This window comes from Marmota flaviventris, chromosome 11 (assembly GCF_047511675.1).
Source record: "Marmota flaviventris isolate mMarFla1 chromosome 11, mMarFla1.hap1, whole genome shotgun sequence".
In the NCBI taxonomy this organism is placed as follows: domain Eukaryota; kingdom Metazoa; phylum Chordata; class Mammalia; order Rodentia; family Sciuridae; genus Marmota; species Marmota flaviventris.
In genome coordinates this window covers 3172532-3242251 of record NC_092508.1, presented here as the reverse complement: position 1 = coordinate 3242251, position 69720 = coordinate 3172532, and the positions used below count along the sequence as shown (strand labels likewise).

The following is a 69720-nucleotide window of genomic DNA, read 5'->3' as shown; positions in this document are numbered from 1 at the left end:
CAGCAGGCGATGTACAGTGCTTGGCCCCAGAAAAAGTGCTCAAAAAAAAAAATGGCGGCTGTTCTGCTTACTATTGCCCTGTCTAGAAAGGCAACCGTAAAACGGAAAGGCAGAAATGAAGAGGGTTTGAGGAGCCATGAACTTTTCCCAGCACAGGGCAGGACCACGTCTGTTTGGTTCCTATGCCTGGTCTATGGCAGACCCTAGCAGGATTTAACGATGGGTGGGCAGACAGGATGTTGGATGGACGGACAGATGGATGGGTGGACGGGTGGAGGGAAGGATGGATGGAAGGATGGAGGGACAGACACATGGACGAACATTAAGTACCTCTGTGTGCTCTGCCCACCGTTGCCTCTGACACAGTCTGAGCCCTACCCCAGGCCCCCCTCAGTCCTGCCCCAGACTCGGCCGCAGTTGCCTCTCACCCACAGTGGAGACCCTCTAACCCTGGGTTCAGAGGGACCTTCTCTGCCTTATCTCTTCCCTGGGTCCTTCCCTCACTGCTGGTCCCCGAGGCCATGTCCATGAGGAATCTCCATGGCCACCCTCCGCCCCGCCTTCCCTTTCCTCTGCCCTCCCTCACTGCCGTTCTCCAGTGGAGTCAGCTCCATCTCCCCGCCACGCCCAGCCGGGGGCTCTTCCCTCACCAGTGGGTCAGGCTCACAGGGCCTGGTGCTATTTTCCTGGGGGATCCCGCCAGCTCCAGATGCCCTCTCTCTCTTGTTTTCTTCCTCAAGTAGATCTGCTCCCCTCCTGAGGAACTTCAATTCCTCATGTCACAGGCTTGGAGTCTCAGAGTCACGGTCACTCTCTCCTCTCCTCCCATTCCCCCATCTCATCAGCAGGAAATGAGGGTGGCACAGCGTGTCTACACACCCCCGACTTTCTGCCTTTGCCGGACGGGCCTGTTGCACTGGTCATTTGTTACGTCAGGAGAACAAACACTGACCGTGCCAACAGACAAACTCCCCGTCACAGTGGCCTACATGTCACCAGCTACTCTGTCACTGAGTTAGCCACCTATCGTTATGTGCAAACCATTTCAGGATCCAGTGGCTCAGAGCAACCATCATCCTGTCGCCTCTCGTGATTCTGAGGTTGACCGGGTTCCACTGGGTTGTCAGGGGACAGGGCTTCAGCTGGGCCAGAACGCCCAAGCTGGCTCTCCCACACACTGGGCACCTTTGCAGAGACGGCCAAAGCGCTAGGCTCAGCTGGACACCAAGACAGCTGAGTGTCCTTCTCCCTCTGTGTAACCTCGGGTCTTCTCCTTCTCCCGTTGCTCAGTCCAGCAGAGTAGCTGGAAAGGCATCGGTCAGCAGGCCTCTTAGAGCTTGGATCCATATCACCTCTGCATCTCAGGGGAGTCCAAGGGTGGGCCCAGGTCAGGATGGGAGGCCATTCCACCGGGAGTGAGTGCCCAGAGACGTGACTTACCCGGCCCTCTGCTCAGACGGCTACCCACTGTGGTGTGCCGCCGATGGCCTCTTCCACCTACAGCCAACGTCATTTGCAGCTTGTGATCTCCAAAGTCATCATGAGAGTCACAGGAAATAGGAGAGAGAGCTAGGGGAACGACAGTGGCCTGTGACTGCATCTCAGGAAACAGACCTTCACTCCCCGTCGCACACCATTGGCCAGGATTGACCGCTTGACTGCCAGCTTGACTGCAGGAGGACTTGGAGTGAGACAGGTGGATGGTGACTGCATCCGCCCTACCTGCCTCTGCCCCATCTCCTATTTCCTGAGGAGGACACCCAGCGTGGGTGGGTGGACACTCCACTCACGGCTGGTGGGAGTGGGTACTGGCACAACCTCTCCTGGAGGACAACATGGCCTCCTCACATCACTTGCTGGAGGCTGGGTGTGGAGACTGTGTCATGCCCAGGGCCCTTCCGGCTCTAAGATTCAGTGGGCATTACTAAGCCCTAGAAAATGAGGGCTTAGTAACACCAGAACACCAACCTCCATCTTCTTTCCAAAGTATTCTGTGGTATTGGCTGAAACGGAAGGAATTCTTTCCTCCCAGGGGTGGAGGCTGCTCGTGGGAAGGCTGGTTCCCACCTAGTTAAGGAGAACACACAGCACATTGTGGGAGGCAGAAGTAGCCACCCTGGGCAGGCCCAACACTGTGCCCAGTTCAGGGTGCTATGTTAGAGCAAAGGCGGAGACGCCAGGGGAAATCCAAGAACAACAAAACACTTGACCTACAAGTGAAGCCGGAAGGGACAGGGATTAACGCACCAAAGAACAGGAAATGACTCAGTATCAAGTGCCTGCAAATGGCAAGCCATCAAGAGTGTGGACACAGGATCCAACGGACCTGGGCTTGGGCATTGGCTCTGTCACTTGCCAGCCATGTGGCCACAGTCACATTACCTAATCTCTCTGAATGTCACTCTTCTCGTGTCTAAAACAGCCAGTTGTGGCAGCTTCCTCGTGGCCGTTCAGGTGGGTTACGTGTGTGCCAGGCTCCTGTGTGCCAGGTCAACGTGGGTGTTGCCATGGTAGTTACTCCTGTCCCATCTGTGTTGGAAGAACACGGTTCCTACAAGTTATTAGGTCAACTGAGAGGAGAAATCGACAGCCAGCCACACTGACAGTCAAACCCTGGTGTGCCACCACAGGCCCTTTGAGCCTCAGCCAACTTCCCTCTCCCCAGCCGCATTCCTACCTGACACTGCATACCTCTCTCCGAGATGCACGCCTTTGGTTTGGCCCGGTCCGAGCCTTGGGAGTGCAAGCAACAGCGGTGAACATGGGCAAACCCCAGCATCTGGGGATGTGCTGAATCCAAGGAACACAGAAGACCAGGACTCAAGAAGGGCCAGAGCCAGCGGCTCTTGGAGAGACGGGCACTTGGAGGCGTGTGCTCTGGGCCTCGCGACTCAGATGGAAGACAGTCTGGCTCCGCAGAGAATGAATGCCCGGGATCAGTGTTGGTGTGACTCCCACGGGCACCGTGGGGAGGGGACAAGGTAGAGGCAGGATTGGTGTTCCAGGCAACGCACCTGAGCCTGATGCAGCTGTATTGCCTGCGAGGAGATGCACCTGTTATTAGGGTGTAGGAGATGACCTGGAGGGTTCAGCCACAGCGTTGCTGTTTGGTACCACACAGTGACCTGCTGAGCACAACACTCTTGACTTTACAGGCACTACTATTTAGGACACATTCCAAATAGACCTTCAAAAGAATCCCTCTTAAAGTTTTAAGCAAATAGGTTTGACACATGGCTAAGGCCAGTCACAGAAGATGGGTCATAGATTAATGCAATTTAAGGAACATGGCCTTAAAGTTGTTGTATTGGTTTAAATGGAGAAGTTCTGGTGAATCCAGGGCCCTGAGGTCCGGAGAGGAACGCTAAAGGAGTAGATTGACAGGTGTGATACAGCAGGAGGCCGCAGAGGCCGCAGCACGCTGGCATGGCCAACAGCTGCTACGAAGCCTCATAGACCCAGGACTGACAGATCCTTCTATACTTTTGAGAATTTTTCGGACTTTTTTTCCTTCTGAGGCAGGTCTGGCTATGTTGCCCAGGCTGGCCCCAAACTCCTGGGCTCAATCAATCTCAGTCAATCCTTCTGGGAATACAGGCATGAGCCATGAGGCCCAGCTTTGGATTTTAAAATGTGAGTAGCTAACTCAGAATTTGCAAATGGATGGACGAGCTACGCAGAGCATGACTCGGACAGCAGCCTGCTGCGGGCATGCGCCTACAGACCACCAGAGGGCAGTCAGAACTGGGAACGCTTCCTCCTGGGGTCCCGCCACCCTGCACTATCTCTCAGCAAGGAGAAAGAGGAAACCAAACCACACTGCAGTGAGACATGGACTTGCAGGAAACCTGTCAGCCTCTCCCCACCAGAAGGCCAGTGTTCCACTGCAGAGGGTTTTTAAACAATATTTTATTATGAAAATGTCCAAACCCTGCACAGCCAGGTCACCAGGGTCTTGGGGGAGCAGCTGCAGCTCCCCCGCCGGGGTCAGCCCTTGCCCTGCGGGTTCCTGCTGGTCACAGCGTCTGCCCCTCCAGCCTGCTCTCCAGCCACCGGTGTTGGATCCTAAGGAGGTTTAGGAAATGAGCAGGGATGTGGCTTTGGAAGGTGTCCTGGTCACCAGCCTGAGTGCCTTCAGATGCACATTCTGCACGTTCTTTCCTCTGCTCTGCTCTGCTCTGAGGGACACTTCCCGGGCCCCTCCCTGGATGGGCTGACAAGAACAGGCCCTGGGGGGGGGGGGCTGAAGGCAGAGAGGTGGGAGAGAAGCCCCTCTGCCACTTTAGGTCGCATCTGAGGCCCCACTGTCTTCCCCATGCCCGGCTCCCACCAGGGCACACATCCTGGGACCCAGAAGCTCCTTCTCCCTTTGTCACCCCGGGCCTCCCGTTTGTCTGCAAGGCCTCTCCACTTTGCTTTTAGCTTCCTACCTCTTTCCACGACCCGCGGAAACACTCCTGTGCATCTCGTGCCTCTGAAAGGAGGAGAGGGAGCCAGGATGGAGCGGGAAGCTTCAGACTGTGTTGGAGTCTGACGCCACTGCAGAGGGCAGGGAGGGGAGGGCCGTCCAGGGACTCAGAGGCTCGGGGGGACTCAGAGGCTCCGGGGACCATGCTCCGGGGGCAGGTAGGGCAGCCCTGAGGAAGAGCGGCCAGCACTAAACTGCAGCTACCCACAGAGAGGGCCTCGGCTTGCACGCTGGGGCCATGCTGACAGACGGAGTGGACAGCTGCTAGCTGACTTGCTCCTCCAGCTCTCCAGCATGTTCTTTCTGGAAGGGAAGTCCGTGGTCACACCATATCTGCCACAGCAAGCTAATCTTCGGAAAAAATGTCTAAGCTACATCTTGATCCCATCCTGGAGGAACTCCGTGTGAGTTAGAAGTGACCACAGGAGCTGATGTATATAATCCCATCTCCCTTCCCCCAATACTTCAAGTAGTGGATGAAGCACATGAGTCACAGTGGACCCGCTCACCAGGGCCCAGCTGGGGTGAGTTAAAATACCTACCAAGTGCAAAGATAACTCCCACGCAGTTTCCATGGAATATGCTCTAAAACTGAGCCACCGACTCCAGAGGGCCAAAGCCTCCCGCGTGGATTTTGGATAACCTGTTCTTGTTGATAGGACACAATTATATACAAAAAAAAATGCACTCATCTTAAATGTGAATTTGACAAATATGCACACCTAGATACAGTAAGTACACACTTTGAAGAGTTTCAACAAATGCACACAAACATGAGGCCACCACCTCCTGGAGGATACAGATGAAGACCCTGGCACCCTGCCCCAGCTGGCTGTCCACTCCCATCCCAGACAGCCCCATCTCCATTCTGGACAATAGACTTGGGTTCCCTCACACCCTACGCACCAGCCAGTGTCTGGCTTTCTTCATGTGGGGAACATCTGAGTCCACTCCAGCCGCTTGTGAGTCACCAGTCAGCTCTGCTTGGTTGCAGAGAGCGTTCCACGGCATGAGCACACCACAGTTGGTTTACCTAGTCTGGAGTGCCCCCCGCCACAGTTGACATCTGGAACAAACAATCACAAACATCACTGAGCTGCAGCCCCTCCCTCCCTCCTTCCCGTCAGCCCATAGCCACCACTGCTGTGTTGTCCACCTCTGTGTTTTTCTCTTTGAGGATGAAACCATGCAGGGCATGAGCTTTCAAGATCGACATTTTTAATTTGGCACAACTCCCTTGGAATTCATCAAAGTCTCAGGTGCCTATAGCTGGTTCCTTTGTACTGCTGAGCAGTATTTCAAGCCATGGGTGAACAGTTTGCTCCACTGTTCACCCACTGCAGGACATGAGTCATATGCAGGTTGTTGCTATCGAGAGTAAAGCTCGGATGAGCAGGTTTTCATGTGAACATGGGTTTTTGAATTTCTGAAAGAAATGCCCCACGGTGCAATCCCTGGGTCGTGAGGTAAGGGCGTTGGTAGGTTCTGCAAGAAGCTGCCGTATTCTTGTCCAGAGGAGCCATGTCATTTCCATTTCCATCAGCAAGGGGTAAGCTATCCAGTTTCTCTGCACCCGCTGCAGCATTTGGTATTGACACTGTTATTTTTTCATTTTACCGTCTTCAGAGGCGCGTGGTGATGGTGTCGTGGTGAGTCTCCTTTGCCCCGTGGTGCTGAGCATCTCCTTTAGGAGTTTAATTGACTTCTTTGGTGCGGCATCTGCTCGTGTCCTTAGCCCATTTCTCCTTGGATTGTTTGAGTTCCTTTTAGTGATGAGTTTTGGGTCTCTTCATGTTCTAGATACTGATCCCTTCTTGGATGCGTTCCCTGGGCTGTAGCTTTTCTCCCTTCCTCTTAACGGTATTTCTCATGTGCGAGTCCAGTTTTGCTGTGGTGTGATGCATCCATTTTCGGAGTGTGCCTTTGTCAGGGTCACAGCCCTATCACAGCAAATCAAGCCATAGCTCTTTGTTGAATATCGGTCCAAAACAGAACCTCCCTTCTTTGCTTTTTCCTAGAAGTTTAGTGGTTTCATGTTTTCAATTTGGGCCTGTGATCCATTTGGAGTCGATTTCTGTGTAAGCCTGAGGTCTAGATAAGGTTCACATTCCTTTTGCCCATGAACATCTAACTGCTCCACGGCTATTTGTGGAAAGACGGTTCTTCCCTCAACTCGCCCTTGCACCTGTCAGGCTGCTGGGGCGTGCTCCTGTGCGTCTGTCTGGGGATCTCTCCTGATGGAGGAGCTCCCTCAGCCACAATGGATGACAGGCAGGGAGCTGGGGGATAAAAATCCCAGCATCCTCAACCCACAGCTGGATAGCTCTGAAGCACATCCTGACCCACAGCAGGCGGAGCTCCACAGCCCATGGTGGGAACTGGCTTGATGGTGCCAAGGAAATCTTGGCAAGGTAGACAGAAACTGGGCCAGCGATCTGGAGGCACAGGGAGCCCGAGGCCCTTCCCGCTCGGCCTTTCCTGCACTGGGCGTGGGCACCCACGTGGCCCTGGCTGCACGAGTCTGGGCCCGGGCACCTGCTGCTCCCTGACGATCCAGAAGGTAGAGGATCGTGCTCTGCAGAGAGCCGCTGAAGCTTTGGCACTTCACTGTCTGAACGGTTGGGAGGGGAGCGACGGTCAGGTGCCGTTTATTCCTGTCATAAAAATGAGGAGTGGGAAGGAGGAGGAAGAAAGGCCTCAGTAGTGACGAGTCTCCTTAAACCCAGACAGTGGTGGAGTCCCTGGGAAGGCAAGAGGAGGGAATCTTCAGCTCTGATCAATACCCAGAGAGCAAGGGGAAAGAATCAAATTAAAGATGCGCTCAGCATACTAGACATGCTCCCTGAAGGCTGTCCCGTATGAATGGTGCTGTGGGCTCTGTCACCTTCCATGGGTCTTCTAGGGTGAGTCTCTGAGGCAGGAAAACCACCCCTGGGTTTTACACACTCACCTTCATCTTCATTCCAGAGGGAGTGGCAGAGGGGAGGCAGGTGCCCCGGTCAAGCTGCTCTGGAGGCAGAGCTGGCCCTCAGGGCTGCCCACCAGGCTGGCCAAGGGGCAGGATGGGGCTCTGCACTGGGTAGGGTGTCCCTAAAGGCCACTGCTACCTGACTAGGGAGGCCTGAAGGGGAGGCTTCCCAGGCCAGCAACGTCCCCTGCGTTGCACCAGGGAGGTCCTGGCAGGACCATGGCTGACTCCATGCAGACGTCTGAAATCACTGCCCGAGAATCAAGCAGAGATGTCACAGCTTCCAACAACTGTCAACCTGAAACCGGACACCCAAAGAGGTGGCAAGCCATTTAAGAAAAGATTATGAACATTAAAGCACCCAAGACAGGGGTCTGTCTGCAAGAACTCTGTGAAATGTGACCTCAGACACTGATGGACGTCAGGCAAGACAGCCTGGTGTCCACTTGAGCGCCCCACAGTGAGGATGGGCAGGGCTCCAGATCAGAGCTGGGCAGATGGGTGCAGTTAGCAGATGGAGGTCAGCTGTGGGCAGCTGGTGAGTCTGACTGCTCTTCCCAAGTGTATGTGATCCCGGGTCCCCACCCAGTAACCCATATTGGCCAGTAGAGGGCAGCAGAGGGCCAAGGGGCCAGGCAAGCACACCAAGTCCCCACTCCAGCTGGCTTGGAGTGGCCTGTCACCTAGGCCTGCACCCAGGCTCCGCTGCTCCCAGGAGACAGGCAGGGACCAGCAGGTCGCCAGCTCTTGCAGCACTGGCCTTTCTCCTCCTGCTATGGACACACAAGGCAGGCTTGCTCCTCCAGCTGTGGCCGCTGCCCTGAGGCACGCTCGGAGCTTGGTGGATCACACTCCAGGGCCACACAGGCCCTGGGGGTTACAGCAAAGAACCTGGCACTGGGCTCAGAGTGGCAGAGGGGGCTGAGCAGCGTCTGGAGAGTGAGGTGGGCATTTGGCTGCAGGGAGAGCAGCAAAGGGACAGGTAGGGGCACAGCCCAGACAGTGGTACTGGGGCCCAAGCTCTGTGAAGGTGACTTGAAGGGCAGGGTAATGTAGAGGTCCTTTCAAAGACAGGTCGTGGTGACTGAGGGGGCCCAGGGCACTCCGCCAGTAGGCCCCGCTCAGCCGTCACCAGGTCAGGGGCCACCAGAGTTGGCCTTCACCATGTCATCCCCAGGGCTACTGCAGGGACCCCAGTGGCCTGGTGACCTAGAAGCCGGGCAGCAGGGAAGCACAGAAGTCACCCTTGCTCTCAGACAGGCCTGTGCAGGACCCAGCTCCACCAGCACTGCCTAGTGACTTTTGTAGAGCCACTGCATGAAACCCCGCCTCCCTTACTCAGGAAGGTTGGGGACTTGGTGCCTACTGCAGGTCACGCCTCTGTGAGGGCTGTGGGAGGAGCTGCTGACTCTCCAGTTCTGGAGGCCACACCCTCGTTTGCTTTACCAGTCTAAGGTGGCTTCTGCTGTGACCAGCTGGGCAGGGAGGTGACGTCTCACCCCTTGCTGGCTTAGCTCTGCCCACCTCATCAGGGATCCCTGGGCAGCAACACTGCTCTCTGTCTCCCATCCAGACCCTGGCCCAGAGCCCCCCGGGGCCAGGACGAGAGTTACCTCCTCAAGGGGATAGCCCTGTCCCTTTGAGTGGGGGCTGGCACCAGGAAAGGGGCAAATCTAGGGCATCAGGTTGAATTTCCTAGTCCTCAGGCCTGGCACCCACAGGCCCAGGTGGAGTGTTGGGTGTGGCTGGAGGGGAGGGGAGCACCTCCCCGTCTCTAGGAGGCTCTCCTGGCAAGTCCCCAGAGCTGGGTGGCTGAGTTGGTCAGGCTCCCAGGCAACTCCAGAAACCACACAACTCATGACAGACACCCACAGTGTAACATTGTTTCCCAGGAAGTGCAGGCCCCACCCCTCTGCCCCTCCTCCAAGCTAGAAACTGTGCCTGGCCCCTTCCCAGGTGACCAGCCCTCCAGGTCACTGCCCCAGCTCCCACAGCTGTGCAGAGTGATGCCCCTTGACTGGCGGGGTGGGGGCGGGGCTGGGCCCCCAGGTCCAGAAAAGGAGGCGCTGGGGTCCCAGCTGCTAGTTGAGGTTGGGGTAAGGGGAGCCCCGGGGGACTGTGGGTAGGTCCCTGGAGGCCTCTGCAGGCCTAGAGGCCCTGGGGCCTGGGTGGGCCCTGGGTCTTGACCCTGTATTTGGGGGTGGTGGGAAGGCACCCCACCCAGGGGCTGCCTAAGCAGGACGAGCAGAGCCGAGTGGTGATGGCTGCCAGAAGGGTTTCATGGGGGGCCATACCACAGCTCGGGCCACCCACAAATCAGGCACCAGCACCAGGGGAGAGTTAATAACCTATTTTTTTAATTTAATACTAAAAACAATTCTGTAAAAGCACTCAAATAACTGTTATGGGAGAGCGGGAACTAAAGCCCCAAATGTCCACAGAAAATCCCCGTCGGACCCCAAAGCCAGGCAGCAGAGCTTTGCCACAGTGGGGGTGAAGTGAGGCCCGGGCACAGAGCGCCCGGGGCAGGCCCTTCTCCTGCGGAGGCCACAGGGGGCAGCGCTGCTGCGGCCAAGCCTGTCGCTGTTTGGCGTCTGCCGGGAGAACTGGCCCCACCGTCCAGGCTCCCGAGTCACGGCTCTCTCCTCCCCAGGCCCCCGGGAGGTCTTGAGCCTCGCAGGTCCTCTCCTCACTGTCACAAGGACGTCCTGCTCGGGGACATCCTGCTCAGGGGGCTGCTTCCACAAGCCAGTCCCAGGTTAATGACGGTGCTGCCATCAACGACGGGGAGATTAAGTTAGTGCTCCTGCGGGGGCAAACTGTCCCTTCTGAAGTTCCCACAGAAACCTGTGGCCTAGGTCCTGACCTCAGGGTGCCCTCAGCAGACCCCGCCAGGAGCCAGCTCCCTTGGCCGCTCCTCTTGGCGGGTTTCCTAGTTGGCTCCCTTGCTCCCGCCTGTTCACCCCGGGGCAGGCCCACCTGCTGCCGTGTTCCAGGTACTGGATTGTTCATCAAAGGAATCCAGAAAAGCCTGTGACCTGCCGTGGTACTGGGCCACATGTCACTGCCCATTACCAACTGCTACCCAACAATGACTAGTGTGGAAAAAATGGTCAAGAGGGGTCCAGTGCTGGATCCCAGGACTGCTCCCTTGTGGCTGCTGTAGTATGGTCTGATTAAGTCACAGGGAAGGAAGGAAGGGACAGGGCACCCCAGAGTGGGGACCTGCAGTGTTTCTAAAAGAATGTATCCTGGCAAAGGACCCGAGGCTACACACCCTCCCCCAGCAGATGGTGGCTTGTGGGTCCATAGCAGGGGTCCTGCTGCCAGGCGCTCCTAGCTGAGCTCAGAGGGTACGGCAGGGCCCAGGCCTGGGAGAGGGGGTCCAGGGCCAGACACCTGGAAACCAGGGCAGGAATCCTCATCGAGCCCCCTAACTGCCACAGGTGACAGCTTGTCACGTGCCCAGAGGCCCCCTCCTTCTGCAGGACTCACTGCAGGAAACTGCCCCTGAGGCCTTGCGCACTCCCCCCATTCCCAGGAGCACCTTAGCAGGGAAGGTGTTGGAGAGACCTGCACAGGTCTGCAGGACCTGCAGCCGTGCTGGCTGGAGATGCCCCTGACCTGCTTCCCTTCCTGCCTCCCTAGCACCTGGCAAAGGGAGACTCTTGGGAAGGGTGCAGAAAGGGCAGGAAGAGGGTAAGAGAGGGAGGAGTTTCAATGTGATAAGAGCTGTCTTAGAGGTTTGCACATAAATACACACAAATGCTCTAATGTAACCATAGCAACAGAAAATATTGATAACGTTGGCTAAGCCAGGCACTAGGGAGGGGTGCCTACCACCCTATGCCACCATTTATGTGCACCTTAAGCCCGTGCTCCCTGTGGGCCTCTGAAATGGGGACAGTCCTGGTGCCCATCTCCTTTGGTAGTTGTGAAGATTAAATGAGGTGGGAGGTGTGAATCCCTCAGAACAGAACCTGGCATCAAACACCCTGTAGCTAGCCCCTCCCGCCCCACCCCCACCCCGGCATCGTCTTCACTAAACCATTTGCATTTAGCTGAAGCTCAGAAAAGCACTTGAGAACACACCAGAGATGAACTGCCATAACAAGCGGTTCAGAGGGTCGCTGTCAGTCTGGGAACACAGCTTAGTGATGCTATCGGAGCATCAGGCTTGTCTGTGCACCTCAGGGTCCTTTCCATGTTGACTTCCACCTGGGCACTCTCTCCTCTGGGAACAAGTACGCCAAACCTCTGTCTCGTCTCCTCTTGGTTACCAAATAGTTGCTGCAGCTCTACACCTTACATCTGAGTTCTGGGCAGGAAGAAGGGGAAAGCATGGGTGGCAAAGGGCTTTCTTCTAGTGAGTATTTTCTGCTTGCTCTGGAAGGGACCCGCTCCCCAGAAACCTCTCCCGTCACGGCCATTGTGCAGAGGTGTACACCCTCCCTACAAGGGACCCGGGACACCTGCACGCTCCAAGACTCTTTCCCTCAGAAGGGACACAGTTGTTGGTGGACAAGCACCTGCGTGTGCCCTGCCTGACCTTGCAGCCCAACACATGATTTCCACCTTGTAGACAGAGACATCGAGGCACCATAAGGTCGAAATCCTTCTGAAGATGGCACAGCTAGTGGGTGGCATTCTGGTCTCCTAAGTCTTAATGTTGCATTAATCAATAACTTGAGGTTGATCAGTGATGTGCTTTATGACCTTGACTTGAGGCATGTGTATGATAACTGTTTCAGGATCCTCACAGACAGTCCCTGCATTGATCCACCTAAGGGGTGTCCCCACGGGTTGTCTTCCGTGTGGTTTTTCCAGTCTGGACGTGACCAGTGACTTAGCACTGTGTCCTGATCACTTGGGCTATCCTAGCTAAGTCTTGTATTTTAGCAGACCATCACCCTTTGGGGTTAAAGTTGGGGTTGGAGTCTAAGGTTCCGACAGGCTTCTGTGGGCTTCCCTTCCGGGGACAGCTCCTTTTCTGTACCTCGCCGTGTTATTAGGGTCGGCTCCATGGCCCCCAGCTCCATTCTGCCTCGCTGTCTGTAGGGGCACCAGGTGCCTCACTGGGCCACAAAAACATTAGGTAACTTGGGGTGGGGTCCGAAGCACTAGGCCTGGCTGTCCCTGTGTCACCAGGCAGAGGGCAGGGGACCCCCAGCTTCCCTGCTGCCGCTGTGAGCAGGCTCAACTGCCCCCTGGTGTCCCATCACGGAGCAGGGCTGGGATGGCCCAGGCACTTACTGCGGACCCTGCTGTCGGCAGGACGCGCTGCCCTCTGAGGCCCACGGGGTTGTGGGGTGGGGCTGAGCCTCTTCTGGGTCTCTGCCGGGTCCCCTTTCCCAGCCCTGGGCCAGAGAGAGAGGCTTGTCGTGGATTCGTTTTGACCAGGGCCTGTTGGAGGTTCTAGCTGCAGGTCTCTCAGCATCCAGTGCAGGGCTTTTGATGAAGAGAAAGCAGGAACCTCGCCGAGTGACCAGGCCGTCACGCTGGGGTCTCTCCGGTCCAACCTCATCTACCCAGGCTCCTTTGATCGTTGCCTGTTGAATACGTAGTTGGTTTGAAGGGAGGGGCAGGCAGTGAGTCTGTGCCTGCTGTTCCGGCTCGGAAACCCAAAGTCCTTCCTGATGGCACCTCCCAACCCGTCTCCCACCAGCACCCACCAAATGCCAAAATTCTGCACCAGGGCCAAGGGCCGGCTGGTCCACACACGGGAGGATCCTGCACAAGGGCTCAGCGCCAGTCAGACGCTCGCCTTGGTGAGGTGGAGCCTCTGCCTCGGGGCTCACAGGGCCTCCCTATGGATGCCAGGTGCAACACCATGGTGACCAAGGACAGAAGCTGACCTCCACAGTGGGAATCCCCCAGCATCGCTATTCATTCAGTGTCCTCTTGTAGCGGATGGCCTCTGTTGAGCAATGACATCATCCAAGGTTCACACCTGGCACCTAGTCCTGCGACCCATACACATGCCCGTCTTCCCCAATCTTCCTCTCTTAATCTTCCCTCATCCTGCGGGGCCACAGCACTTGACATGAATGCCTGGGCCTGCTGGAGAATCATCTCATGCTCCAAGTTCCACTCCAACCTGTCAGCCTTCCACGTCACCTGCCAAATAAATTGGCACAACATTCCCAAGTGAGGCATATGCTGCCTCCAAAGTCCAGAGAGTCTCAGCAGTGCGGTGGCTCTGGCCTCGTGGCAGAGAAGGCAGAGTGTGACCTGTCCTTCACTTTCAGGGACATTTCCCAGCATGCCTACGGCTTTAGTTCTCTGAAAACATCACCAAAGTCCATCCCTTTGAATCTCTGTAGGATTTGCCACACAAATTCTGATGCAAATGTGTCTTACCAGGCATCCAGCATGCTTTCAAATTTCCCGTCCACAGGGTCCAAATGGGAAAATATCGTTGCGACTTTGGACCAGTATGCTCAGAGTGTCCGAGGAATCTGGTGAGCGTCAGAGTGGGCACCACCAGGATCACAGGGAAAAGATGTACCACTGTCCCTTCCGTGGAAAACCCTTTTCTGACCCTCTCTCCTGGTGACGGTGTGGTGCCTCCCCTGATCGGTGTCAGCCCAGAATCTCCACCCAGGAACTCTCCAAAGTTCATTCCCTTTCCCCCAAGGATAATAAGTAGCTGTTTTGGTTGGCTTTTCTGATGCTGTGACGAAAAGATCCAACCAGAACAACTGTAGAGGACTGAAGGACTATTTAGGGCACCTGGTTTCAGAGGTCTGAGTCCATAGAATGTTGGCTCCACCCTCGGGGCTCAGGTGGTGTGGAAGAGTGTGGTGGAGGGAAGCCTCTCACACGGTGATCAGAGAGCAGAGAGACTCCACTCTCCAGATACAAAATATATACCCATAGCCACACCCCCAACGCCCACCTCCTCCAGCCGCCCCACGACTCCAGCTACCACCCAGTTAATCCCATCAGGGAGTAAGTCGCTGATTGGGTGAAGGCTGTGACCCAATCGTTTCTCCTCCAAGCCTTCTTGCACTCTCTCGCATGTGAGATTCTGGGGGTCACCTCACGTCCAACCATAGCAGTGGTCATAGGTACCTTTGGGGAAAGGAATGTAGAGTATTTATAGTGTAAATTGTGGGAGATGACAGGGTCCTTCTTCAGAGGGAGGTGGGTTCCAGTGGGCCTGAAAACTGGGTGAGCCTGGTGAGGTTTCATTGTGGCATCTGAGGTCAGAGTCTTCAATTATTTGCACACACCCATTAAGAAGTCCCCTAGTTCACTGCTGATCTTCTGAGTCCCGAGGAAGCCCAGGTTCTATTAGCCGTCTCCACAGACACGGTGGCAAAGGGATCCTGGTTGCCTTTCTGTCCAGTGTGAAGGTTTTGTGCACCCTGCCCCTGACAGCCAAGCGTCACTACCTGAGCTCTGCCGGTCCGAGTCCTGACATCTCCTCGGGCCCTGGGGAGTGGAGGACCATGGCACAGTCTCCTACCTCAACGTCACTACAGAGGACAGCCAGCACCCCACACCCCCTGTTGGCGCGTCCCTTGTTGCCTTGGTGAAGAGCGTCCTCTGGGCCTGGCCGGCAGCACAGTCAAGTGGTAGAGGCTCCCATCCCACGTACAACCCCCTCTCACGCTCCTCCTCAAGGGGTCTTCCTGGCTCTCGTGATCCTCTGCAGAGGCAGGGGCAGCATCTCCCCCTGGCTCACCCCACCGGCTGTGCAGAGCCGTCTCCACAGTGCACGTGGCTCTCCAGTGTCCTTGTCAGGAAGTCAGATCCTGAGAGGTGAGAGCATTGTCCCAGATCCATAAACTCAGTTCAGTTAATTCAAGCCCAGTCCCCCACATTTCCCCCTGATGCTTGGTGACAAATGTGAGCTCCAACTACAGGTAGGTCCATGAGAGGCCATGTATTTCCAGAGCAGGAACTTTATTTTCCCTCTTGGTCTAGGCTGGGACCCGGCCCTAGAAATTGGCCTCACAGGAAGGAGAGTAGATGGGGTGGACCCTTAAGTAAAGCAGGCAACGTGGGGTAAGAATCCACCAGAGCATCTCTGACAAAGGGAAGGGCTGCTTCTCCACGCCCCAGAGGCCGGAGACATTCAGGCTTAAACCATCTGCCCAAATATCCCCAACCCAGGTCAGAAGACATACCCCCTGTGGAGGCCGAGTTTAGCAGAGAACCCTGCTCAGGGTGTCCCTTGTAACAGTGGAACAGTTAAACCTGAATTTCAGACAGACAAATAATATTTTAGCACAAGTATGCCCACGCAATATTTATTGTGATGTTCATTATTTATCTGAAATTCAAATTTGACTGGGTAGGCTGTGTGTCATCTGGAGATGCCACTTTTTGGAGTGATATTTGGGGTCTGGTGCTCCACACAGTCTGTTCCCCAGGGGTCAGGAGATGAGGATTTCTTTTTCCCCCGTACTGGGGATTGAACCCAGGGGTACTTGCCCACCATACCACATTCCCAGACCTTCTTATATTTTATTTTGAGACAGGGCCCTACTAAGTTGCTGAGGCTGACTTTTAACTTACAATCCTCCTGAGCCACAGGATTACAGGCGTATGCCGCCACTCCTGGCAGGAGATGAGGATGTCTTAATCACTATTCTGGAGGCCTCCTGGCTTGTGGCCCACACTGAGGAGATAGACCTGCCTGAGCTCCTCATCCCTCTTCCCACGCCTGTGTGAAGTTCTTGTTATGTGAGTGAGTGATTTTAAATTTTTAAAATTGTAATCAAGTGTTTCCAAAGCCCTGAAATACAATTTGCAGTTTGATAATGAGTTGCAGATAGGGTTTTAGCCAATTTTAAAGGTTAACTTTGGAAGGCTGGAGGAGAAAAGTAACTTTCCACTCAGTATGGAGGCACATACTGTGTTCCAGGAAGCAATCAGACTGGATTGGGTTTGTGGGGTCAGGCAACTGCAGATCATGGCCCAGGAAGTTGATTGGGTTTGGGCTTCAGTGGTGGTGACGGGGAGGGAACTGACTATGAAGGGCCAGCTTGAGCGAGGGGTCGGGGTCGGGGCAGGGGGCCACAGCTGTGTCTCTGGGTTGGTAAGGTGCCTTGGGATCTGGCCCTGGTGAGGGGTGGGCAGGGTGAGGTGCTGCTGGAATCTCGCTCCTGCTTCTGGGTTGGCTCCAGTTGATGCTGACCACCACGCCCTGTGCTGGCATCAGACTGAGCTGAGAGAGTCTTGTGACATATTTCACTGTGGGGAGAGTCATTATCAAACTGCAAACATTCTGGAAAGTTCAAACAAGACATTAATGTGAAATATGAAGTGCAACTTACACCGTTGAAATTGAAATTAGGTCATTTCTGTGAATTATGGAAGTGGAGGGGTGGAAAGAATTGTTCCCGTAATGCCTACACTATCCATTGGGACTTGGGGTAGGAAGCTGCCGGCCACTTGCCACAGGGCAGCACACACTGAGGCTGACTGGCAGAGAACCACTGGCGGGCTCTGCCTGTATGTTTCCAGGTCTGCCTGCAATAGCTTCTGTGCCCCTGACTGACCTGGCACCCAGAGCTGGTCACCAGTGCGAGGCCTGGGGCATAGTGGAGGTCCAGGCCCAGAGGCTCAGCCCTGGGTGTGAGTTGGAGCTTAGCTGTGTGCTTCAGCTTCCTGAAAGCCCCAACCCAGCCCATCCACAGAGGGTAAGCACCAGCTGATTGTGACCGTGTAGCTCGGGCCCCCAGCCTGCTGATACCATGAAATGAGGCCCTCACACTCACACAGCACTTGCTCAGCACACAGTAGGTCTTCCCTGAGGACCCATCCCCTGCTCTTCTCCTGTATGGACACGCAACTGAGATTTCTGGAGGCAGGCCTCCTGGACCGGAGCACGAATCTGTAATGTCCGCCCCATTCCTGAGCCCTTGATTTCTAATTAAGTTAATTAAATCATTTCAGAGGGCGCCCTGCTCACTGGCCATGTCTCACACAGGCCACAAGCCTGCGTGTCCTGATGGTTTCAGAAGGGCTTCACCTTCTCTGGTGACCCTGGGTGACCGGGGGTCCTCCCAACCCATTGTAGAAGGCATCTCCCTGTGTATTCAACCAAAGAGACGGCGTACTGCCAACAAGTAGGTGTTCTGCCCCGGGAACATCAGGGCACAGACATTTGAAATAAAATTCAGCAAAGCTTCAAGCAGAAGGGGGAGTGTCCTGGCGCCAGCACACCCCTCCTGGACGGCGAGAGAGATGGTCTTGGATCAACCCAAGGAAGAGCAAGAGGCTGAGCTGAGTTGGGGTCGCTGTCTCAAAACACAGTGCCAACAAACCATAAGAGCAAAGAAAAAATGATGGCTGTGCAGACGGCTCAGGTCTCAGCCCTTCCTCCCTGAGTCCCACCTTCCCCCCCAGTCCCTTCCCCACGGAACCAGGAAAGTGCTGTGAGCTCAGTCCACCTGGGTGGGGAAGGGCAGAGTTCTGTTTGGAAAATGACCATCAGGCAAAGTCAGAATGAGCAGCAATATCAAAATACACTACCATGTGATCACGATTACCGAACAACGTGTTTTCAGCAAATATTTACTGGTACTTGCACTATGCCTCAAGCACTGTGCAGAGGGACAGCCAGGACAATATCACAGCCCCTGCCGCCCTGACCCCAGAGCAGAGAACTGCAGGTGTTAACCAGAGAACCACACAGACATGGAACTGAGGGTGAGGCTCTGCAAGACCGAGACAAACAGGTGGTCCGACAGCAGGGATATTGTTTCAACAATTCAATTTTAGAATTTCCCTTAAAAATCACATACGACCTTCAACTCAGCAATTCCAATTTTAGGATTTTATAATGATAGATGTGTGCATGAACAATGACGTCTGTATCTGTACACTATGTCTACACCATCAATATCTACGTGTTCATGATACTCAGAATTGCCTGTAGTGATATTTGTGGCAGAATTATTTTAAAAGAACAAAAAAATGAAAACCAATAGAAGACTGGTAAGTAATCATGGCAACCCATGCAATGGCTTCTCTGCAATTGTTAGAAAGGTGAATTGGATCTAGATCGAGATAGGTGTAAATAGTTCAAATGAATGGGCACTACAGTATTAAAAAAAAAATTGCCCTTAAGAAACTTACATTTTCAATACCAACTTTTAAGGGTTAATTTTACAACCAATAGTAGTATAGGGTAAGGAAGTGAAAACCGGATCCCCTTGGGCTGTGGCATGGCGATTTAAGCATGTTCCACCTGTTTACAGGTTCACACAGCTGGGTGGGTGGTGGCAGGGAGTGTCCTGTCCTCACCTCCCAGGGCCTGAAGTGACCAGTTCACCTCCAGGGTGGCGGCTCAGCAGGCAACTGATGCTCTAACTGGAAGGGCTTGGTGGCTTCTGAAAGCTTTGGGTTTGTCCAGTGCTATCAGAGGCTCCCTGAGGCTGGTTCCCGCTCTGCTAAGTGGAGACAGTAATTCCCTCACCCAGAACCTGTCCATTTATTTATATTCCATCCTATTTTGCAGATGTGGAAACTGAGTTGCCAAAGCAGTTCCTAGGGAAAGATCATTTTTAAAGGACAAGTGAGGGAGGGAGGTTAGGATTCTCTGACGCCCAGACCTGGAGGAAGAGGGTGAAACTCCCCTAAAGTCCAGGGCAGTTCAGGAGGACAAGCTGGCCAACTGGGCTGGAGATGCGAATTTGGCTAGGGACCGACTGGGTTTGAAGTGCCCCTGAGCATCCAATCGCTGACCCTAGAGTCCAGAGTAGTGTTTTCGGGGCCAGCTCCAGGACATGCCGACTCCCTCAGTCCTCTCCGGATCTTGACTGGGCTGGGACAGGCCTACTGGCCCCCGCAGTTGGGGCCGGGTCTGTGGCAGGAAACCTTCAAGTGCAAGATGCCACTTACTAATTGGTGGGTCTGGGTAAGGCGCTTTTCTGAGCCTTTCTCCCTGCAGCGTTAGAAAGGGAGTTAATTCAAGGAGGTACCACGCACTCCCCGGGTACTCAGCAAGCTGGTGCCAGCACCCAGGCAATGTTGTCACAATTGTGCGCGACTCGCAGGTGTGGCTACCTCTTCGTCTCCCTGTCATCGCTTTTCCCCCCAAAACTAGCTTGTCAGGAGCTCCGCTGGGTCTTAGCCGGCGCCCCAGGTGCCCAGAGATCCGGGAGTGGGGCGGGGCGGGGCGGGGCGGGGCGCGCAGCACGTGACCTAGGCGGGCGGCACCGGGGCAGGTCAGGAGCGCAGCGGCAGCCTGGCCCCCTGCACCCTGCTGGCGGCAGTGCGCCTGGCCGACATCCTGGCTGAGGGATCCTCATTCTCACTCTCAGGATTCGGAGGAGCAGCTCCAAGGACCCGCTCGGCCAGGGGCTGAGCGTCCCGGGGAAAGAGGCTGGTGAGTGCACCGAGAGAGGGAAAGTTGGACCTGGTGGGCTCCAGGACAGGGAGCCCAGGCTTAGGGAGAGTCAGGAGCCTGCGGCACCACAGCGTGAATACACCCCACCGCTTCCCTCCAGGCCCTGGTCCAAACCCCTGAAGAGCGCCAGCCCAGCCAGCGAACCCAGACCCCAGGCTTCTCCGGGATTCCTTGATCAGACTGACCTGAACCTCTGGGGAAGCCCATTTTGGGGAGAAAAAACAGTTGGTTTTAACCCTTGCAGTGCAGTGCAGGCTGGCTAAGGCTGCTGTCTCCCAAGAGACTCAAGCTGATCACCCAAGGTCCAGGGCCACCTGGGGACAGACTTCCTTTGGGGCTGCCCAGCTCAGTTTGGGGAAGGAAGGCCAAGGACCCTGGCATGGGAGGAGGCCTTCTGGCCCTCTTCTGGACTCTGAGAGCCGCAGGATTACGGAATCATCTTTTGCCGGCTGACAGGCTCCCTGGCCTCTCTTACCCCTCGTTGTGGAGAGATGAAGAGGATCTGTGGGCAGTGAGCACTGCGGGCATTGTCCCCACTGGCCCCAAGACCCTCGGGATCAGAATGTCACTTGCAAACCCCAGAGATTTCACTGGCACCATTTCTGCAGACCTTAAGTGAGGACTGAACCCCCCTCGCTTTCTCCTGACACCTGGGTGCCTTTGCCCGTGCTGCTTTTCTTGGGAAGTGATTGTTATCTCTCACAGATTTCCCTTGGAGGGGTGGGAATGGTAATGGGGGTCAAGACCCCCACTGGCACAGTGGGTGCAGAGGCTGGCACCACCCAGAGCTGCGGACCACAGGCAGCTGGGCAGTCATGCTGGCCTCTCAGTTCTGAGGGCCCATCACTGCCGGCGTGCCCATCCCTCCATGGGGTCATGGGACCTCAGCAAAGCCAAGCCTTTCCTGGACAAGAGCCCTGACCCTGGCCATGTCTCCAGGCTCCTCGGGACCTATCCAGGAGGCATATGTGGCCAACCTTGCCCAGCCTCGGTGTCCATCCAAACAATGAGACAATGGCAGGTGCCCCTCAGGACCTGGGGACAGTGCCAGGCACACCCACAGGGAGTCCATGGCTGTATTAAGGCATTAGTGACTGAAAACTTAAAAGCAGCCAAGTGTGTGCCTAGTGGGATGGGGGTGGTGAAGAGGCCCAGGAGCTGTAGGCTAATGGGAAAGTGACCTTGGTGCCCTTCAAGGATGACGCAGGGGTGGCCCAGATGTGCCCTGGTCTGGGTGGCTGGGGAGCCTTCAGGGATGGCTGACTTCTGAAGAAGAGCCCACCTACCCTCCCACTGCCCCCACCCCATCATGGTTTCTCTTAATTTTGACATCCTAGCAGCACACTGGGCTAGAGGGCCAGAGAGGTCATGGAGCCTGACCATTGTCCACAGAACAGTTGAGAAAACTGAAACCCTGGAAGGAGAAGGAATCTGTCCCCAGTGGCAGGGAAGGCTGTGCCTGAGCGGGACCAGAGCCCAGCTGCCAGCTCTCTGCGGCTGTTCCTGGGTCTGGACTCGCTGCAGAGATGGGAGCGAAGGCTTTAGAGGTGCAGAACCTGTGTCTGTGGACAAGTGAGAAACTCTCAGAGAGCTGGGGAACAGAGAGAATGGACAGGGTGGGTGGGCAGCTGAGCTGCAGGACAGCCACCTGCATGAGCCATTCCAGAGCCTTGTGTTGGTGCCTGGTGCCCTGCAGGGCAGGCAGCAGCCCTCTGGGTGGAAACGTGCTCGTTTTGCTGCTGAGGAAGGCTGGGCTTTCATTCTAGCAGTGGGCATCAGGCCCTGCCCACAGAAGTGACCCCAGAGGCCAGCTGTGAGGACATAATTTGGGAGAGCTACAAAGGCTGAAGGCAGAGGGCACCACAGATGGCACCTCTGCCCACACCCATGTCAGCAGGAACACAGCCACACAACACACCTTGCCACTGGCTGTCAAGTGCCCTGCTATTGTTAGCCCGGCATTTAATGAGGGACTTTGACTTTCCAGTTTCTGTTTGCTTGGGTGGGTGCCCACTCAAAGTCAGTGTCCTCCAGTTCCTGGAGGCGACAAGCCCCAGAGTTGACTAAGCCAGGTCTTTGCTAGGAGAAACACCATTAGAGATTTCCCTTCGATTCGACCAAAATATGAATTGAAGCCTTTAGTGGATGGACATGACAAGCCCTTGACATTCAGTGATCTGAGTCGAGGCTGTGCGTTCCAGCTCCGCTCTCTCCTTCCTGCTGGTCTGTCTCCAGGTCACCTCCCTCTTCTCCACTCTGACCACTAAACCATTGGGGAAGACGGACGTCTCCAAGATTTGAAATAGGATTAACTCTGAGCAGTGCAGCACAAACACATTAAAAGTGTCTTGGTTCAGGAACCTCGTGACTAGGGGTTATCTGCACAGAAGCAGAACGAAACAGCCCGCTGCGCCAGCACACGCCCATCAGCCCTCCCTGCAGGGCAGCTCAGAGCAGCTCTGCACCACACAGGCCTAGCACCTCCCCGGCCGCCCGTGCCCCTTGACAGTTGTGGGTGGTCGGGTGGTGGATACAGACCCAGGCCTTGGGGGCCACAGGGGACCACAACCTGCTGAAGGCTGTGGGTAAGTCTGACTGTGGGGGTGGGGGATGCCCCTACCACACTCAAGTGACCTCAACCTGAGCTGGCCTGGGACAGGCAGAGGGGGCTTGCAATATGTCCCCCAAATGCCACCGACTTGGTTGTGCATTTTAAATGCTACGGTCGAACCTATTGTCCATCTGATTTTAGATTGCTCTCCAGAGATTGACTTTTTAAAGTGTCCAGCTGCTGCATGGCCCCAGTTCATCAAGGGGAGGACTTGGTGGATAAAGTTCCACCCTGCTGGGAACACTGGCTCTCAACCACTCTCTGTCCAGGAACTGTGCTTGAACAAGCAGGGTCTCTGTAGCAGGCACAGCCATCAGAGAAGCTTGCAGAGGCTCCCTGGCCTCCCGGCCTGCACCCCCCCCTCACGAGGCCGGAGCTAAGAATTAGCACTAGAGCAGAACTTTCCAGGGGACTCCCTGCCTGAGAGGCGCCAACACACTGCTCTTGGCTTAGCTATGTGGGGTGTGTACTTTTCAAATTCTGAATGGAAATCGCACAGGTTTGATATAAACAGCACAGTGTGTATGTGTCCTTGAACTCAGGGCCACTGCTGGAGCCTCCAGTCATAGAGGCTGTTGCCCCCCGTGCCACGCTGGTTCACACCCACGTTCCAACATGCTGCTGCCCCCAGCCTTGCTCTAGGCCAACTCTGATGTCCTAGCACCAGCCTGGACCCTTCCCCTGCCCCATTCTGGCAGGGACCACGCAACACAGGTGTCCAGTCCCTCCCTAGCCCGAAGGCTCCCTGAGCTCTCTTACGCAGTTCCTGACTTCGACTTCGTTGGTCTTTGTTATTTGGCTGAGAAATGGGTTTAAGTCCTCAAGAAAGACTTGCTGAGGTCGTACGCTGGGTTTCTGGCCTCTGGTCATCCACAACAGGCCTTTGGGGTCATCCTATGAGGAACAGGCATCAGATGAAAAGAAACAGGCTCCGCGGGGACAGAGAGGACGGACCTCCCCAGTGTGCAGTGGGCAGCCCTGGGGGTCAGTTCTGAGGAGCTGTGACCTTGGCCTCCCTCTGAAAAAGGCAAGTTTGTAGGACAAGAAACATGCACTTTCTGTTTTTTCTTTTCTTTCCTTCCTCACACCTAAGGACATAAGCTTCTTATATCAAGGCCTGGAATTTTGACTTCTGCTTTAGGAGGAGAGAGAATAAGGACTCCTCATCTGAGGGTCACGCTGCTCATCCGTTCTGAAAATAGAATTTCAATGAATGCTCTCCTTATGATACTTTTTTTTTTTCCCCAAAATGAATAAGCCCCAGTCATGCATCAGATAAGAACTATTTGTTCACTTCTAGAAGCCAGACACCATGTGTTCTGGGAGCATCAGGAATGCTGGCTTTCCACTGTGCACTTTCCTGTCTAGAATCTGAGTTCAACTGGCAATGTGCAGTTGGCCCCCGACCACGGTGAGTTTCTCACAGTCGGCATGGAGCTTAGAAACCTTGTGGTGTGGTGGCAACAATTTTAAGAAATTATTTTCCACCAGTTTTAAGACACACTTTTTTCTAAAATATTTTGGTTGGCAGCCATGGACCTCTGAAAATTTTCATTTTAAATAATATATGCTAGACCATGTCACTTTTCATGATTGACCTCTTGTGTCACCAAATCCAAGTACATTTCTGGGGCGAGGCAAATGCTTTTAAGGTTTTCTCAGAACTTTTGGCACGCGCGGTGGCGCTGGAGCCGGATGCTGGGCGAGATTCAAAGCAAGAGCTGGTCTCTGTGGGTCCCCAGCTCCCGCTGGAAGGGCACTGACTATGCGCCTTCTCAGATGTCCCAAGGAAATGGGTTTAAGTCCTCAAGAAAGGCTTGCTGAGTCACATGCTGGGTTTCTGGCCTCTGATCATCCACAACAGGCCTTTGGGGTCATCCTAACGTGACCTTCCCTGGGACTCCCAAAGCCTGGAGCCCAGTTGGTCTGATGGTCACAGCAGAATCTCAGGTCGCAGGGCTCCCCTGCAGGTCTGCAGCGGAGTTCTGTGCTGGGGGCATGGAAAGCACCCACTGAGTGCCCAGCACAGACAGACACTGTCCCCACCGAGCTTAACAGTAACTTGTCTGGCACCACTGTTAGGAGGTATAAAGAAAGGGAGAGACAGGGTGCATGGGGCAGGGGACAGTGAAGGAGTGGAGATGGCTGGGAAGCCTCTGAAGGGGAGTAGGAGGAGCTTTGCAGTGTCCCCAGGAGGGTCCTCCCTCCTCCCTCCACAGTGACGCCTCCAGTGTTATACCCAGTAGCAGTGTTGTCTGAAAAGCCAGCAGAGCACTGTCCTCTGCTCAGCCACCACTACTGCCACCCCTGGCCTGCCCCGTGCCCATGGCCCACCCCTTAGTCCACAGACCAAGGTCCTCTGTGGCTTGAGTGCATGGGTCTCCCCTGGAGCTTTGCCACCCGGAGGGGCCTGAGAACCAGCAGCACTGGCCAGCTCTATTGTGCAAACTGCCCAGGGACCTTGTCAAAATACAGAATCTGATCCAGTCTGGCTGGGTGGGCCCGGAAACCTGCATTCCTAACACGCTCCCAGGGGATGCTGCAGGCTGCTGACCACACTTTGAATTGCAAATGAGTTTCTAATGTTCTGCTTATCTTGGTTTCTGACATTTGTATTTTCTTTTCTGTGTCTTTTTGACGTTGATGGGGATCAGGTGTGGCAAATTTCAAAGTCTCAAGTTTGACTTTCCAGTTTGTGGGTCATCTAGACACAGAGCCCCAGCACAGTGAGGGGGACTGGGTTATCAGGCCCCTGAGGGCAGCAGCTGGCCATCCTCACGAACACCAGGGCCCAGAGTTCCTGTGGGGCAGCCTCCCTCAGCCGACCTCTGTCAGCAGGCAACGCTGGCTGCCCTGGCCACCTGCCCAGGTGTCTGCCTCTCCCTTACCTGAGTCACTTCTGCCTCACCACGGAGTGCCTGTCGAATGTCCCCAACTCCAGCACAATGCACTCATGCGGGCATCATGCTGTGTGACCCCAGGAACCTCCCTACCACGTGACAAACCTTGGGGAACAAGCTTTCCTCAGCTCTGTCACTGGGATCCAAACATTGACTAGAATAGCTTAGAGGAGGGAGAGTGCATTGGGACAGTTGGGACCACAGACAGCGACCCCACTGCTCTGGGCCTGAGGCGGGGCAGCAGGTCCTGGCAGAAGGGCCCCGTGGGGGGAAGCTGCTCAGCTCAGACAGGAAACGGAGAGGGGACGGGCTGCAGGGAAGGTGCCCACTTGCAGGGCAGCCCCCACAGACCCATCTCCTCCAGCCACACCCACAGCTAACCACCCAGTCAGTCCATTCAGACTAGGATGGACTGATGGGGTCCAGGGCTCACAGTCTAAGCAACCTCTAATCCAGCCATAGAACCCCCCACGTCAGAGGACAGCGACCCTCACAGATGATGTGTATCTCCTTATGCTTGCTGCCTGGCCATCAGCCCCCACCCCCAGAGCCTGGGAGGATGTGGAGAAGGGACTCTCTCCCTGGGAAGCCTGGGGGCGGCATGGCAAAGCCCTCACCCAGCAAGGGAGCCGCGCCCCAGGATGGAGAAGCATGATGTTTGTCTCCCTGTGGGAAGAGAATATCAGTGGCCCTGCATGTGTCCCGTGTGGAAACTGTAAACAGGGGCTCCTTTAGATTTGGTAAACTGTGCAGGATTTATTAGATGACACCGATTTCCAGGCAGGAAACTGCGAGACACTCGGAGGAATCATTGCTGTCCCTCCTCTTACTCTAGGACTCGGTTGGTATCTGTAGGCTTCCTGGGGCTGACCAGTTGTGACCCTGTGACATTCCAGGTGTGACTCAGACAAGAGGCAGAGATGGGGAGAAAGCTGGACCTTTCCAAGCTCACGGATGAAGAGGCGGAGCACATCTGGGAGGTGGTGCAGCGGGACTTCGACCTCCGGAGGAGAGAAGACGAGAGACTAGAGTGAGTGTCGGTGTCTGGGCCACGAGCCCTGGTCCTCTGACGTCCCTGAGTGCTGTCACTTGGCCACTCCTGGGTGGGTGCAAGGCAGAGGTGCAGGGTGAGGTGCATTGCACAGGAAGCTGTGATGTGGGAAATGGCTTTACTTTGGGGCCTCAGGCATCTGGCTTTTCGGTCTCCTCAGGGAGGAGTCAAGGGCAGCTCCCAGGTGGTGCGGGCTTCCCTGAGGGCACAGAGCTGAGGCCGACTCAGCTGGGAGGGCACGGATGAAGCAGGTTCTGGAAAACCAGGAAGTGCTTTTGGGGAGCTGGAGTCAGGTGCCTACCGGGTACCAAGTGGAGGAGTGGGCGGGCGACTGGGCGCACACCCTGGGGAGCTGGAGAGCTCTACCATGCAGATGGCGCCGTCGCTCCCTGGGGCTGCCAGAGAAGGACTCAGTATTTTCTGGAGGTCAGAAGCCTAAAAGCAGGATGTCCACAGAAGTGGTTCTGTCTGAAAAGCCACTTCCCGGCCTGTTCCAGGGTCCGGAAGGGCCTGGATTCCTTGACCGACTGCCCTTCCTCCTCTCCAAGTCCTCCAGCATGGCATGCCCTCGCCCACCTCCACTGTTCTCTCCCCCCCTCTTTCTTTCCTTTCTCTCTCTCTCTCCCTCCCCACCTGCCCTCCCTCTCTCCTCCCTCTTTCCTCTAAGGACATATGTGATTCCCACTTGGGGATTCCCATGCAGATATCCAAGAAAATCTTCATATCTCAAGATCCTTAATTTAATCACACCTGCAGAGTCCCTGTCACCTTGCAGAATGGCACCTGCAGCTTCTGGGGACCCAGATGTGGATGCTTTGGTGGGGGCCATTGCTCAACCTACTTCAGTACTGAAAGCTGGGGTGGGGGAGGGGTGCTGCAGGAAGCCACCAGGAGGGATTCAGAGGGAGTGAGGCCAGGGCACTTGACTTGAGCACACAGCTAAGAGACAGACTGGGAAGGAGCTGCCAGGAGGGGAATCTGGTCCCAAATCACCAAAGGAAGACATCAGAGCTTAGCCCCACCCACGCAGGCCTTCATGGGGAAGGGACCTGGTCAGTGCCGCCCCTCAGAGCCATCCTGCTCCCCTTCCGCCCTGGGCTGCTTGTCCTCTCTGGGTTTGCATAGTTGTCCAGCTCCCAGGCCTGGCCTCTGGGGAGGGCCCATCCTGCTGTGCAGCCACGGGCCAGCCCAAGCCTGGTGTGCTGCAGGCCTGACCCCACTTCTCCAGCAGCCAAGAGACCCAGAGCTGCAGGCCCTGCCCTCTCTCCAAGGGCAGAACTGGGTCTTGGGGGCCTGCCCTTTTGCCTCCTCCCTCCAGCCTCTGCTGGCCCACTGTCCACAGTCTGAAGCCCTTCCCGTCTTTTCTATTTGGTCTATAGAAAGCTCAAATGTCCTCTGGATTTTTTAACCGTAGCACTGGCTCTCTGCCTCGGTCTCCAGGCTGTGCCAAAGGGAGGACTGAATGTCATCTCCGCCCACAGACACCCTGGCCTTTCCTCATGGGAAGAGCCTCCTTCCCAGGGGATGGCTCTTACCCCATCTGAGCGCAGGCCTGGCTCTTGTTGGCCTTTATTTTAAATGGCAGCTTTTACCAGCGCATCCCCTGTCTGGGCAGAATGCAGGAGAAGGGGATCCTTGCTCTCCAGGGAGCAGCAGGAGGGAACCAGAGGAGTCCCAGGCAGGCACTGTGTCCCCAGGGACTCTGGTGAGGCCCTCCCCTCCTTCAGTGGTGGGTTATGCAAAGTGGTTTTGCAGAAATCCCACACTCTCGCATGCAGGCCACTCTGTCTGACATCAGTCTTTCCTGATTCCATGCTCCATTGGTCATTTCACACTGCAAAGAAGAGACACCCAGGTAACCTGTCGGTGCTCCTAGGGAAGGAGCCTGAGGACCCGTCTCCTGCTGAGCCAGCCGCAGACGGGTCTCTTTGCCATTGGCTCAGAATGAGCAGGTCAGGGCAGTGCAGTTGGCTGACTCTGCTGTCTTCTGGAGCCATGTGATTAGGGAATGGGCTTGTCAGCCACCCCAAATGCTATCACACCACAGAACATCGGTCAAGAACACTGAAGCCCCCGTGGCCCTTACCATTCAGATCCAGACCCAGCGGGTGATACCCTTGGTGGGTGAGAATCACACCAGCAGTGGAGGGTGTGGTGCCGGCCCACCCGCGTTTCTTCCTCTTGGTTTTGTCTTAAATATGCCACAAAAGTAGAGCAGCCTCTGCCCCTGAGAAGCCCCCTTACACTTTCCAGCTGACCCCAGGAGTGGCAGGCCCGGAACCATGTTCACGAGGCGGGCAGATGGGCACCACCGAGTCAGACCATGTGGCTTCAGTTCTGCACAGTCTGGGTCATGCTGACACTCGGACAGGGCACCCTTGAAACAGGCAGGAGCAAGACTGGCTTCTCACCACCCAAACTGGGTCTGCAGACCCAGCTGGCTAGAGCTGCGCAAGTCTCTAATGACACTGAAGATCATTTTATTTTATTTTATTAAAGAGAGAGAGAATTTTTAATATTTATTTTTTAGTTTTTGGCGGACACAACATCTTTTTTTTTTTTTTTGTATGTGGTGCTGAGGATCGAACCCAGGCTGCACGCAGGCCAGGCGAGCGAACTACCGCTTGAGCCACATCCTCAGCCCTGAAGATCATTTTAAAATAACAAGCCCCCCCCCCGCAATCTGTCACCAGTGTTAACCTGCCACCTCACCGGGGTCAACACTGTCATCATGTCTCGCTGCCAGGTGCCCCATGCTCTGTGGCTCTTCCCTGGGTTCCCCTGGGGCCTCTGCCGTGCTCCCGGGTTCCTGATTCCTTAATCTCTGAATCACAGTGGACTGAGTGAGGACCCCGGTCCTCAGAGGACCCGGAATAAGTGGCAGGAAGAAACTTAGCGATTCAGGAAATGTCCAGCTGAGCTTTTGATGTATTTGACGTTCTCTAGAAGGGACAATGAACTCCTGGACCTGCCCAAAGAACCTGCCATGGCTGTTGGCAGAACAAAGATGGTGGGAAAGTTGTGACATCGATTTGGCCGCACAACAAACCATCTGCCTCTGGGAAAGAGCCTAAGGGCTGTGACATGCATAGGGACTCACTGTGAGGGCCCAGGGACAGTCTGCCAGGGAGTCAGTGTGCCAAGAAGTCCCTTTGCCAGATAGACCAATTCAAAAGCAATCAACCAGAAAAAAAATGTTAATTTTCATATTTACAAAATTAGCAGAGATGAGTCAGTCAGGTGGCTGCTCAGTGTCCCTCCCTCCCCTTCATGTGAGTGTCCAGCTGCAGGGATGGGTGTCTGGTGGACTCTGGCAGTGATACCCACACCTGTCCCCGTGGTGTCAGGGCAGCGCACCTGTGATGGTCTCCTCCGTCAAAGCCAGTGACAAATGAGCTGGTCCAGATCCCTAATGTGCCAGAGGAGCAAAGGCCTTGTGGCTGTGAGACCTGGCACCCAGCATCCTATCCCCTTGGTGAGGCCTGTGCTCTCTCCAGACTGTTCTGACCCATTCCCCAGTAAAGCCCTCAGGGAGGACCTGTGGCCACCTGAGGTCACGTCCAGTAGTGGAAGGCCAGTCTAGCAGTGCTCTCCTGGCAACCCATGCACAGCCAGTCTCGCGGCTGCACAGGCAACCTGGGCAGCCTTCCTCTGAAGGACGGGCAGGGATTCTCTGGGCTGCAGCTCCTGGGTGGTGGGTGCTGCCGGCTGAGCCCTGGGAAGAGCTCTGCTTGCAGCCGGCAGGGCGGCCGTCTTGCTTCAGAGCAGACCCAGGCAGGCGCCGTCCTAAGTGACTGGGGACCAGGGAGCCCTGCTTGCTGCACTGGGTGCCCCAGTATTCCTGCTCCCCAACAGCACACGGGACTGTGGGCCAAAGACTCAGAATGATCTCAGAGGTACAAAGCTGGGATGTTAAGGCCACTGGCATCAGGAGAATGATTTAGGGCAGAATCAACTTTGTCCCCTCTCCTGGCCCTCAGTCCCGGGCAGGCGCCGTGATGAAAACATGTGTCTTCCTTGGGGGGAACTTTGAGGAGACATGCAAGGGCCTCCCTGCCGAATGTGCTGACTGGCACCTGTGGCTCGGCGTGGGGAGAAGGCTCCAGTGGGGTGGGGGGAAGAGACCGAGTTCAAAGGGGCAGCTCCTCTCTCTGACAGTCTCAGCCTGTGCTCTCCTGCAAACCAGGAAATGTCCCCGGTTCACCCAGAGGAGGGACCAGCTGGATCCAAAGACCCAGCCCTGGAGAGCGGGCTTGACCATGGTGATGACAGTGGCAGGGAGGACACCAGGAAGGCTGGTGGTAGGCCACACCCACCTCTGGAGCAGGCCACACCCACTTCTGGAGCAGGCGCCAGAAACGCTCCTTGGAAAGGGGACTCTGCGCTGTTGGAAAACGACTCTTTAGTCTTTCCTTTTTTGCATTTAGTTCAGGTCTCATGTCACAGGCCTCCCCTGGGGACAGCATGAAGGTGAGAGGGTTTTAGGTGCAGCCTCCCCATGGAGGAACAGAGCACAGGGCCAAGGACGGGGCCTGCCCTCTGCAGGACTGTGTCCCCTAAGAGTCCAGCCAGCTCTGCAGAGGGGACACAGAGACTTCCTGTGGAGTCAGGAAAGGCCCCATTCCTGCCCACACTGGTTGCCACAGTGCCACGCGGCCCTTGCCTCTGGGCAGAGCTTTGGTGTAACAGGTCCTCTTTCAGGATGAAGGGACCCTCCACAGGGACCGTGCTGAACCACACAGGTACTTATATCCTAGTGTCATCGGACTCATCACAGATTCCCCAAGACGCAGGGCTCCACTGAGAAGGGAGAATGCACCCACACCCTTTGTCCCCACCATCCCAGTCCCTCCCCAAAAGCTTCAATGTGGGAAGAGACCCTGGTCTCTTCCCACATTGCCTCCTAGCTGCCCAGCCCACCCTGGGACCAGTACAGAGAGCGGTGGGTCAAGGGCCAGCCCACCCCAGGGTACCCTGGGAGAGCACATGCATGCACTCTCTGAGACCTCCATCCTGACCCTGCTCATTGAGGCCACCCATTCCCAGGCTCCTCAGATCTGCCCCTCTGCTGATTCATATCGTCCCACCGCATCCCAGGGTGTCTCTGACTGCCCTCCTCCGCCCCCACACCTGCTTAGTCAACTCTGTCCTCACCAGGACTTGCAGACCCCGTGGCTGCACTGTGTCCCAGTCCATTGGCAGCCTTCCCATGGCCCCTGGTCCTTGAGGCTCTCTCCCTGGGCTCATGGCCACTCCAGATGCTCTGGCTGTTGCTCAGGCAGCCGCCCTTCCAGCCAGGACTTCTCTGACTGAGCACTGCCCTGCACAAGGCCCTCAGTTGGAGGGGCGCCTCCCAGCCTTGCAGCCTGCAGGTCTCCGGTCTCACCTGCCCCTGTGCTGCACGGCCTCCTGATCCGTGCCCTGGCCAGCCCCACTCCTGCTCACCACAGTGGCTCTTCCTCCTCTTCAGTCTCCTCCCAGAGTGTCCCCTAGCCTTGCCCTGACACCTCCTCTTGGTAAAGATACAAACAGAAACAGATAGCCCAGTTAAGCCATCATATTAATATCCTGAAGGCCACACCTTCCGTGACAAGCCCCGTGTGGCTATTTGAACTAATTGAAAGTAAAGTAAGAATTCAGCTCCTAAAAGTGTGCCGCAAGTCCTCCGTGGAGAGTCTCCCAGGAGAGACTCAGGCAGGTGGAGGGAGACCTGCGACCCCGATGAGTACCAAGCTCAACGAGGTGGGGGAGCAAGAGTGGATCTCGGGGCAGCCGTGGAAATGCTGGCGTTGTAGAAGACAGTGGCACGGACAGTTCCCAGGCGTGTGAGGAGGAAGGGGGTTATGACAATGGGGCTACCTCTCATTGTATTTTTAAAAGCCACATTTTTAAATCTTGAGATATCAGGCTCAGCCTCCCGAGCCCTCTCTGCGGCGAGTCTCCACAGCTGCGTGTTGGATTCCAGCCCCCCAGTGTCTCCCCTGTGGGACCTCAGCTCCTTAGATATTCTCTCTCCAAGGGTCCAGGCCCTGGCCTCACCCCCTTCTCTGCTCTGGGTGCCCCCCCCCCCAGTCACCTCATCCAGCCCTGGGTCGGTTTTCGGTTTCTGTTTTTGTCTGTCGTTAGCAGTGCTGGGATGGCACCCAGGGCCTCGGGCATGCTGCCGTGCTCAGGAACTGCTCCCCCAGCTTCAGCCTCAGGTCCAGATGGCCCAGACCTGCAGATGGGAAGCTGTGTCCGCCCTTCCTGGTGAGGCAGCCGGGCAACACCCAGGGTGACAGAGCACCTTAAGTGTGGCTAAGGCAACGGAGCAAAGTTTTAATTTTCTTTTAATTTAAACTTAAGTAGCCATGTGTGCCTACCATGGTGGCCAGACTGTGCAGATATGGCCAATGGCCCCCCTAATCCCACCAGCTGAGACCTCGCCTCTAAGCAGACTCAGCAGACAGATGCCTGCTCAGCCCTGGGCCACCGCATCTGACCCGCGTCTCGGGCTCCCCCTTCTCCACCAAGGCCCTCCTTCTCCAGCTCTGCCTGGTGGCTGTGGTCAAGCTCCCGGGAGTGCAGTTCCTCCCCCTCTTCTCCTGCTCCACGATCCACAGGTCAGCAGGCCCAGCAAACTGTCCCCACCCCACCCACTGCTCAGCATTCGGCCAGCCCTGGTCCTGTCACACCCTGTCCCTCGTGGACACCAAAGGAGCCCGTCCACTCGTCCCTCTTCCCCCCTCACTGCCCTCTTGTCCTTGCTCCCAGCTCATATCCCTGGAGAGGGTCCCGCGTTGATGATGGAGCTGGCCTCCTCACTGCGGCTCCCGAGACCTCGCCCTGCCGCCTGAGACCTCCTGTCCCACTGACCCCCCTCAGCACTCACCTGGCACCAGGGGAGCTGCTCACTTTGCGTGTCTCCCACAGGTGTCTGCACCCGGGGTTTCTCTTGCTTGCTGCTTTGTCACCTGCACCTGCCACAGTTCCTGGCCACAGACAGGCTCAGTGGCTGCCTTTGAATCCACACAACAATGACCACTTTGGGCTTCATCTGTGCTATCTCATTTAATTCCCAAATGGCCCCTAACATGGTTACTGTCATCATCCCCAGCGACAGACGAGGGAGCAGAGGAGGCAGGCTCCTGGCTGTGAAGATACCCAGGGATGGGGACCTCGGGGCGGGCACGTCTGGCTGTGTGCTGTTTTGTATTCTTATTCTCATCTTTTTTTCCTACAAAAATTTTTATTACACCTAAACTAGTGGCTCCTCTGTGCAGAATGCCCACTCTGCCTTGGAACTCCTCCCCTCCCTAGGCTCCTGTCCACCGCAGAATCTTTCAAGCCTCTTTCCGTCTATAAATCTTCCCGCTGTGGAGGAAGCAGCTGTCAAACTCTGCAGTCTGGAGCTTGCTGGCTGTCCGTGGCGTGGTATTGAGGTTCCTCCGTCCCCCTCTCCCTCTGGGTTCAGAGGGAGTTGCACAGGATGGCTTTGGGAACCTCCCATCTTCCTGGCGGGCTGCGTCCGTTCCTGTGGCTTGGGTGTTGCAGAGGTTTTCAGTGCACCAGAGGTCATCATCATGTGTTATGACTTTGGAGTATTGTCACAAAGTACGCCAGAGTAAACTCTGGGAGGGAGCACCCAGCTTGCTGATCCACGGCTCTGGGGAAGTGCCCAGGCTGCCTCGATCCCCTGTCCTGGACCCGAAGGAGCCGGCACTGGGCAGAAAGCAAGGAAGCCCAGCCTGGACACTGCTGGAGAGTCGCACTCTGGGTCAGGCCTGCCCACATGGTGCCAATTTAAAGTCCCCTCTCTTGCTGCCTCCTCGTTGTTGGGGTGGCCACCCAGCTGTAGTTTTGGTAGAAATTACTGGATGTTCCTAAAACCAGGCAGAGTGACGAGGTGACTCATGCCCTGGGGTAGGACTGTACCTAAACGGAACACCCTGTTTGAAAGGGCACAGCCCACAAATCAAACATCAGGCCTGCTCACCATCCCAGAAAGACAAACAGGTGGCGACGTGGATTTTCAGTCTCCACAAACAGATGGAAATTCTGAAGATAATCTGTGAAAGCCCTCTCAGTGTGAGACATGGGGCACACTGTGGCTCATTTAAAAAGAAGAAGAAGGAGAAGAAATTTGAAGTCGCCCTTAGCTGGGCCACTTGTCACCGCAGACAAGCCACTCCCAGGGCTGCAAAGCACAGGGCCAGACAGGAAATCAGCTGCCAGCACGGGCAGGGATGGACAAGAGCTGGGAGGGGCTCTGCAGCCCACCACTCACAGGCCACCGCGACTTCCTTTGTATGTCCTTATTGCCATCTTGACCTCCCCTCTGCAGGGCCTCCAGGGCTGGCTCATGTCAGCTCTGACGCTTGTCCACGTGCTCGCTCTTCCGTGGGTGCTCCCTCTTCCGTGGGTGCTCCCTCTGGCCTGGTCAGCCCTCCTCTGTGGTGCTGCGGTCAGCAACGAAGGGCCTCCTCGGGACTCACTCTCCAGTCATTTCCTCAGGAGTGGCATGGAGTGTGCATTTGTGTGAGACTCTGCTCTGCTCACCTACGGGGGAGACCTCAGCTCCACACTCCTCCCAGGGCTCCGGGGTGCTCCCGGGGCTGGCAACACCACCTCCAGAAAGATGCCCATGTCCTAATGCCTGGAATCTGGGAGGTGTCGGGCTCTCTGCAGAGGGAGCGGAGCTCACAGGTGCAGTTAAGGACGCTGATCAGCAGAGCGGGACGTGGAGACTGTCCTGGATTTCCTGGGTGGGCCCAGTGTCATCAAAGTGAAAGAGAGAGGAGAGGAGGATCAGTAAGATTTGCTGTGTGAAGACTCAGCCCCCCTCTGGCTTTGGGGATAGAGGAAGGGCTGTGAGCCAGGGAGTGCCCTGTGGAAGCTGGCAGGCCAGGGTCTGATTGTCACCTGGGGTCCCCATGATACCTTCCTTTCAGCTCAGAGAAGTCTCCATGTGGGGCTTAGGCCCTCCAGAACTACAAGACTAAATGTGTGTTGTTTCAAGACAGGACATTTGTATAAATTTTATGCAACAGCAGCGGGAAATGAAGCCCCCACCAAGGCTGCTGCCTCCCAGCCTGCAGAGAAGCAGCCACCTCCTGCCCTTTGCCCTGGGAGGTGGGCTGCTCCGCCTGCTCCTGCCAGCAGGAGGTCTCTGCCCTCGCACAGAGGGGCTGTGTCGGTCCAGGTGCATCTAGCTGTCCTCCTGTGTGAGTGTCGGTCCAGGCCCATCTAGCTGTCCTCCTGTGTGAGCGCCCTGCTCCTTTTCTGGTCAGGAGCATGTTCATGTGTCCTTCGGGTGGTCGCTGCTGCTGCAGCTTGGCCGAGAACTCGCCCACGCTCCACAGAGTGCAGAGGAGACGCAGTTCTTCTTTTCCTTACTTACTCGTGAGTCTCCCCCTTGGGGAAGGAGGCAGAAACTCACGGCTTCTGATCACCAGACTCCAGCACTTACCTGGCCTCTGCTTCTGTCTGCACCCAGTCCCCCTCCTTTGGCTTAGCTAGACCACCTGTTAGCCTCGGGGGAGGGTCTTGTGGCCCTCAGGACGACATGGTTGATGGGGTCCTAACACCACGTGCTGTCTGCTAGCTCTTGTGCTGATGGTCCTGGATGGGCATGGGGTCTCAGTAGATGACACCCACCACTGAGACCCTGACTCCAGCCAGGCACCCACATGCTGTGGCCTCTTCAGACCAACCCAACACCTCTGCCAGTCCCCTGGCTGCTGAGCACCTCTCCCATCCTGCTAGCTCCATCTAAGGACCGAGAGACCCTAACCCAATACCCCACTTCCTCCCTCACCTCCACTGCAGGGCCCTGGTAGCTGTGGTCACAGCAGGGCACATCCCAGGCTGTGCCTGGAGGGGGATCCCCACCCCCGCTCCTCTCCCCCTTACTCTTGCACATTGCCACCTGGCTGTCACCTGGACTGCATCCCAAGAGCCGCAGAGCAGGACACACAGGTCTGATTGCTGCAGTCCTCCTGAGGTCTGGCCCTCCTTCCCTCCTCCCCTCCTGGCTGAAGGCTCTGGCCTGTCTTAGAAAGTCTCCTCCCATCATTTCTGTCTGAATTTCCTAGGGACTCCACGCGTCCCCCAGAGCAGAGATCTCCCTGGACTTCACCCACAGCTCTCCTGTGACCACCACCCACAGCTCTCAACGTGCTCCTCTCCTGCTCCCTGGGCCCTGCTGCCCAGGCTCTGCGGCCCCGGGGCGTCGCTCTCTCCTGTCCCACCCTCCTCCTCTCTCCTGCTCCTGACCCCATCATTTTCTATGGCCAGAGCTAACTTGACTGCAAAATCAGTGGGTCCCAAACTTTTTAACTTCAGGATCCCTTCACAGTCACTATCCATAGGTCATGCATTACCAGTACTGACCATATTAGAACCTCAAGCTGGGCAGTTTAAAGGCATCCATTCATTTAAAAATAGCAGCACTTACATGCTAATGTAAATAGCATTTCTATGAAAAATAACTCTTTTTCCAAAGCAAAAGCATGATGAGTAAGTAGAGCAGCATTGATCTGTTTTCCAAAATCCCTTCAAAGCCTGTCCTGGTGGAAGACAGCTCAGCTCTCCTGTGGCCTCGGGTTCAGTGTGCTGTGACGTGTCCTCTGAGCAGAAGCCTTGGAGTCTAGCCTCACACATCCGGGGCTGGAAAGAGAAATTCACGGGCCTCATCACAGGGTTGCCACTGTGGGTTGCGTTACCTACTGAGAAGCTGGTGCTTAGTAGATTCATAGTTTGGCTTCCATGTGGACTCTGAAACAGACCTGCAGCCCTTTCCTTTCCTGTTACATTAACCCGTGGATCTGCACCAGAGTCTTCCACCCATATGTTGTGACCTGTCATCAGAAAATGCCACTCCCGGTGTCTTGCAGTTGCCCTTCCTGCTGCCCAAAGGAGACCACGTGTGTCACGTGGCCACTGATCTCGTCAGAAACCTCTGGGTGTTGGAGGCTGTCAAGTTCATGATGGAATTTCCCCAAATCCTGCTTTGTCATTTGACACTTTCAGTTCTGTCCCTGCAACCAATGCTGCGGACCTCCTCCTTGAAGAGGCAGGCTCACTGTGTCCCTTGGGAGGAGGTACCTGTCAGACACCCTCTTCAGAGCAGCTCACTCAGTGGTTCAGTCGGGTGAAAATGGTGTTCTGTGGCGAGAGTTTTCAGTTGTCACCCTGTTCTCACCTCTGAACACCACTGTGCGAGCATCCATGTCAGGAAGTGTGCCGCCCGCTGTCCCACAGAACCAAAACGGGGTGCCGTGGTCAGCGTTCAGAGGGATTCCTAACTCACTGCCTCGCCGAGATGGTGCTTACGGGAAACCTGGGAAACCTCGTTTCTCCTTGTTGTGCGTTAGCCTCTGCTCGGCCACCTGGGCGCCCAGCCTCTCTCAGGGCTGAAGCCCTGGCGGTTCTGTCCCCGCTGCTTTGGCACCTGGTCCCGCCTAGCAACAGAGGGGAGAAGAGCAAATGCGTCCTAGTGCTGTTATGAAAACTGCTCTGGCCGCGTGAACTCTCCTGCAGGACCTTAGGACCCCCTGGGGTCCCTGGGCCACACTTTGAGGACCACTCCTCTGAATCTCTGGATTTCATTTTCTGCAGGAGAGAGCCCCGGGACCCCTTGCTGTCTATTATGGCCGGCTCCCGGCCCTCGTCGCCTGCACGGCCTGTGGCCCCCTTCCCAGTCTGGCTTCCCCCTGCAGCTCCCGCCCTCCCTGCTCTGCCCTCTGTCACCCTCTTTAGCTCAGCAAGCAGAAGGGCTTCAGGTCTTCTCCTGATTCTGATGTAAGTCACATGCTGGGGAGTCCTTTACCCCCAAAGGTGACCTTAACTTGTGGCTGCGTGCTGGGCTTCTGCCTGCTGGTGTCCCTGCTGGTGACTGCAGTGAGCACAGCTGTAGGTCGCTCTGGCCCCACAAGCCTGTCCCTACCTGAAGCTCCAGCTTGGGAGTCGTGCCCCACGGTTGACAGCTGTCTCCTGGTGTCCCCACACGGGACCCCTCCACCCTCCCTTTCTGCTCTGCTGTGAAGGAAGTTATGTTTTAAAGAACCTGAAGCAGAGTAGAGTTATGCCTTCCCCAAACCCAGCACCTGAACTACACCAGTTCCCAGCTACACCCCCAGGAGCCTGGGCTGATATTTAAAAGGACTTCACCTCCTGCAGATCCTTGTCCTTGTCCCTGCTGTGCGGAGCCTGGGTCTGGTTCTGCTGGGATGGGGAGCAGGGAGCACTCCCTAAGAGGGAGCTGGGCAAGCCCTGCCTGGGGAAGGGGCGGGGGGGGGGGGGGCTTCGTGGGGATTTGGCAGGAGTGGAATCACAGGAGACTGGGCCTTCCCACTGGCTCCTGACGCCTCGCGAACCTCTATCTGAGGTGAAGACTGTGCTGTCGACCCCACTCCATCTGCACTGCAGTCAGTAGGTGACCGTATCCCCCCAGAGTCTTGCAACTTCTGGTGCATTTTCCCCTTGGTTCACAAACCCAGAAGAAGAGTCTCATTTCCATCCCCATGAGCAGCACAGTGTCCCTTCTTACTCTCAAAGGACCATTTCCAGGTCACACCGTGCATACCGGAAACCACGGGTACTACTGAGCCTGCACACACTCTGTTTACTTGTGTGCATACATTGCCTTTGGGGAAACTTGATCTACAGGCCAGCACAGTAAGAGATCAACAGTAATAACTCAAATAAAATGGAATGAGTATAACAACCCACTGGAATCAAAGTCATGGGAACGTGTGCTCACCGCTCTCTTATGACACCATACTTACCCCTCTTTTTCGTGGACCATGGGTAGCTGAAGCTGGGGATGAGGGGGACTACTGCAAACCTCAGCCAAAGCCACTTCAAACCAGAAGTAGCCTCTGAACACCTCTTCACCTTTGCCACATGCTGGGCTGTCCCCATCAAAATTCTGAGAACTTCAGAGTCCTCAGGGGACAATGGCACCCAGTCTCTCACTAATTATTGCCACTCAGAACGGATTCATTTTACCTCATCTAAAACTAAAAATATTATGTTTGGCAGACACTCTCTGAAACCCAGAACAAAGAGAATGCATTCATTATGACGGGGAGTGTGTTTTCCAGCGAGTGCAATCTGGCAGGTTCACCAGGAAGCTAGATCATCTAAACTAAGTCAGCCAAGAAGGTGGGCTAGAAGACGCAGTTTTCCTGGGACTTCCAGGTGCTGGATGGTCCCACCTGGAAACCCGCCAAGCCAAGCCATTTCAGCTTTGCTCACAGGAACATGCCTGTGGCCTCGCCTCAATTCCTGCTCCCCTGCCGGAGGAGCCCCAAAACTTCTCACTGAGATAATGTCACCTAGCTTTGCCCTCAGGACTCTGTGGCCCTGCCATCCGAGCACTGGTACAATTGTAAAAGCCACAGAAATGCTTAAATGCAGTGTCATTTCTCTGAAGATCATATGTCTTCTCCCCAGGGACGGGGTAAGGGCAGAGCTGGCACTGTGGTGGCTAAGGATACCCTAGGCCACTGTTGCCTGACTTTGGGTCTCCTTCTCCTGCACATGGGATAGTTTGTGTGCGCACACACCTGCGCACGCGTTTAAACCTATTGTAAAAAGAAGACACCTGATGTGTTTTTGTCTCCGTCTTTTCTCGAGGGAGTTGAAGGGCAGGATCAAGAAGGAAAGCTCCAAGAGGGAGCTGCTGGCGGACACGGCCCATCTGAAGGACACCCACTGCGCCCGCTGCCTGCAGCCCTACCGGCTCCTGGCCAGCAGAAGGCAGTGCCTGGACTGTGGCCTTTTCACCTGCAAAAGCTGCAGCCACAGCCACCCGGAGGAGCAGGGCTGGCTCTGCGACCCTTGCCACCTGGCCAGGTGAGCTGGGGCCTCCGTCCAAGCGGCCCTGATGGTTTCTGGGCCGGGGTTTTCCCTGGGTGGGCTGAAGGGGGTGGCCCCACTGGCGAGTGGCATTTGCATGTGCCTGTATAACACGGGCCTGTGCTCCTCTCCCTGCAGAGTCCTGAAGATGGGCTCGCTGGAGTGGTACCACGCACACGTGAGAGCCCGCTTCAAGCGGTTCGGGAGTGCCAAAGTGATCCGGTCCCTCTACGGGCGGCTGCAGGGAGGAGGTAAGGAGAGGGCGCTCTCTCCATCGCCAGGAGTGATTTCATGTTTTAGGGCCTTTAGACGGAGAGAGGCAGAGAGAGTGTGTGTGCACTGACCTTTCCGTTGACCCCTGCCTCTGGCGTCCTGGTGACCCTGGCTGCTTTCAGCCGGAGCTGCAGCCCTCTGCCTCCCTGGTCACGGGAAGCCCACATGCTGTCGACAGCCCCACCATTTGAAATGGTGTTTCTTTCCAGAGCTTCACACCACACTGAGAACACACGGCCAGGTCTCCGTCCTGGTCTAGGCATGTGTCAGTGTGACACCTCTGCCAGGCCTGGCCACCCTGGACATCTGGTCTTGGAGACCTGGGCATCCCAAGGCTTCTGATGCAAACCAAGACAGAGAAATTTATTGTAATTCATCATTTATTTTAGTGTTTTGAATACAAGTGATTATTCCATGATGAACTTGAGCTAAGAATGCGATGGCCCTGTCATGCCCCGCGAGGCGATTGGAAAGAGAGAACAGAACAGGGGCAGGAGGGAAGGATGCCCGAGCTTGAACCGAAGGCGGAAATTGAGCAGGGTTTGAGGGAGGATCTTGCTTTGTCCCTGTCACCTGAGTCCTAGGTATATCATTAAGCCTGGTGTGGGCTCTCAGCACCCTGCAGGACCAAGGGGAGACCCCTGGGGCATGCGGCAGGTGAGGGTTCCAGCAGCTCTGCACATCCAGAGTAGATGCTGGGCTTCTCGGTTGGGGTGCCCTTCCTTGGCCCCCGCCCAGGCATCTCCTGTAGGCCTCCCTCTGTAGAGGTGCCTTGTCTGCGCCTGTCCCCTAAAGCCCCCGTTGACAGGGAGAAACAGAAGCCAGACATCCAGCCCTCAGAGGATCTGAGCTCAGGCTGGGCCTGGCACGAGTATCTCTGAGGCATCTCAGCCTGTCCTTCATCTGGGACAGAGAGGCCACCCAGGGAGTGGTCAGCCCTGGAGTGCAGGCAGGGTGATGGTGGGGACACAGGGGTGTGGTGAGTCACCCAGCCCTGTGGATAACCATGCTGAAACAACAGTTGGGGCCAGGACAGCTCCCATGCCACCGGGAGAGGCTGTCACCTGTCCTTGGTGGCCGCTGCCACCTCAGTCTCCGGCTAGTGCCCAGCAAATCCCACATCCTGTGCCCAGTGAGGTGTCCTCTCCAGCAGGGCAGCCCCTGCACAGGCTCGAGGACAAAGATGACGCACCTAGCAGCAGAGAAGCCTTGCTACAAAGCCCCCGGGAGTCCCTGTGCCAAAGGGCCCACAGCCACCAGAGAACCCCTGGAGACCTGGAATGCTGATTTCTGGGGGCCAGGAGGTGGCGCTGTGGGGCAGCAAGAAACAGCTGGCCCCTGCAGCGGGATTCCCGGGGTTGCCCTCTGCCCTGCAGATGCAGGTCTCAGCCCTCCTCACACTCCTCCCAGAGTGGTGCCCGCCTGGGCCCCTGTAAATGCATCACATTAAGACCACACAAGGAAGAGGGGTGGCTGGAGGAGTTGTGCCTTTAAAAAAAAAAAAAAAAGTATTCAACTTAAAAAAAAAACAGTTAGAATTTTGGAGTCTGACCCCGCAGAGCATGGCTCAGACCTTGTCCAGCAGGTGGGTGGGCTGTGGTGGCTTGTCCACCTTCAGGGTAAGGCCCGTTTCCTGGTCTTCCACACGGGAGCGGTGGGCTCTGCGTGGGAAAAGTCTGAATGTGGGAATGAAAAGGCCCTCGGCTGCCTGCTCTGTCAGGAACGGGGAAGCGCTCGGGTTGCTTCAGCGTGGTGCTCAGATGGTTAACGCGGCTCAAACCCTCGCCCCTAGTGCAGAGACATCGGAGCCATAACTAAACAGGTCCTGAAGGCCCGGTGCGTCACTCGAGGTGGGCGGCAGCCAGCTCCCCCTCCAAGCCCGGGTGGGCCTTGCCCACACCCCCACTGCAGGGACCCCCTGCCTCTGTGTCTGCTGCTGCAGGTTTAGGTGAGTCTCCGTCAAGTCAGTGACCTAGAACAGAAACAATGACCAGGCCTGCCTTCTGCCTTTGCTCTCGGGGCCTCTGCTGCATTCGTGAGCGCAGGCTGTCAGAGCCCAGGCACGGGCAGCAGGCCCCTTTGAAACCCGGCAGTTTTAGTCTGTAGATTAAAAGATTTCAGCAAAGAGTGAGCCAGGCTGCCGTCCCACCCCTCCTCCCACTAGGCCTGTGTCTCACAGTCCACTGAGGCGGACAGGTCTGGGGGGGTTCCCTGTCCCCTGCTAGTGTCTTCCCTGATGTCCCTCCATAGGCAGCAGGGCACTACTGGCCTCGACAGGACCAGGCACCTGGACAGACTTCACACACCCATAGACAGGGTCACTGTTGGGTCGGGACACAGCTGAGAAGCCAGAGCAGACCAAGGCTCAGCTCAGAGCTTTCAACTGCTGTGTCCCTTATCAAGGAGCATGAGCAGCACTCGCAGCTGGGTGGACAGGTGGATGCACGATGAGGCGCCCATGGGGAACACCATCAGCCCTCCCTAGGCTGGGGAGCAAAGGGCAGACCCTGATTAATAGAAACAAGAGCTCAGAGGAGGCCACAGAGGTGGCAGCCAGTCCCCTGAGGAGGGGACACTGCAGGCTAGTGCTCCTGTCTCAGGGGCCATGAAGCTGGACCCGCCGTCAGGGTGAAGGGCCCTGGGGCGGGAAGCCACAGGAAGCGGCACGTGCCTGCTCCCTCTTCATCTGCCGCAGAGACCACTGAGGTTTGCGGGTGCCAGTCCTGCGTCGCAGAGCAGAACGGAGGGGTTCCTCCCCTTTTCAGCTGACAGGGACCCTCCAGTGCACCAAAATTTCCTCCTTACACAAACCTGAGACCCCTGCTTTCTCACACCTGAGACCCCTCAGACACAGAGACCAAGGGGAGGGTAATCGGGTAGGGTGTCCAGGGACAGCAAGACCTGGCTGGGGCCCAGAGGCCACAAGCTACATGAGGCCAGCTGTGCCCTCTGTGGCCCCAGAAACTGGAAGGTGGTGACCCACCAGGCTTTCCAGCTCCAGTGCCCTGGGATTCACTCACTGCATAGCTCTCTGCCGTGGTCTAAGGCAATGGAGCACCGACCAGGCTGGTGTGAACTGGAAACAGGAGAAGACGGAGGCTGAGCTGGGGAGGCTGAGCCGGGGAGGCCAGGCCTGGGTGCTCAGGGTGAAGAGGGGCATGCTGAGGCAGAGCCTTACCTCTCCCAGCTGCGCTGATATGCAATGATGAGACTAGATGGAGAGGTGTCATCAGCCTTGTTCACCCATCACAACCCCAAAGAAGGGGTCAGTAGTGAAGGGTGAACGCCTGAAGATGTGGCCAGAAGCCACAGGTGAAGCGGATGCAGAGTGGGGGTCGTCTGCTGTGAGGCAGGCCAGCTCCTAGCTGAGGTCTGAATGGGTCTGGGAAGGCAAGCAGAAGCCCCTGCCTCGGCATTTCCCAGTGAATGAATGGATCGGTGGGGGAGGAGAAGGGGAGGGGGAGGGAAGGAGGGAGGAAAAGAGGAGGGAGAGGAGGGAGGGAGGGGAGGGGATGGGGTGGTAGGTGGCTGGTGGCTGGACCACGTGAGCCCTCTAGCTGGCCCCTCCAGTGGAGTCACGCAGGGCTCTGTCGCAGGTGGACCTGAGCCCAGCGTGGGAGAGAGGAGTGGAGACAGCGAGCAGACAGATGAGGATGGAGAACCCGGCCCGGAGGCCCAGGCCCAGCCCCTTGGCCACAGAGTGAGTCCTCCCAGCACCCACCCTCCCCAGGCACCCTGCCTCCCCCCTCCCTGACCCCAGGCTGCGATTCCTGAAAGTCGTGGTACCCTCTGGTTCCCCAGCTCCTACAGCTGAGCACGAAGAATCCCATTCCTGCCAAGGGCATCCAGGACCCCAGATAGCTGTGGGCTGGGCAGAGCCTGATGGCAGGCGCAGAGTGGGGCCAGAGCGGGGGCAGTGGTGGGCACAGTGGGGTTGCGAGCAGGCGGCCTTCCTGTCTCAGAGAAGACCGGGCAGGTTCTCCTCCGGGACATTTTGGCTTTTATCACCAACCTGAGCCTTGTCTTTGTTGGTGTTTGCTTCTGGTTTTACCTACTTCTTAACTTATTTTTGGTGGTAGACACAGCGATTAGGCCCTGGGCTGGGTTGGAGGAGGGGGCTGGGCAGGCAGGCTGGGGTTTGGACTTACAGCCCAAGGGGTCTAAGGGTGGTGCTGTGTGGGGCTCAGTCTGGGCCCCCAGCCACATGGGGCTCTGCAGCTTTGTTCCTAGCACAGAGATAGATGTGCCCACTGAGGAGCTCCACTGCCCTAAGGCAGAGAGGGCTGGGTCTGGTCCTGTCTGTCAGGCTGACCGCAGTTGAGTCTTGCTCATTTCACACCTGCAAAGAAAAAGCGCCTCCTCTCCTTCCGTGATGTGGACTTTGAGGAAGACTTGGACCCTGCCTCCCAGGCCTGCTGTCAGCCCCCGAGCCCGCCCTCGGTCCCTGAGGCCACAGCAACTCTGCAGGTAGCAGGCTCTGCCCCTCCCGGGAACTGGGGCAGCATTTGCTTGGGCTCCAGGTGGAGGGGTGCTCTGGGAAGTGTTGAATAGCCATGTGTCAGACCAGGTTCTCGATCCAGGGAACAGTTGGGACAGGAAATAAAGATACTTCAGGCCCTCCCAGGACTGGGCTTCCTGGAGAACCTGGAGAGGTGGGCCAGGCAGGGGGTCAGGTCATGGGGGTCAGTGCCCAGGATCTCAGGAGGGCAGGACAAAGTGGCATCTGCCTGGAGCCAGACAGGGCCTGACATTGTGCCGGAGTCTCCATCTCACAGTAGGGGACCATATACTTCATTGCCCAAGGAGGGCCAGTCTTGGGAATGAAAGGGGTGCACACAGGGGCCACCAGGTGAACCAGGATTTGGGGTCACTCTGCTCATCAGCTGTGAGGCCTTGACCCTGGGTACCACTCTGAGGCCTTGTCCCCTCCTCTGGAAGAGGGGTGACCATTTCTGCCTTACAGGGCATTTCCAGGGCTGGAGACTGTGGATGGCACTCGTGAGATGCCCCATTAGCAGTGAGGGTATCTGTGGGCACAAGAGCCAGGACCAGGCCCAGAGACGAGTCCAGCTTCCCAGAGGCCCAAACTCCAGCTGCCAGTGTCCTCCAGACTCAGCCGTGCCAGCCAGGGCTGGGCAGGACCATCTGCCCACTGTTGGGAGGAGGGGACACCAGGGCAGGGCTCCAGATGCGAGCGCCCATTTGGACTTTGGGCCCAGGGTCCTGCTCCTGCTGCAGGTTGGGCCTGGTGTCGGTACTTCCAGGGGCCTCCAGGGCCTGGCCACTGCTTCCTTCCTACCCACCCACCAACACTCAGGCCGCAAAGGAGCTGTGGTATGTCGCTTCCAGAGGCCCTCGACACCTTGTCTCCCTGGGGACAGTGGCACAGTACAGAGACTCCTCTGTTGGAAAGCTCAGGAAATTCTGTCCCCATCCAAGGATGACCCTTGAAGGGTTATCAAAGTAGAGGCAGTAGCAACACACACCCCCAAAGTAAGCCGAAATTCCCGCATGGGGGCCTCGGGGTGAGCCCGACCCCCGGGCAGCACCAGACCCGTGGGCTTCCTGGGTATCACTGGGAACCCCAGCTCTGCAGCCACACAGAACAGGCAGCAAATGGGCATGGTCCTTGACAGTCAGCAGAGCAGGTGGGTGTCTAGGGTCCGCAGTCACGTGAGGCCTGGGCCCCTCAGGACTTGGGCTGGAAGGACCCAGTTCCTAGGACTGCAGAGGCTGACGGCCCCTGTCCTCAGTTCCTCTCAGGAGAGCCCTGCTCCGAGGGTGCCACTTCCCAGGAGGATGCCATCCTGGAAGAGGCTCATGCTAGGACCTCCAGGTGCCATCCCCATCCAGAAGAGCATCCAGACAGCCCCCCACCTACTGGACAGGATGCCCTTGCTGAACCGTGCCTGCCTGGGGACTCCTGCAAGATGGCCCTGGGGCCTGCTACTGTGCCCGGTGGGTGCTGTTGTCCAGGGTCTTCCAGATGGGCTCTGGGTGGGCCAGGGGTGGCTGAGCACCTCCCCTGTCCACTGGATTAGTGCACACACACTGGGCGATTCAGAAGAGCCCCTTCTCCCACGCGTTTGACCCGTGTGTGCTGCCTGGCAAGCACCGAGGACCCCGGCTGTCTCTGGGCTGGGTGCTTCCCTGTGGCACCTAAAACACCGGCAGAGGGGCTGACCATGCCCGACTCACGCTGCTGGCTGGGGTAGGGACATGCAGGTTTCACAGAGTGGCCACGGTCACCCGGTTGCCAGGCCAGCTCCACCAGGCCTGAGGCTGCACTTGGCTATGGATGGAGTGGGTCCTGTCTGGGTGCCCCTGGTTACAATCAGGGACCCTGGAATAAGACAACCTGAATTTGTTCCATTTAATTTTGTCAAGACAGTGTTGCTTCTAAATGAAATCTCTGCCTTCCTGGGCCCCAGGGAGCATGCGGGTTCAGGAGTTCAGACACCCCGTGAGTCAGAGCAAATGAGATCAGAGGCAGCACCGCAGACTGGAGCAGCTGGGAGTGGGAAGCCTGTCCCGTTCCATTGTTCTGAGACCACAGCACTGGGGGCTTTGGAAGGTGGGGCTGCACTCCCTGTCCCCAAACAATGAACGAATGAACCCCACAGGCAGCCCAGGGAACAAGCCCTGGTGGCTTTTCATTCCCTCCTGTGACCTCAGGTCACCTGGCACATGGAGGAGGCAGGCAGGCGAGGGGCTGAGGTGGGACACGGAAGAAGGCGCCCTGCAGGGGGCCCTCTGGGCGTGGAGCCCCCCCCCAGCCCTTCACCAGGCGCCCATGCTTTGTGCTTTCCAGCGTCTCTCAGATGAGGAGGGGTGTCTTCCAGGGAGCTGGCAGAGGGGGCGCCCCAGAGCTCGGCCTGCTGTCTCTTAATGGAGCGGCGCAGGCTGGAGGGCTGCGGAGAGATGGGCCTGGTGTGCTCTGCCATGAACGTCCACCCTCCGGCCTCGGCGTCCTCCTTAGAGAAAAGACACTGGTTGAGTCTAGCCCCACAGAGCGAATGAGATGGCCGTCTCTGTCGACCCCTGCTGCATAACAGGTTGCCACAAATGTAGCAGCTTGAACAACACTCGGTGATCTCAACACCAGGGCCAGGCGGGCAGGCCGGGTTAGCTGTGTGCCCCTGCACAGGGTCTCCATGCCTGCTCGGGGGTGGGCAGAACCCACAGTGCAGCATGGTCCCTGCGCGTCAGGGGCAGAGCCGGGCAGGTGTCCTGGGCTCTGGGGAGTGAGCTGCTGCACAGTACCCTCCGTGGGACTTGCCTGTGTTGCTGTGTGTGGTGCCAGCTGGGGGCGTGGAGGGCACATTCTGCTCAGGACGTGGTGACAGCAACGTTACCTCCCCCTGGAGCCCAGAAATAAGCATCTCCAGCCACACTGTGGGGCAGGACCAGGAAGGCCTGTGAATCCTGGGTCTGACAGAAAACAGCCACAGAGGCCATGTTGCTGGGCAGATGTCCTAAAGTCACCCCCACTGTGGACACCTCCCAGCCCGCTGCCCTCCACACATGTGGGATTGGGTGTGGTTTAGAATTGGGGATCATGTTAAATTTGCTTTCAAACACGAAAGAAAGCTCTGCCCCCAAGCTCTGTTCCCTGATGACCTGGGGTGGGGGGCTACGGATTCGCCCCTTCTCCCTGTGACTTCAGAGTCCCCACCCAGAGCAGCAGAGGAACCTAGCCATGGCTTCACTTTGGTCTCTGGTTCTTCTTCATCTGGACAGAGCACGGGTGTCGACTCTGAGCTTTCCCTCCAAGTAATCCAAACCCTCTCTCTCTCCAAGGGATGAAGCCCAGTCGGAACGAGCAGCTGCCCTCGCTGTACCTGCCCAGCGTGGACAGTTCTGACGAAAACAGCATCTGGGCCACCGCGGCGGCCGCCCAGCACAGCAGACGGAGAGGGCAGACGGCAGCCCCGAGCCAGGTACCGGGGCTTGACAGAATCCAGGCTTTCGAGTGTAGAATGGCGCTTCACACGCGCCATTTTAGAGGAACTAACCCTTCAGTACTTACTTGCAAAGTGAAATCACCTGTTTCGTGCAGAGACAGCATCAAATGCCTTTTTTATTGAAGTGAATTCACATAAGATAAAGCTAACCGTGTTATTATGGCAGTTCCTAAAATAAATCAGTAAAGTAAAATAAAAAGATAGCCGTCCTGAGGTCCAGCACTCCAGTTCTGGGTTTGCCCCCAAAAGAATGGAAAACAGGGACTCAGAGGCATTTGTGCCCCCGAGCGTGGACCATGATGCGTGGCTGAACTGGGGAGCAGCCCACGTGCCCACCCTCAGCTGGACCACAAGCGGGTCCACAGGGTGGCATGCCATTCAGCCTGTGAGGAAGGGGGTCTGGCAGGTCTGCGGTCGAAGGGTCCCTCCTGGGGAGTGCTCCGCTGCTCCTTGTTTGCGGCGGTATCTCTGGAACCCCTTCTCGGTATCTATTCCTCGTACTTACTGTTGCTACAGCACTTGCCCTCCCTGATGTCCCTCAGTCTGCGCATGAAGGGAGTTGGCCTAAACCCCTGCTGGCCAGCAGCGTGCCCTTCAGTGAGGAGCCCCAGCCTGTCTTGGGGAGGTCTCTGCAGGACCCCAGAGAAAGCCCTCTGAGCCCACCCACCCTCAGACCAGGGTTCCTGAACCAGGACTCAGACACGCACGGGCCCAGAGCCACCAAGGGTGTTTAAGTGGTCCACTTGGCCGCGGCCGCGTGTGCTTCTGCATTCATGGTTGCCACTTTCTGGGGGACACAATCAGGAGAGCACAAGAGGCCCCGTGGAGGAGCCCCCAGAGGGCTGCATGGGGAGGGGAGAGGACATGGAGCACCATCCATGCCCTGCCCGCCCTGTTGCAGACACTGACTCAGTTTCTCCATGAAAGCATCAGCAGGGCCAACAGGGCTCCCCTTAACCCCAGGTCTGTCTGTGGTGCATGTCTAAACTGCATCTGTTGGTTTTGTCGCATGCAAGTTGAAGCCCCAGGGGTTCCTGCCAGGACTCCCGTGCATACACATCTAGGCACCAGGCAGACCCACACCTGGAGCCCAGGCAGGGTCTGGAGCCCCACCCCATGCAAGGCTGTCACCGCACAATTTTTTAAAACCCAAAAATATTTTCCCAGAATACCTCTCCACAAGAAAAAGAAAAGGTTTTTTATTGAATAAATATAAAACCAGAATCCAATGCACACCCAGGCAATGGGAGGGAGGCTGGGAAGGGTCCCGCCCGGACCCCACCCAACTTCCCCTGTCCTCCATGCCCTCAGGATAAGCAGTAAGCAGTCCTCAGGGACAGGACCTGACAGAGCCTCTTGTCACACAGGCTGCCCTAACTGTGTCATAGAGTGAAGGAGAAGACCACCTGTGCTGGTTTACCTGGAAAAGAAACCCAATTCTGTCTTTAGGCAGGAGGTAGTTCTGCAAACTGACACAGGGCCCCCTCCCCTCTGCCACACAAAGGAACCCGGAGACTGTCCTGTTGTTTGCATTTCAAAAAGGCGGCTCCTGGGTCCTGAGCTTTTAGCCCTTGATGAAGACTCACAAACACTTGAAAAGGAAAGAGAAAGAAATCCTGAAAGAAAATGCAGAGGAAGGGAGGGGCAGATTTCCCTTACCACAGGGTGCTCTACACCCGCAGCCCATTTTATTTTATTTTGAGACAGGGCCTCACTAAGTTGCCGAGGCTAGCCTCCAACTTGAGATCCTCCTGCCTCAGCCTCCTAAGTCCCTAGGATTACGAGTGTGCCCACCACCCCCAGCTCTTCCCTTATTATCAACATGGAGAATTAAGCTGCTTATTCTTCCTTCTGCCATTTTGGCAAAAGGCAAAAGGAGATGTGTTGAAGTTCCTTGTGAGAGCCCAAGAAGCCACTGTGCCCTGGGATTATCTAGAAGGCAGCCAGAGGCTTTGGATACCAGAGGGAAGCCCCCTCCTAGCTGGGAGAGTCTGGCCGCAGCCAGGGTCCTGTCGGAAGGCAGCACCAAGCCCCTCACCCCCGCTGACCTTCCTGGCCTCCCCAGCTAGTCACCTCCCCAGTCCAGCCACCGGCCTCCTCCAGGGATGCTCAGCGTGCTCTGGGTGGGGCTGCTTCCTCTCGAGTCCCACATGTGCCACGTGTGTGGAGACAAGGCCATCTGCCCAGCTGCTCCTGCGGGTATTGATCGCCGCCCTGCAGACGCTGACAGCGGCCGCGCTGGTCTCTGCGTGCAGCGGCACTCAGGCAGGCGAGGGCCACGGCCAGCGCACACCCCGGCCTGGACGTTTCCCGCGTCTGCGCCTCTCCCACTCAAAGCCCTCGGTGCTGTGGAGATGAGACTAATCACCTCCCGGCAATGCGCGTGTCCTGTGCCACTTCCCTTTGAAAGCCGGGGCTGCGGGGCTGTGAGGGAGATAATGCAGGGGCGGCGCCTCTGCCTGCGGCAGCCAAAGAATATTGATTTTCCTTCTCCATCTGGGAGCTAATAGACTTCGGGTGACTCAGGGTCTGGTGACTCAAGGATGAGGAAGTGGGGCTTTTGGTCATTTTGCCATGTCACCTGGAGTCACTGCTGGCCAGCGAGTGACCCAGGGCTCTTGCTAGCTAATGGCTTTGGTTTGGTCACTGTGTCCTGCTTGATTCACACCTTCCTGTGCCGATCGGTGTCAGTGGTGACGAGAGCTGTGGGCAGTAATGACATGTCAGAGCCCTCAGTGTGGCTTCCTCGTTTGCCGGGCTTGGTCACTTCCCTGCGTCTCTGGTGACCTTCCCAGGCCTTGGGGTGGGCAGCGTCGGCGTTCCCTCCCTCTCCTGGGAGTTCAGGGCTCGGAGGTGGTGGGCACAGGGTCCTGCTGCTGGGAGTGGGCTGGCCTCGGCCCCGATCCTCCAGCTGAGTGAGTGTTGGCCATGGAGCACCTGCTGGGCACCTGGAGAACACGGTTGTGCCTCCCCCAGCCCAGGGCACAGTGTGGGGCTGAGCCAGCAGGACAGCCCGCAGCCCCCAGGTTGAGGGGCCCGAGCTGTCCACACTGGCTCTGCCGTGAACCCACGTGTGCAGCTCAAAGGGCAGGTGTCTCCCTGCACAGACCCCCGTGTGAGGTCACCCGCCCCGTCCAGGCCCACTCCCGTGCCCTGCACTCAGCTGTGAGAGAGCTCAGAAGACCCACAGCCTTCTCAGAGGGCGGCTGGGAGGCAGAGCCAGGGGAGAACTGCCTGGCACTCACTCGTTCCCGCAGCCCCTGGGGCCAGGCCACAAGCAGGAGCACGTCGCAGCGCGCGCCGCAGCCTGTCTGTGCCCCTCTAACAGAATACAGCAGACTGTGATGTAAACCGGGCAGACACTTGTCAGCTCACGGTTCTGGGGCTGGGAAGTCTGACAGGGGCACCTCTGAGGTGCCTCTGACGTAGGCCCCTCTCTAGGTACCCTGCAGTGCACATGGGCTTTCGGGGACACCTTTGACCCCTAGGCAACCGTACAGCAGTAACCAAGCGCAGCCTGGCCTAACGCAGGCGAGCGGGAGTGCCTGGGATCCCGTGTCTGAGGCGGCGGCGCAGGTGCAGAGCGGGTGGGCTCAGGCCGCCCTTCGGTCAAGCCGCAGCCACTCGCCTGCCTAGGGCCTCGGTGCCCTCCCTGCAGCACCCCAAGTCTGCAGCCGCACACCCGTCATGGGCTGGGCTCTCGAGGCGTCCCGTCAGGATGGACGTTTCCCTCCCTAGCTTAGAGAGGAGGAGCCAAGCCGAGCTCTCAGGAAGGACTCACCCGCCACTTGCAGGGAGCCCAGGGCCGACATGGGCTGGGCCAGAGCTATTCCTCCCTCAGGAAGCTCTCACGAAGGCTCCATGGCCCCCAGAGCCACAGGGCCCACCCCAGCACCCCAGCCCCCAGTCTGCCCACGGGCTCCTGTTGGATGCTGGCCCAGGTACCCTCAGGCTCCAGCTCTGCCTCCTGGAAGGACACTGTCCATCTGTCCCTCACCTCCTCTGCCCTCTTCCTGCTCTACCCCTTCCTCCTCCTGCTGACCCAGGATGATGGTTCCTCGGTCCACCCATTCCCGTGGCCTGCAGGAGACCTCTCCTGCTCCACTCTGGTAGGTGCCTCCTCACTCTGTCCTCCTCCCCACACAAACCCCTGGGCAGGGTCAAGTGGACCTGATGTCGTGGATGAGCCCAGGGCTGCAGAGGGGCCTGCTCCCCAGGGCTCACAGGACCTCCCTGCTGGGCCCTTTGGGCCCAGGACCCCTGACAGCCAGTGAGGTTTCTGACAGTGGGGGAGCAGGCCCCTGAGCATCATGAGGGTGCTGGATGCAGGTGACTGACGTCCTGGCTGGCAGGGGACCTAAGGGGGACAAGGGACTTCTGGTGCTCACACCTGGAAATCCCTAGCTGACGAGGATGTGACGGTCACCCTGACCATATCCTGTCAGGTGCGTTAGGCCGTGCACTGGGCGCATGGGTGGTGCGTAGGTCGGAGGCCCGTGTGTACCTCTGCATCTGTGGAGACAAGGTGGAGGTGAGACCTGCCTCTCTCGGGTACCCGTGGATGCCCCCCCACCAGCGGCCTGCCCTTGCTCGTGGGCCTGAAGCTGCTCATTCCCTATAGCCTGAAAAAGTCTTGTTCTGAGAGGACCCAGCAGAGCTTGCAGGCCACCTGTCACCCAGGTCCTCTCCTACATGTTCTCTGAGGAGACTGGGCTCCTGAGCCTCCTCAGAACATAGAATCATGGAAGAGACCCAGACAAGACCGGCCACAGTGCAGTCTAATCAGCCTCCTGGTGTCTCTGTGAGGCCCTGGCAGTGAGGCTTGTCCATCTGTCTTCATAGGCTTCGTTCAAACAGAAAATCAAATGGTCGTGAGCAACATCCTCCGCTGCCCAGGAGAGTGGGCCAGGAGGGATCGATGCTGCCTGGGGCCCGGGCGCCGTGACAGCTTCCTGGTGGAGAGGCCTGTCCCTCCTTGGGGCGCTCAGTGACTCACTCCTGAAGGAGGGAGGCAGCGAGGAGGAAGTGCTGAGATTCTCCTGGGGTGGGGGCGAAGCGGTGGAAATGTGGGTGGGTGGGTGGGGTGGGGAGTGAGCGAGGGGAGGAAGGCACTCTGTCCAGATGGCCCTGCTACTGACGGGGTGTGTGAACCTGAGACCTGGAGAGAGCCGCGACTTTGGGGAGCTGCTGGAGGCCGGGCCCTGGCTCCTGCCCAGTGTGCACCCTTCTGGAGTGAGGCTCCCGTCAGGGAGGAGGAAATCAGCAACCCAACAGGGAACCGAGGGCCAGATGCCGAGGAGGCCAGAGAAAAGCAGAGCGAGGCCAGAGGGACTGGAGCAGGGTGCCATCCTGAGTGGAGTGTGGAGGCACCCCGCCAAGAGGTGGGGCTGCCCCCGGTCAGAGGAGGCGCGAGGCCACTGGGCGGCCATCGGCACAGAGTGCTCTGGCCAGAGAGCAGCCCGAGGCAAGGGGCCTGGGATGGGGTGAGGCTGGGCAGAGAGGCCTCTTGGTCCATTTTCTGTTGCTCTCACAGCATACTCAAAACTGGTGATATAAAGAGATGTGTTCCCCAAGGTCCTGGGCTGGAGCCCCCCAGAGCAAGGCTCTGGCACCTGGGCACGGCCTGCTCACCACCTCCTGTCATGGCAGGTGGCTCACACAGCTGGGCACAGAAACATGCTAGCTCAGGCTCTTTCTCACAAAGCCACCAGTGCCGCCTTGGGAGCCCCCATGACCTCTTCTGATCCTGATTCCCTCCCAGAGGCCCCACCTCCAACACCACCTGGGACTGAATTCCTAGGATGTAAGCTTTGGGGACACACGGAAGCCATCGCCGAGCAGACCACGAGAGCTGAGGTAAAGGACGGCTTGGACTCCAAGGCCATCTTCCAGCCTCTGCCTGTGACTCTGGAGAGAGGGGAGGTTTGGGCGCAGGAGAGCCAGCTGAGGGATCTCGCCAGGTCTGTGAACAGACTGGGGTGCCAGGTGGAAACAGGCAGGCCAGGTAGGAGGCTGGGATTAACAGGCAAGAGAAGGTGCAGTGGAACCCAGCAGGGCAGCGGATCCCTCGTGCCGGGCAGCGGATGCCTCGGGCAGGCAGAGCCAACAGGAATGGGTGTTGGATGAGAACCAGGGGGGTCCAGGGCGACTCCCGGAGCTTCCGGCTGAGCAAACCTTAAAGGACGCAGTGGCCCTCTATGAAGACGGAGGCACGTTCCAGTCACCTCACCGAGTGTGGGGTCATGTTCACTGTCAAAGATCATTGAGACAATTTTGCCATTTTTGTGCCTTTATCACATAACTCTGATACCTTCTTGGAACGGACACATGGACGGACCCCTCCCTGGAAAGCTCACGCTCAGCAGCAGCAGAACCTGCCGTAGGCCCCCACTGCCCCAGATGAGGCACCAGGGGAGCACACACTCCTTCACGCTCACGCATCAGCACTGCCTTTGTGTGACCAGGAGCAACGGGGCACAGAGGAGACGTTCCACAAATAGCCGTGAAGGGGTCCGCAGCCGGCGTGGAGAGAGCGCAGGCCCTGGACTGGACCTCTTCTCTGAGAGTCCGCGGGCAAAGATACTCAGGACTCCAAGCCCCTGCCTCCCACCCACGGAAAAAGCTCGGATCCACCAAGTGAGCGCCAGGCAGCCCTGGGCAGGAACACAGTCAGTGTTAGTTCTCCCTTCCAACCTCTTTATGGGCCAACTCCAGTTACAGTCCTAATGCCACTTATAAAAGTCAAGGCTGAAATTGCCAACATTGAACAGCATTTCAGGCTGCAGAGAAGTAACTGAAGTCTAGATTCAGACTGGCCCACGGGTGCTTGGGTTAGCTCCGAGCTTCTCGCTGACCAACCCAGCATTCAGAGACATTCTGGATTCTAGAAATGTCGCCTAAGTTGAGGAAACAGGTTCCCTAGGCTGGCCAGCCTCCCTGCCTCTGAATTCAAGCAGGGTCCCTTGTGAAGGATGGGGCCTGCCCTGAAAGGACACCCCACTGCCGGGTCTCAAACCACAGCCCCCCAGTCTCCTGAAACAGCCCCACTGTCCGCGGCCGCCCCTGGGGAGTCTGGGCCTGTTTTCTACTGGGAGGTGACATGGGAGTGTGGCACAGCGCCTCCGCCTGTGCCTGGACCTCGCAGACTCACCATAATGGGAGACCTGAATGTTCTTGTGGGCAAGCAAGTCCAGGATAGAGCCCAGCGCCCCAGGATGAGGGCCCGGAGATTCACGGCCTGCGTGTCTCAGTCAACACTGGAGACAGGGAGAACCCCGGGCCTGGGTCCCTCCCCAGCCTCAGCCCCGCTGCAAGGTGTGAACAGCCCAGGGCTGTGGTGATGGTTAGTGGCTCAGCTCCAGGGCTGGGGGAAATGGCAGGCCTGGGCCCTTTGGGGAGGCAGAGGGGAAAGCTCTCATCTTGCCCGAGCAGGCCCGCCCCAAACAAGAAGGCAGTCCTGGCACAGCTCCACCAGGGAGCGCCTGCAGGACGCCGTGCAAGTGGGGTCCGCCAGACTCTGAGGTCAAGCCGCTCATGAGGACCTCCAGGAGGCGCTGCGGGGGCCAGGTCCTCAGGCACAGGGTGGTGGCTGCTGGGGCTGGGGGAGGACTGCGGAGCTCGTGTTGATGGGGACAGTCTCAGGGAAGATTAGGGACCTGTGGGCAGGTGACCGAGATGGCTGCACAGTGGTAGGAAGGTATTGGTGACACAGAGCCATAGACTTAAAATGGTTAAGATGGTAAATTTCATAAATGTTTTGACTCAATAAAAAAAAAAAGCATTTAAGGGAAGGGAGGGAAGAGAAAATGGCAAGTCTTGAATGGCCATGGGTCATGGTGTCACCTCAAGGCCTGGGGACAGGTTCCCCAGAGAAGGGACCTCAGCTCCAGCAGGGGCCTGGGCGTGTTGGGCCAGCCCAGCTCCCAGGACGCTGAGCGCCACTTGCCTGTTCCGTCAGGGTCCGGCTGCCGGAGCAGGCGCAGACGCCGACAGAGAGGAGGAGGCCCTGAGGAGGAAGCTGGAGGACCTGACCAGAAACATCAGTGACCAGGGCACCTCGTCCGAGGAGGAGCAGGTCAGGGAAGAAGAGACCCAGCTGGATGTGGCCACCCCCAGCAGGGCCCTCCCCAGGCCAGGCCCAGAGGTGAGGCCTCCCCAGCAGTCTCTGTAGAGTACAGCAGAGGCAGGAGCATGGTGGACAGTCCCTGCTGGCCAGTGGTGTGTGACTAAGCCATGGGCTCTCCCCAGGTCAGGCAGCCAACCATGGAGGGTCACCAAAGGCCCTTGATAAGAGCAGAATGGAGTGACCCATTCTGGGGACCTGGAGACCCACCGCACCCGGGGAGTTCACAGAAAACAGTGTCCTGTGGTCCCTGCTGATGGAAGCCAGCCCCAACCCTTCTCTTCCTAGGTGTGCACAGCCACCGATGCCCAGGAAAAGGGCCCCGGGGGCCCCATGCAGCCCAGCTGGACGACGGATGAGGAGCTGTCGGAGCTGGAGGACAGAGTGGCCATGACAGCTGCCCAAGTTCAGCATACTGAGAGTGAGGTAGTCCTACCTGTGGCGAGTGCAGCTTCCCAGACAGACAGGGACCCAAGGGCTGGGGCCAACCTGTGGGCTCGGAGACCCCAGCAGTCCACCCAGAGGGCTATCGGAGGCCCTGCCCGCTGGGGAAGGCAGAATGAGGTCTCCCACCCACCCCTGTCCCTGGCCTAGGCCTGGGTGATGGGCAGGCCGGGCTTTCAGCCCCGGGGAACCATGTGGATGCCCACAGCTCCCTTCCTGTACGTGGGCTGGACACAAGCTGAGAAGTTAGGACAGCCAGGCGCAGGATGGGGCTCAGCCCAGGGCCACCTGGGGCTGAACTGTGGCTGCAGAGCTTGAGGTGAGGGACATACCTGGTGTACAGGCCAAAGGCCAGAGCCATCACAAGAGCCCCCAAGGACAGCCCTGGGCAGGTGGGCACTGCCCTCCCCTCCCCCGGAGCCCTCCACCCAGACCTCAGGGACAGCCTGTGGCCCTGGCCCTTCAGCAAGCACCTGAGGAAGACAGGCAGGTCCCCCAGCCCAATCACAGGGCAGGAACAGGGTGGGGTCAGGACTGGGGTTCATTAAGTCCCTCCTAGAATGTGGCAGGTGTGTGACAGGCCTGGGGACACAGCCAGCCGGGCCTTCGTGGAACCCGTGTCTTAGTGGGAGGACACAGAGCTACGAGGACATCAAGCAAGGCTGAGCCCACAGAGTGCCTGGAGTGGGGCTCTGAGTGGAGGCCAGGGAGGGACGCCCACAGGAGGCGGGAGTCCAGGCAGCGGGAACGGCGTGTGTGTGCCAGGGACGGCGTGTGCCAGGGCCCAGCCGGGGTTGAGAGGGGCACGTTCAGGGATCAGCCCAAAAACCCAAACCAAAGCAGCGATGAGGGGCAGGGAGGCAGGTCTGGAGGAAGGTGGACGGCAGAGGCCTGGAGGCCACAGAGCAGACTGCAGGGAGGGGCTGGGCGAAGCTCGGTGCCAGAGCACAAGGTCACTCTCACAAGGCCCTGGGTTTGACCCCACCCCTAAAAAGGAAAAGAGGCAAGAAAGTTAAACCTGGGGGGGACACTGGGGGGCTCTGAATGGCACAGGGTGACAGCTTTCTGTCTGTCAGAGGGGAGGCCCAGGAGGGCAGGGAGGTTCTAGAGGAGGCCCAGGAGGGCAGGGAGGTTCTAGAGGAGGCCCAGGAGGGCAGGGAGGTTCTAGTGTCAGGTCTGCATAGGCCAGAGCTGCCCGTACCCGAGTGTGTCCATGCCTGCGGGAGCCAGGCCTCCTGAAACACCCCCAGGAAATCCACAGAGCCTCTCCACCGGCCTGGGTGCCCCACAAGAGCACGCCTCCCACACCCACGAGGGGACCTCAGGCTGTGCATTTGATTGGGCGCCAGTCTCCAGGGGAGGCCACTATGGTTGGTTCTACCTATGAGCTGGGGACAGCTGCTCTCTCTGACCGTGACTCTGGGAGGGGGCATCGCAGTGGTGCCTGTCTGGCCGTCTAGTCCTCTGTCTGCTCTTGTCCAGGTGTCAGACATCGAGGCCAGGATCGCAGCCCTGAGGGCCGCGGGGCTCACGGTGAAACCCTCAGGAAAGCCCCGGAGGAGGTCGAACCTGCCGGTGAGTGGAGGGTCCAGGCCTCCCGGGAGCCACAGTGCCGCCTCCTCCTTCAGCCAGTCTATGTCTAAACAGCCAGGCCCTGGGTTGGGCTCCAGCTGAGGCTGTCTTGCTATTTTCTGTTATTCTCCCTTATGCAGGGACCCCAGCAGCTTGGGAGGCTGAGGCAGGAGGATCACAGGTTCAAATCCAGTCTCAGCAAAAGCAAGATGCTAAGCAACTCAGAGAGACCCTGTCTCTAAATAAAATACAAAATAGGGCTGGGGATAGGGCTCAGTGGTCGAGTGCCCCTGAGTTCAATCCCCAGTTCCCCTGAAAAAAAAAAAATAGAAGCCTAGATGATAAAACCTTGAGTTGGAGGGTTTGATGAATGGCCATTTTAAGATGGGTGGGGAGATGAGGGTGAAGGGACCTGCCCTCTATCAGGATCTGAACCCAGCACCCTCCTCCCAGCCCAGTTAGGAGGCTTCCTACAAAACTCTGCTGGGGAGGAAATTTGGCACAAGGATGAAAGATGCTTTTAAAGGAACTCCCAAGGGGGTTTCCAGGTCAATGCAGGATGCCCAGGGAACTTTGCAAGTTAATGTTTAAGTGCAAACATATCCCACGCAACTTGGGACACGCTTCTTACCGAGATCATTCACTGCTGATCTTGAATTGCGAGTTAGCTGGGCGTGCTGATTTTAATTACTAAGTCCAGCAGCACTCATCCCAGAAACATGGAGCAGTATGTGTGGGTCAGAAGTGCCCTCCCAACATTCTTGACCAAGCACAGAGAGCATCCAGCCTGCGTCCGACTGGCCGCCCCAACTCTTGCCCGTGGCCTGCTGCTCAGCGGGGCCGTAACAGCCTGAAGTTTCTTCCTTTCCCTTCAGATATTTCTTCCTCGAGTTGCTGGGAAACTTGGCAAGAGTCCAAAGGACCCGAGTGCAGACCCTGGGAACAAGGGCAAGGTGCGTCTCTGACCCCCACCCAGGCGGGACAGAGCAAGAGCTCAGGAACCGCTACAGAGTGTGGGGTGAGGGGCTCCTACGCACCCCGGGAACAGCTCCTCGGGCGGCTCCTCCCAGGCACCCACAGGCAGGATTTGTGTAGGAGTATTTGTTGGGGACACCCAGTTGGGCAGTGGAGAAGAGGCCACAGAAGGGACAGAGTCCAGCCTTTGACATCGAGCAAACCCCATGTGGACTCTTTGGCTCAGTCCTTCAAGGAGCTTCGTGGACACAGAGGCCACCCCTGAAGGTGTCCTGAGTGGGATAACAGGAGCTTTGGTCCCTCCGCACCCACCAGCCATGAGCCAGGGGTGCCCAGGGCAGCACACACCCAGGCACCCGTGCCCCTCCCTGCCCAGGCACTGAGGGTTCCAGCGGCCTCATGACCTTCTTCCTGAACACCCAGGAAATGTCCCCGGGATGTGGGGGCCTGGACCCTGGGGAAGGAGGCCATTGGGCTCTCTCTCTTCACTCCTAGGAAGGCTGGAGACTGAATTTCTTAGCACATTGAACGGAGGCAGCCCTCTGGAAAGAGGGAGAGAGGGTGTGGGACCAGCAGCCATGGGGAGCTGGGAGATGTGTCAGGCACAGTTAAATATCCACGGCCCCACTTTACAGAGGAGGAGACTGAGGTTCACAGAGGTTGAGTCCAGGTCACATGGGGTAAGGTCACACTGAGATTTGAGCCCAGGTCCTTGGGGCTGGACCCTGTGCTCTTTCCACACACTGCTGAGAACTGAGTGTCTCCTGGAGTCGGGCATTCGGTGCTTGACATACAGGGACATGCTCTCTGATATGACAGAAGTTCAGAAGACAGCTGACTTGGTGAAGTCACAATCCAGAGAGCATTAAATCCCAAACTGGCAGAGTCCCTGCCCATCACACCTGGTGACGCCCACAGCCGCTCTCTTTCTTCCAGGTGACAGGGGCGCCCTGCCTTCCCAGGAGGGGCTATTCCCTCAGATCTCCAGGTAAGAGTGCCTCACCGTGGCCTACCGTGGCCTGGGACCGGCTCAGGGGAGGGAAGTGGCCAGTCGGGCTGGGTGTGCTTCTCTGAAACCTGTGGCACGGTCTTGTGCCCGATGCTGCTCTGCCCCTCGGGCCCACTGCCCTGGTGTTCCAGGTGGTTGGAATCACTGCCGGGCGCTGGCGGAGGTGCCGTGGGTGGTGACAGAGCCTCTGGTGCTTCCGTGCGGGCGGCATTTGGCCCTCCTTGAACTCTCGTGGAGCCAAGGACATTAGCTTTGTCCTGGACGGATGGGGTGGGGCCTGGGGGTCCTCTGCGCCTGCCAGGTGTGTGCTCCACTCCCCTCAAAGCCTAGCCACAGCTCACAGAAGCAGGCGGCTCCCCGGGGGCTGGAGGCCACACTCGGCCACAGCCATGCTCCTCCCACACAGGGCTCCCCATGCCCCTCCTCAGCTCCGGAACAGCCCTTGGCTCCCCTGCTGCTGCCCAAAGTAGGACTGCCCAGCGCAGCCCTGTGGGGTCTGCCCACACTTGGGAGCCCAGCCAGCCTCCTGTGGGGCCGTGATACACTCTCCTTCACAGGGGACAGCGCTCCTGGAGTCCACAGGGCCCCTGGGAGCATGGCCTCCACGCCCCGCCCCTGCCCCACAGCACTGGCACATCTCCCGCATCCCACCCACGCTGTGGTCACATGGCCCCTCTGCACAGCTCCCTCTGTCTGAGCTCCTAGCACAGCTAGCTCAATCCAGAGAGGGCCTGAGGCCCCCGGTCTCAGGGCCACCAGCCAGGGGGACTTTGGCAGGGAGGTGACTCCAAGGAGCTACCACTGGGGCCCCTGGAGTGCTGCAGGCTGACCTTCGAGGTGAGTGTCCAGCCTGTCCCATGGACGGACATCCAAATGGAGGCTCATGCTTGCTGCAAGAGAACAGGGACTCCCCTGGAGTCTCTCTGTGACTGGCTTTGTGAAGGGACAACCGTGGTCTGTTAAGGCCTCTCGTAGGGCCCCGTGGGTTCCAGAGCACCAGCCGTGCTGTGACACCAACTTTAGGCAGAAGACAGAAAGGGCCTGATGTGGGCATGTCCCTGAACACGGCGTGCAGAAGAGATGCCCGCAGTTGGCTCTAGGGAGCCCTGTGTCCTGGCCTGCTCTGCTCCTCGTGGACACCTGCTCGGGTCAGCAGATGCCCCCCTGACATGCAGGAGTTCACGAGGCTGGCTCTGCCCCCCACCACAAAGCAAATGCTGGCTGGGATTGAGGCCAGGGCCCAGCTCTACGCTGTGGCCCTGAGCAGAGACCCCTGCCCTGAAGTCAGAGTCCCAGGACCTCACAGGCCTGCTGCATGTCACAGATAAAAAGGGAAAGGAGGACCCAGGACCCAGCGCTGGGTTTTGTCCATACAAGCACTCCTGGGGCCACAGCCAGGTTGGGGTCAGTGCTGGCTCCAGAGCAGAGAAGGAACATCTCGACTGTTGATTTGCACAACTGCCAAAACGTTTCATTAAAAATATTTCACGCTGTGGAACTTCCCAGAAGGAGCTGTGTCCACTTTGGGTACTTTTAAATTTTCTCAGGTGGCAGAGCCCTTGTTCAGGGTGGGTTTGTGACTCACAAAATGCTTCCCCTTTTCTGTTTTCCCCAAAGGCAAGGACGATGAGTCTTTTGATCGGAAATCCACGTACCGCGGCTCTCTGACACAGAGAAACCCCAACGGGAGGAAAGGCACCGCCAACCACCTCTTCGCGGTAAGTTCTTCTCCCACTTTCTGAGGAGATTTAAAAGTCTTGTCAGATTTACACGTTGGTATGAAGTCTTCAGAGAGAGGGAAATTGGAATGAACTGATAAAATTCAAAACAGAGGGCAGGGCGCACACCTGTAATCCCAGCCACTCAGGAGGCTGAGGCAGGAGGATCACAAGTTCAAGGTCAGCTTCAGCAACTTAGCAAGACCCTGTCTCAAAAAAATAAAAAGGACTGGGGGTGCAGCTCTGCGGCCAGAGCACCCCTGGGTTCAATCCCCAGTATTAAAAGAAGAGAACCAGAACAAAAGGTAATATCTGCAAAAGGAAATTGGAGACATTTCCTAAAGATACGGGGTCCTGACGAGGAAGAAACGCTCAAACAGGCAGTGTCACGGAGTGACCACTGTGTCCCTGGGAGAGGGAGAGGGAGAGGGAGAAAGAAAGAGGGAGAGAAAGGGGCGCGCTCTGCTCCACGAAGGCCCGCTATGAGGTGGTGGGGACCCTCCTGGGGGACCCTTGGGCCCACCCAGTGCCACAGGTCTCCTCAGCTGAATCAGGTGTGAGGTGTTGGGGTCGAAGGCTATTCCCAGACTTATGGGGTGTTCGCTTCCTGGGCTCCTCCTGAACCCCAGATGTGCACGTGTCAGGAAGAGGGCTCACCAGATGACACCAAGGAACTCTCGAGAGTCAGGCTCAGGCCTTTAGAACCAGTTGCTCTCATGAGAACTGAGCAGGGCCCCAGGAACCCCCTTAATGACCTAAGGAGCTCCCACCAGGCCCCACCTCCTAAAGGTGCACCACCTCACCACTGCCCCATGGGACCATGCTCCAGTGTGTAAACCTGGGGACACATCAGGTCCGGGCCACGGCACCCCGGCTGCCCTCAGCTCCCCGCCCACGTCTCACCAGTTCAGCCTGCTGGCCACCACTCACCCCCCAACAGCCACTTCAACTTGACACCAGGTACAAGGGCTTGAGAGAGGGTCACCTGACCCCGGTCTTTCCAGAAGTGCCCAAGGGGACTTGGGAAGCAGCTCAAAGGCAGAGCCCTTGCCTAGTGATGCTCGAGGCCCTGGGTTCGGTCCCCAGCACCCTAGGAAGGAAGGGGAGAAGGAAGGGGGAGGAGGAAGGAGCCATCCAGGGAAGACGGAGCTCCCCGTTGCTCTTCTTTCAAAAAGTTGCCTGGGAATTCTCAGAGCAGTTCTTGAAAATGAGGCTGAACCTGCCCGTGTCTGTTGGGGGAGGTGTCCTGCCTGAGAAGTCCTCTGCCTGCAGCCCCGTCCCTTCCCACAGCGGCCCATGGCAGGTGCTGTGCTCCATGGCTGGTCTCAGTGTGCCAGTCAGAGCTGCCCTGAGGCCAGCACGTGGCCTGGACTCAGAGCCTGCCCAGTGGGCATTTAGCTGAATGCCACCATTGTAGCTCCTGCGCCTGCTCCATTCCTGACCAGTGTGTCCCCGAGGGGCTCAGGCGTGGCATGCCGCAGCCCGGGCTTCGCTCTGCTCCTCCAGAGAACTCTGCTCAGGCCTTTAGCTTGAGTTCTGCAGACTTCTGCATAAAATGCCACCAAGTGAGGTAACTTTCAGGGCATATTTCAAATCCCTTTCCCAAAGTGATGGCAGAAGGGGGACACAGGCAGAAACCACAAACAGCAGAGACGTGCCAAGCTGGCCAAGGGCAGCCTGATGAGGCAGGACGGTTATGACCCTCACTGTGTGAGCATGCTCATGTGTAGCATGAGTGTGTGTGTGCATACCCAGTGTGGGCACCTGCAGGCACGCCCAGGAATGTGCCCGTGCACATCCCTGAACGTCCGAGTCTGTGCACTGTATTCATGTTTCTCTGCACATGCCTGCGGACCTGTCACTTACCTGTGCGTGTGCCTGCGTGCTGCTGTGTGCATACTAGTGCCTGGGAGTCTGCGTACACACTCACGTGTGCATGTGTGTTTGTGCTCTTCAGAAACCTGTGATGGCCCACCAGCCCTGACAGGAAGGTCCCTGGGCCCAGGACAGAGCAGCAAGGCAAGCCCATTGGGCCTCCACACAGCCGCTGTGTCCTCCACGGGCTCTGGGCTTCCCGCTGTACACAGTCCCACCCGCAGAGAGAAATGAGAAGAAACATGGGTCAAGGCGGCTTCTGACCTGTGATTCACAGCAGAGAGGATGTGACTGTCCTCCAGGACAAGGCCGTCAACCTGGAAGAACACCCGGAAGCCCTTTTCCACGCAACCCTGTCCGTTTCCCTCTTGGCTTATGGTACTGCTTTCATGAACGGAGCAGGGGACAGGCCATCCAGTGAGGGCCACGGCCAGACGTGTGTTCCTGAGTGCATGGGAGCAAGGGCAGAGGGCACGTGTCTGCACGGGTGCCTGGAAACAGGCGTCAGGATAAGGGACCGAATGCCACCCACTGAATGTCGCGGTGTCCCCCACCCACAGGCCCGTCTGCAGTTCCCTGTGGTCCACAGACAGAAGCCATTAGACTGCTCGCCACAGGATGCTGTCCTGAAGTTGCTGCCCTCAGGCATCACCCCGGGGCTTTGGGGGACTTCCCTTTCTAGACAACTCACCCTTCAAACCCAGCTTCCTACTCACAACGTGAGCCTTGTCAGTTTTCTCAAGAACTCAGATTTCAGCAACATCTACATCAGAAATGGCCTGTGCTAACAGTGTCCCTTGCACCTGGCCATTCCACCACTACAGCTGGCCAGGGTCAGGTGCCCAGTTTCTTTGTCCCCATCAGGTGGTACAGCACCCTTCTAGGGGCCCAGAAGAACCCTATGTTTAGGACACACATGAGCCAAAGCCATGAACACCGGTTTCCTCCAGAAACAAGGGTGCTCGGTCCACTCAGAAACATGCTCATGGAGCCCACGTCCACTTGCTGTGGCCACCATGACAGAGCACCTCATGCTGGGCAGAGTATGATCAGTTGTTCTCTAGGTCAGGAGGCCGGAAGTCCCGCCACAGTGTGAGCGGGGTTGGCTCCCCCCCAAGTTCTCAGCATAATCGGTTCTGGCTTCTTCCGACTTCTGGGGGTCCCAGCTGGGCCGCAGCCCTCAGCCTCACCTCCACCCTCACGCCCCCTTTTCCTGTGTCTGTCTGTCCACCCCCTTCTTATAAGGCCACCAGTCCTGGGGTGTAGGGCCCACCTTAATCCAGTATGCCTTCCTTAACGAGTTGCATTTGCAAAGACCCTATTTCCACATAAGGTCGTATCCTGAGGTCCCACGTGAACACCAACTGGAGGGGGTGACCTCTGCAGGGCACCATTATTGCCACACCTGTACCACAAGGAGGGCGAAAGCTCAAAGATCTCAAGGCTGAGCACCGCGCTGGGAGGAGAACCTGAAGAACGGGGCCCCTCCAACCTGGGGCTTTGCATTGCAAGGAACCCAGGTGAAATAGTGGGTGGAGGCACAGAGCTTCCTCCAGCCTCTGGAAGCTCAGGGGCCTGGCCATGCCCTCACATGCCCTCCACCCTCGCTGTGGCCCTCTCTTTCCCTCTTGACTGGCAGCCACTCCTCAGACTTGCAGCAGGTGCCCCCGGCTCTTCGGTCCCAGCTCTCTGAGAGTGCCCCAGCCCTGCAGCCACAGCCCCCTGTTCCAGACACCCTAGAGAATGCACAGGGCCAGCTTCGTCCTTGGTGTGGCCAACCTAGAGGTGGCTGATGCCAGATGAAGGGACTCTGCTGGGCCCAGCAGGGGCAGCAGGCTGTGTTGGCCTCCTTGGGTGTTCTGATGACCCCACATTTAGTTCTGCTCTTCTCCCATTTCACAAAAGGGGTTTCAGAAGCAGGAGTATGGGCCCTCCGTGGGGCATGAGGTCCTGCCAGGTAGTACACACACCTGTTACGAAGAACTTGCCAGCAAGAGATGCGCCCAGGGGCCATATCCAGCTCTCAGTCCTGCCACGCCACTCCCTTGTACACTGCCCGTGAGACCAGAGGCCACAGTACTGGTACAACGTCCCCCTGGTCCATTGCACAGGAAGCTCGCCCACCCCTAACGGAGGTGCAATGAAACCTTAAAGGTGGTGGGAGAGTCACCCAAACCAGCCAAGGAAGGAGCTGCAGGGGCTCTGGAGGGTCTGTCCTCTGCAAGGCCGCCTTGCCCTCTGGCCCCACAGTCCTGCCCCCAGGGCTCCCCCCAGGGCTCCTCCCTTGCCTCCTGCATTCCTCCTCTGGGTCCTTCACAGATCCTCTCCCTCTGTCCCCGTCCTCTCCTCACCTGCGTCCAGGCTGTCCAAGTCCATGGCCGAGACCTCAGTAAAGAGCTTTAGACCCACAGAGTGGCCCACAGCTGTCCCTCAGGCCCCAAACACCTGACCTCAACTGGGGCATCATGACCGTGTCCCCCAAGCTCCTCTCTCAGCCCCCTGGCTCTGGGTCCAGAAACCCCCGACCCAGGACCTCACCACCCTCCCATCCCCTCCCTTCTGCCCCAAGCCCTGCCCGTGTGTCTCCCTGTGGGGACTTCCTGCCTCCCCTCGGAGTCCCTCAGAGGGCAGCTCTGCTCCTGGGTAAGGCTGGGGAAACCTGGATCCCAAAACAGATTGTGAGGAAGGAAAGTTAAAGGCAGCAGATAAACATATTCTAAATAAAATATCAGTGAGTGAAACCCAATGGTGTATTCAAAACCTTAACAAGTAGTCATTCCAGGAGAGTCAGGAGTTTTTAATGTCAGGAAAAAATCTATTATTGTAGTAACAAACTAAATGAGAAAAGCACGAAGTCCACTTCAGTCAACAGGGAAAAGATGCGATTACAAACAGCAAATTATGACGAAGCGTGTTTTGTTCCCAGGTGCCCACAGCTCTGGGAGGGCGGTGGGGTCATACCTCCTCCAGGAGGGAACTCACATGCACAGGTTCACGTTCATATGCACAACTCAAGAGGCCTAGATGAAATCCTGACCAGGCCATGCTGGACCAAGAGTACTCGGCCCTCCCTGCCCCAGATCCATGGCCCAGGTACAGAGGTGGGGGAAGAGCTTGCCCCTCCAGACTGCGTTCAAAGCCCTTGTGGGATCACTTCTCCAAGAAGCTGGGTGCAGCCTGAGATGGCTTGGCCAGGCTTGTGGCCCTGGGGCTCTGGGCAGCTACAAAGAGCAGTCACAGCTCACACCTGGCCTTTGTTCTGTGCCACCAGCTGCCTCCCAAAGCAGCAAGGTGCCACAACTCAGTGCAACTAATCTGCTGTGCTGAACCGAGGATTCATGCTCACACCTGCACACACTCTCACACCTGCACACACTCACTCTCACACCTGCATACACTCACATACACTCTCACACCTGCACACACTCACACCTGCACACACTCACACACACTCACACCTGCATACACTCACATACACTCTCACACCTGCACACACTCACACCTGTACACTCTCACACCTGCACACACTCTCACACCTGCACACACTCACACCTGTACACACTCTCACACCTGCACACACACACTCTCACACCTGCACACACTCTCACACCTGCACACACTCTCACACCTGCACACTCACACATACTCACACCTGTACACACTCTCACACCTGCACACACTCTCACACCTGCACACACTCACACCTGTACACACTCACACCTGTATACACTCTCACACCTGCATACACACTCACACCTGCACACACTCACTCTCACACCTGCACACACTCACACTCCCAGGGTGATGTTCGAGTCTCACTCCAGCTCCTGAAGTCTCGGTCTCCATTGCCCCAGGTGGCCCTCAGGCTGGCACACACCCATGGGGACCACCTACCTTCAAGACAGGTCCACACTCTACCACACGATTCCCACCCAGGAATTCAGGTGGAATTTCTCAGAAGTGGAGCCCAGGCATTAGGAAAGTTTTTAACGCTTCCCTGTGACTCCAATCTGCAGGGGAACACTGTGACCCACCTGATCCTTCCAGAGTCCCTTACCCCACCCAGTCCTTACCAGATCTCTCAGGGAGCCCACCAGCCAGAAACCCCCGTGACCTGGAATAGACAGCCAGGTCTGGAAGAAGGAGAAGGCGGGTTCCCAGAGGGCGCCATGTTGCCCCAGAGCTGTCCCTAGAAGTGTGAAGGAGGCCCAGACAGTGGCCCATCAATCACCCGCCGCACAGACCCAAGAGGGGCAACCTGATGCATCTCCTCCAGCTCAGCTCCCTCAAGAAGACGGGATTCAGTTGCACTCAAAAGACCTTTAACGTAATCTACAATTACTCAGAACACGATGATTTAGTTCTAAGGCCCACATTAAATGGCAGAATGTCCTATGGTTATTGTAAGTGACATAAATATGTAGATATTTTCACAACTGAGGATGCCATGGTTACAGCATGAGGTGGGAAGAATGAGCCCCACATCTGTCGAACTGACAAGAAAGTGCATGGGAGGCTCACCTGGAGAAAGAGCACCAGACCCAAAAGGGGGCGGCTTCTGTGAGGTTGTCTGTGCTTTTTCTTTTGTGTGTGTGTGTGTGTGTGTGTGCACTAAATTTTTCCCAGTGTGTATGAGTTGCATTTGTAATAAAATAAACTTGAGTTTTGCAATAAAGATCGAGCTGCGTGCTTTAGCGTAGGATCAACTTGTATTGAACCTTAGCTGTGAAGACTGTGGTAGCCTAGAAGACGGACTTTTCATGATGGAGTTGGACAGAAGTGGTCTGCTCGGAGCCAGTGCACCCGCCGAGGAAGGGCTGCTGGTCAGCAGGGCTGAGAGGCCAGGCAGGATGCAGAGTGGCTGCATGGGGCGATGGCGACCTCCGACCTGCCTTCAGCCAAGATTCTGACTCAGAGAAGGGCAAGAGAGGTGTACAGAGGAGCCCCGGGCGGGGGTGTCTCCTGGTGAGGGCTGAGGCTCTGGAGCTGATGTCTCGTGGTACTTGACTTTGGAGCCTGGCCAGAGGCGAGCGCGAAGAGGGAGGTTAATGTGCTTTAAAACCACTTGGCCCAAATGAAATTATATCATTCAGGAAGGAACAAATCACCTCGCTGATGAGAGTTTTTAAAAAAAAAAAAAGAAGAAAAGAAAAAAGACGAGGTCCTCTCCTGGTGTCGCCCTTCAGGGAGACGGCGCATTTAGGGACGGCAGGCAAAGGCGCCAGCTTGGGGAGGGCATCTGGGGGCGTCAGCTGCTCCCTCATGGATTATAAAGGTGAGCAGGCTGCCACCGGGCCTCACTGCGCAGCCAGGGCAGCTCCGCCACACGGAGGGAGATCGATCGGTGAGTAGCATCAGGTGCTGGAGAGGCTGGCGCGGCTCAGCCGCTCTGTGAGATCTGTCCTTTGTTAGGCCTAGACCGGGTTTACCGGTTCTCCTGGCAGCCAGGCTGGGGCTGAGCAGGACGGGCAGTGGCAGCTGCCCTCAGGTCTGTGTGTCCAGCCACCTGGAGCCCCGACACTCAAGTGCTCTTCTGGTGGAGAGGTGAGCCGAGGTGCCCA

The 69720-nt window shown here is 57.2% G+C and overlaps 1 protein-coding gene across 1 annotated transcript; it reads left to right on the top strand.

Annotated features, from left to right (window-relative positions):
• The first annotated feature begins 19700 nt into the window (after nucleotides 1-19700).
• Mlph (melanophilin) lies at nucleotides 19701-64464 on the top strand. Its single transcript, XM_071619332.1, has 13 exons — nucleotides 19701-19782; nucleotides 26211-26344; nucleotides 39986-40204; nucleotides 40346-40458; nucleotides 44077-44180; nucleotides 44828-44947; nucleotides 56402-56587; nucleotides 56855-56992; nucleotides 58493-58585; nucleotides 59458-59535; nucleotides 60494-60545; nucleotides 62184-62284; nucleotides 64242-64464. The coding sequence occupies exons 2-13, from the start codon at nucleotides 26235-26237 to the stop codon at nucleotides 64266-64268; spliced, it is 1341 nt and encodes a 446-aa protein (XP_071475433.1). The 5' UTR covers nucleotides 19701-19782; nucleotides 26211-26234; the 3' UTR covers nucleotides 64269-64464.
• Nucleotides 64465-69720: the final 5256 nt, after the last annotated feature.

Excerpts from the sequence above, each read along its gene's own strand:
- Mlph (XM_071619332.1), top strand. The coding sequence starts at position 26,235 with ATGGGGAGAAAGCTGGACCTTTCCAAGCTCACGGATGAAGAGGCGGAG. Across the intron at positions 44,948-56,401 it reads AGGCCACAGCAACTCTGCAG|GGTCCGGCTGCCGGAGCAGG; the intron begins GTAGCAGGCTCT and ends CTGTTCCGTCAG. Across the intron at positions 58,586-59,457 it reads GGAGGAGGTCGAACCTGCCG|ATATTTCTTCCTCGAGTTGC; the intron begins GTGAGTGGAGGG and ends CTTTCCCTTCAG.